Source organism: Apodemus sylvaticus, chromosome 17, assembly GCF_947179515.1.
Source record: "Apodemus sylvaticus chromosome 17, mApoSyl1.1, whole genome shotgun sequence".
NCBI lineage: Eukaryota > Metazoa > Chordata > Mammalia > Rodentia > Muridae > Apodemus > Apodemus sylvaticus.
Window position 1 is genome coordinate 30,024,324 of NC_067488.1, and position 72,089 is coordinate 30,096,412.

Consider the following 72,089-nt stretch of genomic DNA (forward strand, 5'->3'; position numbering starts at 1 on the left):
GGTTCTTGGGAGCTTAGAGTTTATATGGCTGTCACCAAACCCAAATGCACAAGCTGGAGGCATGTAATGCAAATGGGTTGGTTTGTTTGAATCTAACAGAGGTCTCTGTGATTTTGGAGGTTCCACGAGACACATAGTTTTTAACCTAGGTCATAAAAAGACAAATTCTAGTCTCAGAAGGAGAGAAGGGGAAAGCAAGACATGGCAAGAAGAGAGTAAGAAAGGGTGGTGAAAGAATGCATGGCAGAGAAAACCAGGTAAGCTGCCCCTAGACCTTCTTCTCTCTTGCTCTGTTCTTCCAGACCCAATCCTTTGGTCTCATCCCTAGCATTTCAGCGGAACACATAGTGCAGCCTTTTTTACCTCCTGCCCACATCTCATAGTATTCTACAGACCATTCCCTCCTGATCTCCCTCCCCCAACTAGTACCTGTATTCCAGCCTCCAACATCAGCAAGCATTCCCTGTGAATACACTAGCTGAGCTGGCCAGGAAAACAGGCAGTACACAGCCCTCAGATTCCAAAAATGCAGAGAGAAAATAGAAATCAGGAAACAAAACTCCCACCCAACAAATTCAAAACAATCAATAATAGCCAGGGCATGCCTCCACTGGAGCCCAGCTATCCTGTCACAGTAGGTTCTAAATGTTCCAACACAGCGGAAACATAAGAAAAAAACCTTAAAACCAACTATATAAAGATGAATATGGTGGTTACTCAGAAAACTGGGAATCAGTCTACCTCAAAATTATACCACTATACTCAAAACTATACCAGCTGTCTCCCTATGAAGCACATACCTAAAACAAAAAATGTTCTCCCATACCACAAGGACACTTGCTCAACCATGTTCATCTTGGCTTTTTTTTTCATAATATCCAGAATGGATAAAGAAAATGTGTTTTATTTACCCAATGAAGTATTGCTCAGCTGTTTAAAAAAATTATACAAGAAAACTTGCAGGCAAATAAATGGAACTAGAAAAAAATCATACTAAGTGAGGTAAACCAGACCTAGAAAGATAAATATAGCATGTATTCAGTTATAAGGAGAAATTAACTGTTAAGTAAATAATAAATATAATCCATAGATCCACTGAAGTTAGGTAAAGAAAGAGGATCTAGGGAGGACTCATTGACTTCCCTGGAAAGGGGAAATAAAATAGATTTTATGGGTAGACTGGGGATAGGAGGGGACAGGAGTGGGAGGAATCAGGTTAGGGTGGAACTGAAATGGAGAGAGGAATATGGGGAGAAATGGCCAGAATTAGGGGTTATATAGGGTTGGTGTGAAAATCTAGGGTGCTGGAAACTTCCTGGTGTCAATGAAGGTGATCCTAATGAGGACTCTGAGTAGTGAGAGATATGGAGATTGGCCATCTCTTGTAGCCAAGAACAGATTCCAGTGGAGGGACTGGGTTACACTCAAATTGAGTTGTTGGCTAAGTAAGTTTCATGGAAATCCCTAGACAACGCAGGCTGTCACTAAAACAGAGGGTTGCTCTTTGAAAACTGGCAGCAAAGTGTCATTGCTGAGAACAACATCTACACAAGTCATTGGACAGGAAGAAGTCTAGCTGGGGCCTAAATGGAGCTGTCAGCCCTTCTTTCTAGTCTTTCTGCTCTGGGAAGGTACTCTGCAGGCTACTGAAAGAGGAGCACCAACCCAGTCACACCAGCTTTTGTTTATAATCTGTCATGCCTGGATAATATGCAAGGTCAATGTTGGCACAAACTTTATAGAAGTAGCTAAGCAATGTCTGATTTGTCTTAAGATACACTCCATGAGAAAGAACACATGCCCAACATGTGTTAGATAACCAAGATCCAGAGAGCTCAAAGGACTAGGATACAACTAAACACAATATGTTAAATAAAAGAAAAAGAAAGAAAGAAAGAAAGAAAGAAAGAAAGAAAGAAAGAAAGAAAGAAAGAAAGAAAGGAAGAAAGAAAGAAAGAAAGAAAGAAAGAAAGAAAGAAAGAAAGAAAGAGAGAAAGAGAGAAAGAAAGAGAGAAAGAAAGAAAAAAGAAAAGAAATGGTGCCATAAATCCTACCTATTGGACTAGAACTGTGTCTCTACAGTATATACCCCAACAGGAGGCATATAATCTTAAGGGATAAATATTACGTGATTAAAATTTCTAAATGGTAATCAAAGCATTCCTCTGCAAGCCACTCTCAACCATATGATATTTAGTATAAATTAATCACCAATTTCTCTTTGTGCTCCTGATGCTGGTGGAATGAAATGACAGAAAAATGGTGCTTCATATATCTCTGCACAGGTCATGTGGATTAATTCTGCCATTGTACCTAATATTTATTTTCCATATTAGTTACACATTGGTAATAATCATTGGCAAAAAGAACTCTTTCTTCTATTAAATGACTTTGGTCATGGCTTTTTTCTCACAACAACAAAAAGTAACTAACACATAAGACTGCTTGTATTTGCCTTTGAGAGAATGGCAGCACTGCAATGTGTTTAAAGTGACCAAACATCACAGCTCTCAGACACCAAACAGAGGAGAAGGGTTTCTTGTGATACTTGGGTCTGGATAGTTCAGCAAATACTCTAGTATATGTGACCTTCAGGTCTCTTCTAACCAAGCCGAGATCAGTGCTTCTTTTTGTATGTGCACATATGTATAGGAGGTAGGGAATAATCATGCCTGTTACACCTATATCGTCTTATTCTTGCCAGTAGGCTATTATTTTCAGCTTTTTTTTTTTTGAGAAATATTGCTACCAGTTAGTTATCGGTAAGGAGCATTATACATTAAACAGTTTAATACTGTACCTTCATGAGAATTGTGATTCTCAAAAATACAACAGGCTAAGTCAAGATAAGCAAATATCTTACTCTAGGCCTAAGCAAAATACCAAAGCTCTGACAAACATGGCAAACATCTCATGATATGGCATCCTTCATTAGAAGTGTTCACAAGATGCAGAAGCCCTTCATTGCTGGTGATGTGTGCTCTCCATAAATCTACTTTTAAATTGAAATTCACAATTAAACTGTTTTGAAAATGTGATGCTTATTATTGATGGAGTCACTTGATAAGATTTCTTCTTAAATCAACAAATTATGTGTTTAATTGTGAAATCTATGTAACATAGTTAAAGAAAGGAACAAATATAGGAATACCGTCACTAAAAAAAAAAAAAAAAGAATTGTGTTTCTGTAAACAAATGTGTTTCTATCACCAAAATTTGTAATTTTGACCAAATTACTTTATCCATTTCAAATCAGTTAATGGAATGAGAGGCTAAGACCTATCATTGAAGGATTATTTAAGGAATAAATTAAATTATCATTGTAAAGAATCTGATATCAATCCTAACACCAAATAAGTTCCTAATAAATATAGTCTTCCATGTCACCTAAGAGTTTTAGGGAGATCACCATAAATAAGTCACTGTCCAAGTTTCCATGATCTACGTGCAAAGATAGGAAGCACTGTCACACATAGTAGTGCTTCCTTTTTAAAATATAAGCTTTGGAGGCTGCTGACAAATAATTAGAATATATTTGTAGGCTCATGGATTTATTCACTCTGTTCCTTGACAGGGAGCATCTGTATACTCAGGAATCTTGGGGGCATAGTCACGAATTCAATATTTGGTTGGTTTCACATTTGTTAGAGTTCTTACAGCATACATGATTTGGCAGCTGTTTAGAGTAGTATGCGTGCCTGGCTTTTGATGTCTTTGAGAACACAGAGGCCTTCAGGGCTGGGATGAAGTCTTTCTATAGGTCATGTTCTTCAACTAATCACAGTGCAATTCATAAACATTAAACAGTGTCACTCAAACTTATATAAGAACATATCATACAGGAAACAGAGGTAGTTAGTGTGAAGGGAAAATGGCACACTCCACATGGGTCGTGTTTCAAGCTCATTTAGTATAGGGCAAAAGTAGCTGAGGGGATCTTACGGAACTCCCAGATAGATTTTCAAATTTCCATCATATTTGGAAGATGTACTGGGCTTATCAATTCCTTGCTGATAGTGACTTAATTTTAATAATGATAGTTTGTTTGCAACAGTAATGTTGTCTCAGGATTCACAGATGAAAAGGATCCACATTTATATCCTTAACTGGATGTCTTTTTTCCATGTACATCATATGTAACATTGAAGGGCGAACCTAACTTACACACTGCTTTACCAACATCTTGTTTGCTCTGCATAGTACTCAGTTTAGTGATATTTTATTTAATTCAGTTATATGATTGAGTAAATGAAGTCTCAGAATTTGTAAATAATAAAACATGTTATGCATAGCTGTACCATATGTGAAGTCTTATGTGTACCTTGTACCAAACACTATACTCTTACCCTTTACAGCAAAGCATGGAGGTCAATTTAACTGTTCATGGATTGATTTCTTCATTTCTTGACCAACCTTATATCACAATGATACTCTGATAAAAGTATGGATTAATCAAAAAATAGAAATTTAAAAGTATTAAGTCCTCTATATGTCTATATGGTGATGATAGTGGTGATGTTCGTTATCATTATTAGCTCTTAGGAAATATGAAAATGGATCCCAATTGGGTAAGCACAAGCAAATTGAGTATTTTCATTGAATCTTACAGCCAAGAACCAAATGAAGTTATAATTTTACTGTTTTAGTGAATGCTGTGAATTCTAAAATCTTGTGCAGTATTTTATTTCCACTGAACAAATTTTAATCCTTTTTTGGGATGAATACAAATTTAAACATATTCATCTATTTTTTTTACTTCCTTCAAGTTTAGAGCATAAAGTACTCTTTAATTCAGATCAAAAGCTGTGGAGAAAGAGGAACAATCCTCCACTGCTGGTGGGGTTGCAAATTGGTTCAACCACTCTGGAAATCAGTCTGGCGGTTCCTCAGAAAACTGGGCATGTCACTTCCGAAAGATCCTGCTATACCACTCCTAGGCATATACCCAGAGGATTCCCCAGCATGTAAAAAGGATATATGCTCCACTATGTTCATAGCAGCCCTATTTATAATAGCCAGAAGCTGGAAAGAACCCATCTATCCCCTCAACAGAAGAATGGATGCAAAAAATGTGGTATATATACACAATGGAGAACTATTCAGCCATTAGAAACAATCAATTAATGAAATTCTTAGGCAAGTGGATGGAGCTGGAGAACATCATACTAAGTGAGGTAACCCAGACTCAAAAGATGAATCATGGTATGCACTCACTAAGTGGGTGTTAACCTAGAAAACTGGAATACCCAAAACGTAATCCACACATCAAATGAGGTCCAAGAAGAACGGAGGAGTGACCCCTGGTTCTGGAAAGACTCAGTGTAGCAGTATAGGGGAATACCAGAACAGGGAAATGGGAAGGGGTGGGTGGAATAACAGGGGGAGAGAAGGGGGCTTATGTGACTTTCGGGGAGTGGGGGACCAGAAAAGGGGAAATCATTTGAAATGTAAATAAAAATTATATCAAATAAAATAAAAAAAGAAAGAAAGAAAGAAAGAAAGATAGATAGATAGAAAGAAAGATAGAAAGAAAGAAAGAAAACAGACAGGGGAATTAAAGAAAGCAGATGTAAACCCACAAAAAAAAATTCAGATCAAAAGCAAAGCTTTCAGAAGGCACGTGTCATGAGAGGGAAGGAGTCTCTTTGCTTCCTATTCTGCATACCAAAGTTTGATGAGTGTTGGATGTGGCCATGGAGAACAGCCTGTTTAAGTAGAATGACCTCACTTTCCATGAGTGTCCCTGTCTTGTGTTGCAAAGATAGTGGAAGACTAGAAGATTAGTGACATTTGATTGCCAACTATCTGAAACATGGGCTACTTCAGAAAATTGTTCTAATTAGCTGGACCATCAAACCTCAAGTCCAAAGCTATTAACTAGGTGGGGCAAGTAGGCCACATGCCAACTAGTTCTCCACCCCAGGTCAACTCTATTTAAACAGACTGAGAACTCTTTTTTACCATCTTTTCCTTTCAGTGTTTCTGGATAAATTTGAAATACGTGGCTCAAGGCATGGTATGGATTAAGAACTGCAATTCCAAGTATAGTGATAGGAAGCTGTCTGTGGTGGTTTGAATGAGAATGGCCCATATAGGCTCATATATTTGAATGTTCTGCTTGGTCACTAGTTGGTGGAAATCATCTGGTAATGATTAGATGTGACCTTGGTGGAGGAAGTATTGTAAAACCCCAAAAACCGAGGGTGCCCCAGCACCCCACACCCCCCCGAAAGGTGACACCCAAATCACTTGCAAGAAACAGTCTCAATGCAATAGCATGAGGATTTCTTTTATTTCCAGAATTCTGGGTTCCATAGCCGTGCACCACGCAGGGTTAGAGGACTATGGACTCCGAGTGCTGAATTGCGACAGCTTTTTTAAGTTTACAACAGAGCCCGGGAATCACAAACCAATCATTTCTTAGCATGGAGAGCCCGCAAAATGTGAGCCAATCACGACAGCTTTTATAAGTTTACAACAAAGCCCGCGAATCACTAACCAATCATTTCTTAGCATGGAGAGCCCGCGAAATGGGAGCCAATTGATTTGTACCACTCCATAGTTTTTAGGCCAATCAGTTTAAATTATCGGAGCCCGCGCTCAGTGAATCAATTAGTTCCCTATAATGTCTACAGCTGCGTGAACTCCTGCTTAGGGGTAATGGCATAAGTTTACAGAAGATAAGCTTAGCCCATTTCCAGTTACCCTATGGGGCCAGGATCATCTATTCAAGGCCTTTCTGCTAGGTCTAAACAAAGGGCGGGCTCTGGAATGTGAGCTTTTACCTAGTTTCTAACAAAACGAGATAGCATTTCAAACTCCTGATTTCTTGGGGTCACTAGAGTTAGGCTGTATTATTTTCTATCCTTTCATTATGTCACTTGCCATGGGTTTTGAAGTTTCAGAGTCTGTGCTCTTACATCTTACCAGTAAGATGTATTAAGTTACTGCTCCAATACCATGCCTGCCTGCCATACTCCCCACCATGATGGTTACAGACTCACTATTTGTAACTGTAACAAGGCCCCCAATTAAATGCTTTATTTTATAGGGTTCCTTGGTCCTGATGTCTCTTCAAAGAAACATACGAATAATTAGGACAACTTTCCTTTCCAGTATATGCAAATATCCTCTGTTTTGTCCATAGTTTTTTGAAGATGAGAGTTCCCTCCTTCATTTCTCCTCATCAGTGTCACCTTACCTTCCTCACTTCTATTTGCACTTTAAATCACAGGTCATATTCTCTCTCTTCTAGGGAGTTTTCCTTGGTTCCTCTAATTGTTGCTGTCCTTCTGTCTCAGTACTCATCTCCCCTTTCTTGCATATAGACCTTTGAATTCTACCAATTCTGAACTCTTCAAACAATGTGGTATATTCTGCTCTAGTTCATCAGCAATAACATGTGCAAGGTGTTCAGGTTCACTGCCTTTAAAGTGGTAGGCACATGCTAGGGGATAAATGTTTTCAATATACTCAGTACTTTGCTGGCAAAATAAAGTGTCTTTTCTCATCATAATAAAAAAAGTACTATTATCAATATCATAACCTTGTAAGTATAAAAATGATGCTCTAAGAAACTCGTATATGGAGAAACAATTCCAATATCATGTTGAAACTGGGATATTCAAAGTGGAATCTCCTGTTCTTCTGACAGCAAACTTCATTTCATGATATCATCATTCTCCTTTGCTTAGTTTAGGTCATAGGAATAGCTTGTCTCCTTTTCAGGTTTCTTTTGTAGTTAAATCTACCAAGCACCAAATGCATTTTCCAATTTCCTGGATCCGTAGATACTATTGTAAAGAGCACATCTTCTTCCACAATCAGAGCACTGATTTTCTAAGCTGCCTGGAGCATTGGCTGCTGATTAGTATTCACCTATTAAGAGGGCAGCTCTGCATGCAAAGTTATAGCCTCACCTTCAGATCTGTGAACTAAGCACGAGTCAATATACAAATACAAAAATGAGGTCTGTGTTTAAAATCAGGAAAATTCTCTAGGCCATTTCTTTCTTAGAAATCTTCGTAACATGGACTGAAAATCAACTATTCCTGCATGGCAGATAATTCAACTTATTTTCCTAATCTTGTTTCTCATACAGCCATTGTTTATAAGGTGACTATTAAATAGATTTCCTGCATGCAAATCTCTATTGCTAAGTGATTGTTTTCTAGGAAGCCCAACCACAGATCAGAGAATATACACTTGACTAAGTTCTTAAATAAATACAAATTTGCAAGAATCCATTTTGCATAGTTAACGACTAGAAACATAGTTTTAAAAGGATATACGTTTCTTTATGGGCACTCTCTGACCCATAATACAGGTTAGAAATCTAATCCGCCTTGAGATGACCAGGCAGATCTTTTGCTTTATTATTCCACATGTTTGCTGTCACTTGGTCTGGATTTGTAGCTTTCCTAAGCTTCTGTTCTGCACGAACTCCATTGTAGCATCCGGGAAGCTTTTCATGTTCATCCCAGAGCCCGGAAAGCAGAGCCCTAATGTCTCAGCATCTCCATAAGTCCAATTATCCTTCGTAATGAAGTTGGGGTTTTAGTAGTAACCTCTACTTTAAGACAATGTGGATCACTTTTTCAATGGAGTAAGGCACTGATATGGAGAGTAGGAAAGATTTAAGTTAAGTGTGTGTTCCAATTGAATGACGCTCAGATGCCGCCAATGACTTGAATTTGCTATACACATTAAGCCAAAATACATCCCTTCTTATTCTGATAATAATCATTTCAAATGCCTTATCTTACATTTATAGTCATGGAGACATTATATTAAAATAGGAGTGATGTTTTGAGACAGATGTTTTTCTTGTAGAAATGAAATCACACCCAAAAAAAGGATTTTCTTTTTATTTTGTGATTTCCTTTTATGAACCTTTCAGGTTGGGCCTGAAAATCCTTCCAGAGTAAGGATATATTGTCTAAGGGATATTCAAGTTTCATTATAAATGGTAACAAGTTCTAGAGACATACTGGAAAATATAATACCTACAGCTCTGAACATGTATCATGCATTTCAATAATTTTGGAGAATAGATCATAGTTTGAGAATTTTTAAATATGTATTTAAATTAAAATGTAAATACCTTACAATAATATATAAATATATAAATAAAATTTAATTAAAATATAAATACATTACTTCCCTCCTTCCCCTTTTTATCTCCAAACCTTCCCATTTCCATTTGTTGCAGACCTTCTTATGTTCCCCCGTAATCATGGTGAGAGAGTTCTTATGACCAACACAAATAATTAGAGTCTACAAGAAACTTATGACCAACACAGTCAGATTCTACAAGGAATTTATGAAGTAGGTTATACAAAATTATATCATCACTCCCTGACTGCAGTGATGACTTTTTTAACATATACACATGTGAAGACTCATCATGGTTTATAAGATATAGACTAGTTTATAAGATATAAACTAGTCAGCCATCAACAATGTACCAAAACTAGTCTTTGCTCAGTTCTAAAATTTTTTTCAGATATAACCAAGTTTGCTTTAATTAATATTCTGTAGTTATAATGTGTATTTCTGAAGAGCTGTGCTCAGTAGGTTCCCTTTCTCTGCATTCCAAGGCTTACAATATTTATGCCTTACTGTTGCCCACATAGCAAATAAATATTTTAGTAAGTTTCAAATGCCAGTCTCTTATAATTCAAAAAATGTCCTATAGGTTTCATTTAATTTTTTTACTTTCTTATTATGAATGCTTACTTTCAACAATTTTATTGTCATGTTGTAAAGATTATTTTATGTAATATTATGTGTCATATAACACACATATATATGCACATGTGTATGAATGTGTGCTCTGTCACACACATATGTACATGTGGAAGCCATAGAAACACATTAGAGCCTCCTTCTGTGACCTTATTCTCTTGAGGAACCCTCATTGAACTTGGAGCTCACCATCCTTACAATAATTTTGAATGAATAACTGTGACCTCAATTATTAGTTCTTTTTGTTTTCTTCTGCCAACTGGGTCCCTGGAAAACTATAATCTACCATCATTATGTTTGATTGATCCTATGGTTTTGAATATTTGAATATTTGAATACCTCCATAACCTCACTAATATATTTATTGCTGAGTTGTAGTTCAATTATTTTTCTTAGTGAAACGACCTCAAGGTTTCTTTATACTATTACATATTAGAGAATTTTATAAACTTTATAGCTAAATTGAAGTTCATTGGATGCATGTGTTCACATATTTTCATGTGTGTGCATGTGCTGCTCATATTCTTTATGTATTCATCTGTCAACAGACATATACAGCTAGGCTTGTAATAACAATATTAAGTGAATAATGCAATGCTAATATCCCTTCAGAATTTTGGATTTCAGTTTTTTTTTTTTTTTAATGGATATGGATGTGTTGGATCTTGTGGCCTTCTCCTCCATTTTCTGAGTAATTCCCACTCTGCCTCTCACTGTGTTGTACTATTTTGTAGTTCTACCACCAGTGTTGTAGTTCATTACCAGTAAAAGTTCATCGTGGTTGTTGTCTTAATTTCCTTGACTATGTTGGAATTCTTTCCAATATACCCTTTAGTCATATGTATGTCTTCTCGGAAGGATTAAGTTGTTTGTTCATTTTCATTCACCACACTAATGTGTGTGTGTGTGTGTGTGTGTGTGTGTGTGTGTGTGTGTGTGTGTCTGTGTGTAGCCTGTATAACACAACTTTCTACACCACTAATTGGATGGCATTTGGAAGGAGATAAAGTTTGATCTACACATCTGTATAGAGTAGGCTTAGATTAGAGGATATTGCAAAATAGTTAGATGAAGGTTTAACTCAGTGTCCTGCACAGTACAAGTTCAAGCTCAGCAAAGTTGAAAGTCCTAGGAAAGCTGGATACAAAAAGAAGTTCAAATTGGGTAGAATGTTTTCCTCTCCTAGCTTCAATCTGAGGGTCTGAAAGAGATAGCAAGACACTAACAAAAATGCCTCTGCCTACAAAGTTCAGTTTAGCAATCTCAACAGAGAGACTATTTGCTCTTTCCTAATTGCTTTAAAACACAAATACCAGGAATGCAACTAAATAAAAACCAACTTTGATCATACACCTACCTCCAAGCCAGTCATTACAAGATGTTTTGTAGTATTGACCAGGATTGTGTAGTGTGTTCAGTTCCAGCTACACACAATTAAAACCATTTTCTTCGAAACTGTATATATGGAGACAAGGAAAGAGAAGACCCCTCACACACACACACACCTCCCTGAAAAGATTAATTAAAAGCAGAGGGATTCCAGAAGGGCAAAATGGTGGGTGATCTCTTTCAGTAAATAACAGAGTCTCACATTGTGCCGCACACTTTTTCATTTTTGGAGCCCTACACATACCCCTGGGCTGTTGTTATACCTGTGATGCAAGCATAACCCCTAGCACCATAGTCCTTTCCCAGAAAGTTGCAATGTGTTTACCCATATGATGACTGGATCTATTGTGGGAACTAACTCTTCTCAGTTAGTAGATTTAACCTGGAGTATATATGCTGGTCGATACATATCTCAATTCCTTCACACACACCCCAAATTTAATAATTCTGAGGTACACATGCCAAGAACTATGGTTATTAGCAAATTTAGGTTCCAGTTCTTGGAATCAATAATTTGACTGTAAAATATAGCCTGTATCTGTTTCCTTTTATCCTCTGTGATAATTCTCTAGGTGTCTATCTTGTATACTGGAAAGGCTTAAAATTTTAATTCATAAGCCAGAAACAGAAGGGAAGGAAAAATGAGGGATGGGAAGAAGGAAAGGAAGGAGGGAAGGAAGGAAAGAAAGAAGGAGAGAGAGGGAGGGATGGAGGGAAGGGAAATAGATTGCATTGTCTGTAGAAATACTTAATTTAAAATGCAAGACCAATTTTAGAGGAGATTCAGGAATAAGATGACTATATTGAAGAATTCACGTGTAACCTGCAAGTATTTTTTTTTCTTGCTAAGTCAAATTATCATGTTTCATTTGGAAACAACCTACCTTGGGAAGAAAGAGGAAATTAAAGCCCTTGCTTGAGATTCTGAAATATAGGGAGACAAAACAGAGTTCTCTATAAAAGGTATTTTTCTAGCCATTGAATATGTGACTGTTCACCTTTGCTTTTGAAGTAATACAATTGTATAAAATGAAATTCTTTGGTTCTGTTCTTCCGCTGCTTCGGAAGGACTCAAGGTCACAAAAGCATATTATCTCCTTGGACCTGAGTAAATGTCAACACTTACCATCCACCCAGGCAGAAAAGGAACCTTCACAAGAGCCCAATAAAGCAAAGCAACACATGGCTGCCCTGAAGAAGTAGGTGAGAGGGTGCCGTCATCTGAAGTTCTTTGTGTCGGTTTGGACACATGCCCAGGACACAGAAGTGTAAAGGAAGTGATTTCTCTCAAAATAAACACATCACTCAAGAAAGATAAAGAAAATAACTATTTCATCCTTTGATGTGTGAAAGAAAGCATGTCATGCGGAATTTATTCTCATGCAGTGTCTTTATGTCCCCTTAGGTTCTTTTCTTCCATCTCACATATAAAAAAAGTCAAAACGGACAAAATTTGTTAAGTGCTAATTATGTGCTCTGTTCTGTGTAAAGCACTTCATTTAAATAATTGCATTGACTTATCCCTAGACATATAATAGGTCTCATGTATGTTGTCAAAATATCGCAGGTAAAAGATCTCTAGTGTCCCACACAATAATCATAGCAGTACACACAGACTTTATGAATCAAGTAATTCAAGCAAAAAGAGGGTAAATAGACTCACTGGCCCTCCCATCACTCTGAGAGGCAGCTTTCCTGTCAACAACTGGATAACAACTGCAACAAAACTCTATGTCTATAAACAGTAGACTATTTCTTGAATGCTCACAGAGCACTTGGGTAGTTTCAGCAGTTGCAGCTGAGCTCACAAATGCAGCCCCAGGTTGGCTAGACAGCACTGTCAATCTCATTTGTACTCACTCATGTGATTCACGGCCACGTGACAACTGGCTGACCAATGATGTTCTTGTGTGAATCAACTGAGCTTAACTTGGTCTCGTTCTGTTGGTAGCCAGTCCAGGCTTGTTTTTACAGCAGTGATATGTTTCCAAGAAAGAAGGAAAAATTGTCACTTGAAGTCTAAACCCCATTGTTACATGTGTGACAATATATTGGCTAAAGGAAGTTGTATGTTCACCTTAACTTTGGAGGTAGGCAGGGGCCTATGTCTTGATGTAGGAACTATATAAATTCATGTTTTTAAAAATGACACATGCACCTGGGAAGGATGCAGAATGGTGATCAACCCACTGTGGATGTTCTTATTTCTATACAATTTTTTTTAATCATGACAATCTTTCAAAGAAGATCTGTATGTACTCTCTGCTTTTGTTTTCCTGAGCCAATGGATTGGAGAGATAATACATGTACTGTCAATTCTCAGTGACATTCTCAAGCACTCCAAGTAGTGTTAGTCAATTTTCCATCACTGTGACAAAATCCGCGTAAAAATACCATCCAAAGAGAAAATGTTTGTTGTGGCTTACAGTTTCAGAGGTGTGGGGCCATAGTCAACATGCTCAGGTACTTTGGGCCTCTGGGTGGCAATACAACATGGAAAGAAGCAGGAAGATTTTCTCCCATCATAATAGAGAAGAAGAGAGAGGAAGAGGAGTGGAGAATAAATAGGGGGAGAAAGAGAGACTGAGGTTCTAATATTCTTACCAAGGGCACATCCTATAACTTACTTAAATATTTTATTTATATAATATAACTTACTTCCATTTTGCCTACCATATCCTGAAAGTTCTCACCATGTCCCAAAAGGCTGATATCCAAGCTCTCAAGAATGAAGGACATGTGTAGTCCAATCAATAAATTAACTCCAACCCAAAAACAAATATTTCCAGGCTCCCTAGAGGGTCAGCATCCAGATACCAGATAAGTCCATGGGTAAGAGTTTACCTCTTTGTAAAGCAGGCTGATAGCTTGTTTTTCTATTACTGATCAAAATACCCCTTCCCCAGATATTTTTCATGTGCTCTGAAGCAAATTAAAATAGAAAAAATTTATTATGTGACAATCATTTTATAGCCCATATCACCTGTTGATATTTTGATACTTTTAATGTTTTATAAACCAAATATTCAAGTGTTCCTCAGATAATATACAGAAACTTTATTGTATGTATACACAGTGTCAGTGTTCTTCACATTACTGCAACCCAAAGCCATTTGTGTACCCTGAAACCTGCCTCACTAATGTGGATGTCAACGTTCCTGTAGCTACAGTGACCTAGGCATTCTGCTTCAGTTAATACACCCAAGCCTGTCTTTTTGCTGATTCTTCCTTTTGAAACTACACTTTCTTATTGCTGCATTAGAATGAACTTGGTTTCTCATTCACATAATAATTTGGAATATGACATTCATTTCCATAACAATATGGACAAAAAACACAAAGCAAATAAAAAACAAAACAAAACAAAAATACCAGCTATGGGTCTGCCTTTGTCCTTTTATCATTTCTTTTATAAGTTTGGTCTTATCTTTACAGAATGTGGCAGTAAACAATTCTGTCATTTAGCATACTTATTCATCATCTCAAGGTCCTTTACTGAGACTTTTTTTTTTTATGGCTAGGCGCTGTGAATCTGAATTACCTCCCTCCAACATTTGCGTTTGAAGATTCTGCAGGCTCCTGGATGAGGCTGTGGTATAGAACAGTCTATTTCAGGTAAACTTTGGTTTTCATCCGTTTTCTTCTATACCCTGGTATCTAGGAGGTTCTCTGGGACTGAGAAAAGAGGGGTGTATAGCACTTTAAAGTCAAGGAGCATCTAGCTTCCACACCATGGTTTTCTGCAGACTTTCTTTACATGCAAACATCTCATTCAGACCTCGACATCCTTGCCCACAACCTCAGGTGCTGCTCTGACATCCAATCCTTAGTTATTCATTTTCCAGAGGATGCAACTTGCCTGTAAGCTTTTGCTAGATCTCCATGTTCTCTAGAGTCAGTCACACAACACAATACATTATTGCTCTAGGTAAGTAATATCGAACAAAAGACTGACGTAGCCACATTTGCATCCCTGCTGTTACTTGCTTCACAGTGAATTCTAGCCATTTGCGGTTGTCTATACTCGTTTTCCTTGGGGTGGGTGAGAGCATGCTTATGGACCAAGCTTTGTCTGAGGATGCAAGCAGCCACCTTCTGATTCTTAAATTCTCTGAATCAGATTAGACTCTGACCTTGAAAGAAAACATTCAACACCAATGGGTAAGAGAAAACTCAAATAGGCCTACAGTGGCCATGATGTCTCCAAGTTTGTTTCCTAAATTCTTTCATAGCATTCTGGTGGCCCTAGAAACCACGTTTGAGCTGACAATTATCAGATCCAGTATTCTCACTAATCTACAATCAGCTCCGTGAACAAATGACCAGTTCTACTTTGATTGAAGCTATACGGAGTCCTTTTAGTGAATTGTTTTCTCTCTGTCTGTTTTCAACACATCAAAGGCATGTACTTTCACATCATTGTCTCAGTATATTTTAAAAGAAATTTTAAAAGAAATGAGCTAAAAACACTCATCTCCCTATCATCAGGCTGGCTATCTTCATAATAGAAGACAGTGACCATGGGTTGTATTTTTGAGAGGTAGAAGAGTAAGTAAAAAAGGAATTCAGGGATAAGGGTTTCCAGATGAGTCAAGAGTAGTGAATTTTTCCTTCCAACACACACACACACACACACACACACACACACACACACACACACACATATATGACATCTGAGAACTAATAAGAGCATCCACATACTAAGGAAGTTTCCAGATAAGGTTAGTACAGGAGTCAGATGTTCGCTACCTCACAGAGCTTCATCACCTTCTTTCTCTATCCTTGATAGACTTTTGGGATAGAGAAAAGATATATAGAAGAAACATATGCATGACTTGATTTGACTCCTATATTATTACATATGCAATGCATACTCAGCACGATATGTAATCATTATATATAAAATATTTAAATTTCTTTAGTAAAACATTGCTGAAACTTCAGTTGATAAATAAATTTCTTAAGGTGCTCATCATTCCAAAAAACAGAAAATCTGAGAGATGCCATGCTGACCATGGTAAAATATGAGTGGAACTGCTAAATTGTATTGCTTCATTTTCTCTGTATCATCAAAATTCGTATAACAAAAAATATGGTTTTCCATGCTTCAGTTCAGTAATAAAAGAAGAGAAGAGAGTTGATGGTAATAAAAGTGAGAGGAGAAGGGAGAAGGGAGAAGAGGAAAAAGAACAGACAAAATTAGCTAGACCAAGTAGTCCAATAATCAATATCTGGAAGATTAAGCTGCTAATGTTAAGTACTAAAATGAGGTTTTGGTGGGGAAATATCATAAAAACCTTCTCACCTTAGATGTATAGAGTGTGACTTAGTGCACCTGAGAGACAAGAAGGATCACAGAATCAATAGTAGAACACCATGCCATCTCACTCAGCTGGAGCAGGTCTGTGAGCAGTCCAGACAGAAGCAACAGACAAATAAGGGGCAGAGAGAGCAAAACAGCATCTTGTATTTGAATGAAATCTTCACTCTCTTGCTGTGGGTGTTCCTTGGTATAGAGTATAAAAATACTCTGTAGATTCATTCATCTCATAACTCGGTAGATGGCATGTCATGTACACTTATCAATGCAGTGAAAATGCACTCAGAACCCAAACAGACAAACTTCCCTGCCCTAATGGCATTTTCTTACAGATGGAAGAACAGCCTGGTGTTATGTGATAATGATAGCACCTATAGAAATGATTCAAAGTAGCCTGCTATTTGACTTTGTGCTGCTATAACAGAGTCAGAATGGATAATTTCTAATGAGTAGGGTGTTTACCTATGAGAGTTCTGAAATCCAAGAACAAGATGGTTCTTCTGGAGAGGAATTTTTTTTCTATATTCTTTGTTTACATTCCAAATGATTTCCTCTTTCCCGGTTACCCCCTTCCCATAAGTCCCATAAGCCCGCTTCCCTCTGCCTGTTCCACAATCAATCTCCTCCCACTTTTCTGTCCTGGTAATCCCCTACAATGCTGCATCAAGTCTTTCCAGGACCAGGGCCCTCTCCTTCCTTCTTCTTGGAAATGATTTGATATGTTTATTGTGTCTTGGGTATTCAGAGCTTCTGGACTAATATTCACTTATCAGTGACAGCATTCCATGTATGTTCTTTTGTGATTGGGTTGCCTCACTTACAATGATATTTTTCCAGGTCCAGTCATTTGCCTAAGAATTTCATGAATTCATTGTTTTTAATTGCTGAGTAGAATTCCATTGTGCAAATATACCACATTTTTTTGTATCCATTCCTCCATTGAGGGACATCTGGGTTCTTTCCAGCTTCTGGCTATTATAAACAAGGCTGCTATGAACATAGTGAGCATGTGTCCTTATTGCATGCCAGGGAATCCTCTGGGTATATGCCGAGGAGTGGTATAGCAGAGTCCACCGGAAGTATCATCCCCAGTTCTCTGAGGAACCGCCAGACTAATTTCCAGAGTGGTTGTACCATCTTGCAATCCCACCAGCAGTGGAGGAGTGTTCCTCTTTCTCCACATCCTCACCAACATCTGCTGTCTCCTGAGGTTTTAATCTTAGCCATTCTGACTGGTGTGAGGTAAAATCTCAGGGTTGTTTTGATTTGCATTTCCCTAATGACTAATGATGTTGAACATTTCTTAAGGTGCTTGGAGAGGAACTTTTATCTGCATCACTCGAAGGCAGAAGGTTAGGGTCTAAGAGAGCATAAATGGGCAGAAGGTGATAAAATCATATTTATAATAAACCAAATCTCCTGAATGAATACATTATTCCTGGGATGATGACACCAAGTCATTCAACTGTACATTCACAGTTACCTCATGTCACATAGGTCTCACTTCTCAACACTGGTTTACTGGGACTTGGGTTTCTAACACACTAACTTTTGGAAAACTTTTAAGACACAACAGCAGGTTAGAGATAAAGGCTCAACTTGAGATGGAGTCTACAAAATAAAAGAAAGGATGGAAAGCATCACCAGCTAGTGACTTTTAGACAGGGACTTGGAGAACATGAGAGACATCTGAGGGAAAAATACTCTAAGCAGAATAATCATGAAGTAGAAATATCTTGACACAGGAATTTCAGACTCTAAGCAAGCCAGAGGTGGTATCTGTATATCCAGGATATATAAACAAACCAAATAAGAAATAGCAATGGTTTAGACCACAGTGTCAATGATAGAGATGGGGTTCTGGAGAACAATATATCCTGGGCATATACTGCCTATAGGACCAACAGAATTTTCTAATGAATTAGATGAGGAATACGAGTAAAGGGGGATATCTGTAGACTTTATAGACAATTAGAGAAGTGAATTTGTTGTTTGTTAAGGTGGAAAAGACTGGGACAATGGATCCTAAACATTTGGGATGAAACACCAAAGTAATGCTGTATATAATCCTGTTGTATTTGCAAGGAAGGCAGAGACTTGGCATGCACTTTTGTAAGTCAACAATTCTAGCCCTAAATCCTATAGCATGCCAACATTTACTGTTCAGGGTGGAGAAGTAATTGAGATAAAGTGCAGGGATGGTATCCTGGAAGAAATGAGAACATTTTTCCATGCAGAAGGGATGCCCTCTAGTCAATTGAGACATGGAACAGGTTTTATAACATGTCATCCTGTGAAGACATTGGCAAGACTTTTTAAAGAAGAATGAAGTGAGTTCCAGAAGAAAAAGAGAAGAGAATAGATATCATGACAACAATAATAAGCATGTCCTTGGAAAAGTTTTTCTAAACAATGAACATCAAAAATGTTTTGGTAACTGGAAAGATGATTGTCATTGAAGCAAGTGGTTTTGGAAATGAGAAGGATCACACGCCCACTTCATTTGCTAACACAAACATTTGTACTGGAGATAAGGGATGCTTGCTGGTGCAACATCTTTTAGTAGGCAAGAGGGCTGGGTTCTGGTGCAAATATGGAGAGATCAGCCTTGTCCATAGAGATGGGACTTTGACACTAACTGGGGAAAAGTTGAGTGTATGGAACAGATGCATGTAGACTTAGCACAGGAAATACCAGAAAACTATATTCTGCTTTCTCCTTTTATTCCCTGAAAGCAAAATGGGGAACAGTAACATGAGATTTCACTGGGCAGTCCATTTGGAAGGACAGCTTAGTGATGAGAGAGTAGGTATTTTGAACAGATGAACAGTTGTTTTCACTGAAGGTCTAGAAAGAAGAGAAGAAGGATAAATGGCCTAGGAGTCCAAGCTCTTGGAAGGATTGGCCACCTGGAAATTGTATACTGATTAGTTTTTGATCAAGGTGGCACAACTAAAGTCATGTGGGAAGATGGAATTTTAATTGAGAAAATGCCAACCAACAGAAAGAACTGTGAGCAAGCCTGTAGGGCTCTTTCTTGATTAATGGTTAATGTGGGAGGGCCTTCTCCATTGTGAGGATAGTGAAATCCATGGGCAGGATTTTCTAGAATCTATATGTTTATGGTATAAGAGAGCATGCTGAGGAAGCTATGGGAGACAGCACTAAAGAAAACTTCCTTGTTGGCTACTGCTTCAGAACCTAACTCCAAGTTCCCATCTTAAGTTCCTGCCCTGAAATTTTTCAGTTTTGGGTTGTGAACTGGGAATCATTAGATGAAATAAACCTTTTTCTCCTCAAGTTGCTTTTGGTAATGGTGTCTAATCACAGGAATAGAAACCCTAAGTAAGATAGAAATGATCACTTTGTGATATGAATAGTAATTATAATTAAAAGAGTAATACAAGAGCTAAAATGTAAAATGAAGAGTGGGGTATGAATCATGAACTCATAGATGTCTGAAATTAGGAAGAATTGATGGTATATATTAATGATATAGGCTTCAAATGGATTTTGATTAAGGAAGGAGGGAGATCAATCTAGGCACTCTAAGGATGAGACGGGGCCCATTTATTATATCTCCAGGTGAACAGTAGAGGGAGGGAAAGAAAATATAAGTTAAAAGGCCTTCATGGGGAAGTAGAGTGTGTAGTCTGGGCCAGAGCATAAAAGTATAAAGAAATTTATAAAAGAGGGAAAGTTTTAACAGAGGAATTTCTGTCGCAATTTGCCTTAATTGCACAAAATTCAAAAGAAGGGTTTTAGACTAAGGAAGAGGAGGGGATGATATCAGTGAAGTAGCATATAGAGCTGAACTGCATGGAAATCTGGAAAGAAAAGATGACCTGACCTGATTATGTCTGGCTCATAGTATCTGATGGGGTGAAGATCAACTCACATTAGTGGTAGAACTAGAATGGAGGTAGGATACATGGTCTCCAAGGCTCTAGGGCTCCTCTCTCTCTCTCTTTCTCTCTCTCTCTCTATATATATATATATAAATATATATTTATATTTATATTTATATTTATATTTATATTTATATTTATATTTATATTTATATTTATATTTATATTTATATTTATATATTCCTCCCTCTCCACTTCATGTGTACCACATAACATACCAGTAGTAGTGTGCACATTAAGGAAGACCTTTAGTCCTTTAATCCCAGCACTTGGGAGGCAAAGGCAGTTGGATTTCTGAGTTGGAGGCAAGCCTGGTCTACAGAGTGAATTCCAGGACAGCCAGGGCTACATAGAGAAACCCTGTCTCCAAACAAAACAAAACAAAACAAAACAAAAAAAGGAAGACCTAGTATAGACCTGATGCCCCTCCTCACTCTTATGGATATTATTTATTGTAGCCATGTATTAAATAAATGACTACATTAGGAATCAACAAAATGTAGATATCATATGATAGAAGGAAAAAAGGATAGAAAGGAATGACGGTTTCCGCTCATAGTCTTAGTCTTTAGCATTCTGGAGAAAGCTTAGTTCATCCAGTTTTCGGACCCATAGTTCTACAGTGACATGCTCTGATTTATCTTTTTTCTTTTTAATGATAAGCAGTATCTGTCCAAATACTGACCAGAGCCATACTGTCTACATCTCACCCTTATGGGTGCAAATATGTGAAGTCATTGACTCTCACCATGTTCCAAACACACTTGCTGCTACCAAATGAAGGAAGAGACTAAGGACCAAATCAACGGTTTAATTGCTTTCCCCAAAGGAACTCTTTCTGTAACTCCATCTTGAAGCCTGTGGCTTTTTGATTGTTCCATACCAACTGGATATTGAATGGTAATGTTCACCATAGACCTAGAGCAGTGCTTCTCAACTTCCTAATGCTGCAGTCTACTAATAGAGTTGCTCAGGTTGTGGTGACCCCCCCCAACCATAAAATTTTTGTTGCTACTTCAAAATTGTAATTTTGCTACTGTTGAGAATCATCATGTAAACAGCTGTGTTTTCCAATTTCCTTAGGCAACCCCTTTGAAAGGGTCATTTGACCCATAGGTTGAAAACCAGAGGACTAGAGTATCTGAACACTAAGTTTGCAGTTTAGGTAGTGCTGCTTAGGGAGGTTTAGGCAGAGGAACTATGTTACTGAGGGTAGGCTTTGAGATTATATACCTGATCTTTCCTTCCAGTATACTTCCTCTATTGCATGCTAGCCTTGAGGATGTAAGCTCTTAGCTTCCTGCTCTGGTTGCCAGGCCCCCAATGCAATAGTGCACTTTCAGCCTCTGGAATAGCAATGCAAATAAGCTCTGTTTTCTTTCAAATGGTTCTTCTGGTCATGGTGTTTTATCACAGGAACATAGAAGTAACTAATACATTTTTCATCTAAGGGAAGCTTGATTGCATTAATATGAATATCTAAAACTAGAGAAAAGATCTGAAACCCATGGGATACAATCATAAAGCAAATTGACTAACGAGAAGAAACATAGGGAAAGACAACATAACAAGAATCTGAGAAATGGAAGATATAGGAACAGGTCCTGAATATTGAGAAATATTTGCCTACTGCCTTAGTTACTGGTCTATTGCTGTGAAGAGACACCGTGACCCATTTATAAAATAAAACATTTAACTGGAGACTTGTTTTAAGTTTCACAAGGGAGTTCTAAAACCCACATGTCATCAAGCAGACAAGGATGGTAATGGGGCAGCAGCTGAGAACTTACAACTGGTGCACATACAAGAGACAGAAAAAGCTAACTGGGAGAGAATAGTTGTTTGAAAGTTCAAATCCCAAGCCTAGTAAAACACCTCCGATAACACTGTACTTCCGAAACCTTTGAAAAAGTCCCACCAAATGCATACCAAACATTCAAAATTATAAGAGATCAACTACATTTAAATCACCACATCTGATCAATGGGAAGCACCTTTCATGTTGCTGCAACAAAGCTTAAACGACAGTTCTACAAAAGATGGGGAAGCCAGAGTGTGAGGTCTGGGTATGTATAGAGTCACTTCCTTTTAAGAGAACTTTGTACTTCATGTCTTGTCCAGCTGCCAGACTGACTACCTTAGGCTCATAGAGGCTTCATCTAAATTTCTACTTTAATCGTCACATGACATTCTTCCTCATCTCTCTATGTGAAAAAAAAACAAAAAAACAAAAACTCTTCCTTCTTATGAGGGCATTGGTGTTGTAGCCTGACTACATTATTAACTTGATTATGTCTGCATAGACTCCTTTTTGCAAAAATAGTCATATTTAAAGGATCTGGATGGATGTTGCTTTAGGGAAGATGCTAGTCAATCCATCAAAGTGTTGAAAAGATAAAATTGCAATAAAATCAGTTTTTCATCCACATCGAAACCCATCCTGTCTGTGAAGTTCAGCTCTTACTTAACTGGAACTTGTAAAAAAAAAAAAGTGACATATTTTTTTACATCAGAGATATTTGTTATTATGTAGCATAACCGTTCAGTCATGTTTTCTGCCAGATTATCACATTTTTTCTAGGTCAGTGGTTACCAAACTTGTTATAACAGATGCTGTTTCCAACCCAGCATCTCTGATTCAGTATCTGGAGGGTGTGGCCCCACAATTACATTTTAAACAATTTTCTAGATAATGTTGATCCTGACACTCCTGGTCTCAAACCATACTTGAAGAAACCTCCTAGTCTCCCAGAAACTGGGTTTCTCAAACTCCAACTTAAGAAAAAGAGATAACAGACAAGACATTCCTTTCTGCTTCCTGACCATGGCTAATGGCTGACTATGCAAAAAGAACCCAACATACTCAGTTGCTTGTGCTGGAGTTGTTGTGATATATGTCAACTCTCATTTTATGTATTCTATCAAGATGTTCAGTATGCCATTGCAAGCCTTGTGTACCAAAGTTTTTGATTCAGTGAAAAATGGGATATAATTATTGCATTTAACCCAGGAAAACAGAAATTCAATTGTGTTAATATCTTTAAGAACATCATCAGCAACTGATGATAGGGGCTGGTGATGAATTCTAGCCCTTTGATTCAGGGACCAGCACATCTGTGCATTGAACATGAACTTCTATAAAACTATGTGGTTGGTACTCTACAGAAGATAGTTTAGATGTGACCCAACACATGGATTTGTTTGCATTCCTCTTGTACAAAGCTACAAACCTTACCATTGATGTTGCTTTCTCTTGTTCTCTTCCTCCAGTATTAGCAAAAACACTTAATTACTAATCAAGTTCATCACAGTTCTTTGTTCTATGTTCCCTCTCTGTCCAAATACACATCTTATACAAGCTAAAACTTGCTTCCTGGAACAAAATCTTTGATGTTAATTGGCCTGTGACTCTTCCTTCTAAGGAAACCAAGCAGGTAAATTCAATGACTGTTTTTTGTTATATTGTTTCTCTACTTATACTGCTTCACTTCCTGTCTTTAACATTACACATCTGGCAAATTGTTTACTGAGATTTGAATATATGCAGCCAATCTTCAAACCTGTACTTCAGTAGGGTGGTCAGTCCTCTGATCTCTACACATGCACTATTGCAAGTAATATACATACACCACAAAATAAATATAAATAAATAAATACTAAATACACAAATATTAAATTAACAAATAGAAATATAGAGAGAAACGTAATCCTTGGGCCCAAGTAACCCTAGGTATGGCTTTCCATTTTTCCCTTAGTGTGTAATCTTGAGCAAGCCACTGATTGATTTGAGCCCACATTTCTTCATCTATATATGCTTGATATTCTGAGCTTTCATAGTTGCTTTATTAGTTGAAAGTTTATGCAAGACCACAGGGTCATTGTATCTTTTGTTACTGCTATTCAGTTATGGTCTCACCTACCACCCCAAATTCACTCCTTTCTGCCTGAATATTCTGAAATGATAGCCTCTGTCTTTTCTTATAAAAAACACCTCAATCAGTTCTTTCATAGTTTGTATTATATATTGTGTTACATATGTACAGCAAGTATCCTACTGATGCCTTCTCTTCACATGATTCTTCTTTCAAACAATAAGTGGTTCTTTAAGGCACTGATAACTAGCCTTTTTCCCCTTTTTTAAAAAAATTAGATATATTCTTTATTTACAGTTTCAAATGATTTCCCCTTTCCAGGCCCCCCTCCTGAAAGTCCCATAAGCCATCTCCCCTCCCCCTGTTCCCCAATCCATCCTCTCCCGCTTCCCTGTCCTGGTATTCCCCTCCACTGCTGCATTGAGCCTTTCCAGGACCATGGGCCTCTCCTCCCGTTGATGTCCAGCAAGGCCATCCTCTGCTGCCTGTGCATCTGGAGCCATGGGTAATACTATGTGTACTATCTGGTTGATGTTTTTGTCCCTGGGAGCTGGATAACCAGCATTTTTAACTTTGAACTTTGTTTAAATTGTTAACAAGGTATTTACTACATGTAAAAAAACAGAATTTCATAGGACATTGTGTCGAGTTGGGAAGCATTCTTGAACTCCAAAAGACCACCAAAGAGCTGGTTTCAATGTAATCGCATTAGGTTCTTCATTTGCAAACTTGAGCTTGGGCCACACCGCTGCCATTTCTGACAGAAGAGTGGAAGAGTGCAGCCCCAAGCTCTTAGGGGGACAAGACTTTATAGGAAATGGCAAACAAGCAAGGGAAATTTAGCCTGGCAAGTATCTAACTGAATAACTACTGTACACTGATAGGTGGGTACTCTGAAGCAAGACTGTACAGAAACCTGAATGGTCTAAAAGTACAAGTGAAACAATCAGACTAATCTTTGTTTTACTGTTGCTAGGAAGTAGCTAGGGAGTAACTCGTGCCAAGGACAAGCCATGGGGTCCTTCCTGGTACATGGGTGCAGCTTGGGTTCTGAAGCAGGTCATGTTCACAGGAATTTTTTTTTTCCTTTAAGATGGAGTTCCCAAGATGGAGTAGATTTGGCCTCTCAATTTGGCCTCTAGGTGCTGTGTAGATCCAGATTATTCCTTATCCCTCTTTCCTACTTTACAACCTCTAAGCCATCTTCATTTTAGTTACAAAAGGCAGGAAAAGGGTTCCCAAAAGCTATATCACCCCCCTCTACATTCTGTTTGTTTGTTTTTCTTCACCAGACCAGAACCTACTGGGGACAAGACCTAGGCTCTACTCAGTGAGTTTCTACAATGATCTAGTAGAATTCATAGCATATAATTGGCTCTTAATAATTACTCAGATCTAATTTACTCAGATTCATTCTACTTTGTGTTACAGACTTTCAGATTCCACTTTATTTGATCTATTAGTTTCAAATACTGTTTCACACGTTAGTATAAAAACATCAAGAACAACAGTGGGCACATGGGTGACTGAATCACTGGGGCATTGGCCTCATCTAAATTTTGATGCTTCAGGGGTTGTGAGTGACACTCCTGGTGAAACTGCTAGACCTGATGATCCTCTGCTATACTTGTAGACCAGAGCCTAAACATAATTGCTGTCTGAGAGGATCCACCGAACAGCTGGTGGAAACAGATGCAGAGAGCCACAGCCAAACATCAGGCAGAGCTCCAAAATCTTTTGGAAGAGTTGAAGGTAAGAGTGAGGGAGACAGAGGGGTAAAAAACACCACAAAAAGACACAGAGAGTCAACTAATTGACTTCATGGGGGCTCACAGAGAATGAATTACCAACCAAAGGGCATGCTAGGCTGTACTAGACCCCTACACATAGCAGATGTACAGCTTGGTGGTCATGTGTGTCACTTAACTATTATAGCAGGTACTAACTCTTCTGTTTCTTGCCTTTGGATGCCCTTCTCCTAGTTGAGTGGCCTTGTCTGGCCTCAGTCTGAGGAGAAATGGAGGAAGTGTTTGTGAGGGTGGGACTGGGAAGAGAGGAGGGATGGGCTGTTTAACTGGATGGAAAAAAATGTCTCCAGCCAGGTAAGAAGGCTGTGAGGATAACTAGGAGTTGTTAGGAGGTAACTTAGGGTAAGCTCTGGTTTTCTCTGTGTTTCCCATCACCTCTCTTGCTTCTAGTCATGAACTTCAGCTCCTCTGAAGTAAGAAGACAACTTGCCTTTAGGCTCTAAAAGAGTAGAGTATGAGCAAATCTCTGCTCTAGATTGCCACCTTCACGTGATAGAGAGTGGTTGCAAATGGAGGTATCTTGCCAGGAAGTGTCTACTCATTTGCATGGTTTTCCAGTAAGGTACAAATACCTGGGACTTATCACTTCTAGACATCACCCTGTTCTTCCAATCAGCCCTTGGAACATCACCACTGTGGGACTCAGCTTTTGTTTCTTCTACAGGGTGCTGCTGCCGTGATGTCCCAATAACATCATACTTCATAGCCTTTTCTCAGATCTCAGATAGCTTTATGTTGCTAGGCTTCCAAAAGGCTCCTCTGGACCTTGATATTTGCTGGTTTTCAATAGTTCTCCGCTGCTATAGGCTGGGAACACACCCTTTGTGGGCTTCTACTTCCATTGCTGATGCTGAAGCATCGAGGGCCAGTGACCAGGCTCTGGTAAGGAGGCTACAGGCTTTGCAGTTAGCAAATGCCTCCATCTACTAATCAATGCTGGCTAAGTTGCCAAGAAATACGGATCCTCTAATATTTGCAGAGTGGAAAAATTGCTACCTGGGACAATAGATTGAGTCAGATGCTAATCAGTGGAATTTATTAAATAGGCCCTGGGCATGTGTTGGGGGTGGGAGTGGGGCACAGTGAAGGAGATATGATGTTTTCTCTCCTGTTTCTGAATGCATATGGAATGACAAGTCACTGGACCAGCCCAATTATCAAATTGGATAAGGATAAACTTACTGTGTACATGACTGAGACAAAGGGTCCCAGGTAAACCCAGCTCTTATGTATCTGTGGCCTGTGCCTCTGTGCATTCAATCAATACCTCTGATCAAAATTATTCTTATAAAGACCTATTGTGAATATGTACATACTTTTTCTTGGCATTGTTTTCAAAAATGCAATAGATACTTACATAACAATTATGAGATTTGATCTAAAGATCTTTTAAATTTTACAATAGGATTTACATATACAGGATATGAATGGTATGCATATTATATATATGTCTTAAGCACTTGTGTGTGTTAAGAGGTGTGTATGTGTGTATGTGTGCATAGATGCACATGTCAGATACGTATGTGTGAAGGTGTGTGTAGATATGGAGGTTAGAAATCTATCAACACAACAAAACAGGTGAAGGAATTGAACAAAGCCATCCAGGATCTAAAGATGTAGGTAGAACCAATAATGAAATTACAAATGGAAACAACTCAGGACATAGAAAACCTAGAAAAGAAGTCAGGAGTTATGGATCTAAGCATCAACAACAGAATATAAGAGAAAGAAGAGATAATCTCAGATGCAGAAGATACCATAGAAACCATTGATACAACAGTCAAAGAAAATGAAAACTGAAAAAAGCTCCTGACCCACAACATCCAGGGAATCCAGGACAAAACGAGAAGACAAAACTTAAGAATTATAGGTATAGATGAGAGTGAAGATTTCCAAATTAAAGGGCCAGTAAATGTCTTCAACAAAATTATAGAAGAAAACTTCCCTAACCTAAAGAAAGAGATGTCCATGAACATACAAGAAGCCTACAGAACTCCAAATAGATTTGACCAGAAAAAAGTTCATCCCATCACATAATAATTAAAACACCAAATGTACTAAACAAAGAAAGAATATTAAACGCAGTAAGAGAAAAACTCAAGTAACATATAAAGGTATTCATAAGTAACATATAAAGGCTATCAGAATTACACCAGGCTTCTCACCAGAGACTATGAAAGCCAGAAGAGCCTGGGAAGATGTCATACAGACCCTAAGGGAACACAAATGCAAACCCAGACTGTTATATCCAGCAAATCTCTCAATTACTATAGACAGAGAAACCAAGGTATTTCATGACAAAAACAAATTTACACAGTATCTTTCCACAAATCCAGCCCTTCAAAGGATAATGAATGGAAAACACCAACAAAAGGAGGGAAACTATACACTAAGAAAAGCAAGAAATTGATCTTTTTTCAACAAAAGAAGATAACCACACAAACATAAAAATTACATTTAAAAATAGTAGGAAGCAACAGTCACTATTCCTTAATATCTCTTAACATCAATGGATTCAATTCCCCAATAAAAAGACATAGACTAACAGACTGGATACATAAACAAGACCCAACATTTTGTCGCATACAGGAAATGCATCTCTGTGTCAAAGACAAACACTACCTCAGGGGAAAAAGCTGGAAAACAGTTTTCCAAGGAAATGGTCCCAGGAAACAAGCTGGAGTAGTTATTCTAATATCCAAGAAAATAGACTTTTAACCAAAAGTCATTTAAAAAGACACAGAAGGACACTTTACACTCATCAAAGGAAAAATCTACCAGGAAGAACTCTCAACTCTGAACATCTATGCTCCAAATACAAGGGCACCCTCATTTGTAAGGATGTCCCTCAATAGAGAAATGGATACAGAAAATGTGGTATATTTACACTATGGAATACTACTCAGCTATTAAAAACAATGAATCCATGAAATTCTTAGGCAAGTGGGTGGAACTGGAGAATGTCATCCTGAGTGAGGTAACCCAATCACAAAAAGAACACACATGGTATGCACTCCCTGATAAGCAGATATTAGCCCAGAAGCTTGGAATATCCAAGAAACAATTCACATATCAAATGATGCCTAAGAAGAAGGAAGAAGAGCCCCCTGGTCCTGGAAAGGCTCAGTGCAGCAGCATAGGGGAATAACAGGACAGGGAAATGTGAAGGGGTGGATTAGAGAACGGGGGAGGGAAGAGGGCTTATGGGACTTTCAGGGAGGGGGGATCCAGGAAAGGGGAAATCATTTGATATGTAAATAAAGAATATATCAAATAAAAAATAGAAATCCATCTTGGATTTTATTTCTTGGGCACCTTATACCTTGGCTTTGAGACAGAGTCTCTTACTGGCCCGAGACTCCCCAATTAAGCTAGGTTAGCTGAACAGTAAAGCTCTAGATATTGATCTATCTATCTCCAGTTGACCAGCTCCTGGGTTCAGGTACGTAGAATCACACTCATATTTTTATGTATTTTCTGATAATTGAACTCAAATCCTCATGCTTGCATAGCAAACACTTTATGACCTGATCTATCTTCCCTCCTCCTATCCTTAAAATTTTGATATTCATTGGTTTTACCTTAGACTTTATTCCATAAAGATATCAAGAGAGAATAGTACTAACATTTATTCTTTTTAAAAGAGAATATTTTCATGGCTTTGCCTCAAGAATGTATTTCTGTGTCCTACAAGAAATAATCCATAAATTACTTGTGACTATATTTCTAGCCCTAGATAGCCCCATTTTTAGTTGACTATACTAAAACTGACAAATTACTATTTGGAACTTTTTAATCAACTATAGAATGAAATAGTAACTATAGCTTGAAGTAATTGAACATTGAGAGTAATTTATAAAGTGATCACAGGTATTAAGGTGCTGTTCCTCTCAGATTCTGTAAGACATGGAGAAAATCCCTAAGCCTTGCCTCACCAAAGTTCAATATAACCTTTACTTCAGTTCCTTCAGGTGTAGAATTTGTGAAACTAGACAGACTGGATATTTGCTCACACATTTAAGCTGCCTCTTTCGTTCTTAGAGAATAGTTAGATTTAACATCATGCATTTGAAACTGTTTTCTTTGCTATACTTTAACTGATCTGGGGAAGTTTTCAAGAGCTGGTAAAAATGAACTGATCATGAAATGGTTTCTCTAATAATGAGAAACCATTGTTTCTTACTAGAGATTTGGTTCTTTCCTTGGTGGTAAATACAACAGTTTATGATGCGATGGAGCGCATTCTCAACACTGTTCCCTTACCAACATCACCACAGAGTATTTTTTAATTAAAATTATTACAATGTGAAAAATATTTTTCTAGAATGGGTCACGTCCTCAAACAAAGGATATATACCTGTTTGGTTTTACTAATAACCATTTCAACATCCACTCTTATCCCCTTCACTTCAAAGGAAACTAGCTTCTATTAGCGAAACATGGATACCTGGATTAATTCATGCCTGACTACAATGAGTGTTTAAATGCTAGTTACATGAATGACCTCTTTTCAAAATTCACTTGATGTTGTGTGTTCTCACTTATCTATTTGATGTCATAAGATACAAAGTTCCTAGCCTAAACAGATAATTAGTAATGGCCAAATTATTCTGGATCATAGCTCGTAATTTAATTTTCCAGACTTTTTTTAGTTTAAAGAAAATGAAATTATACCTTAAATTTTTACATTTTAATATTATGCCTACATTTTCAAAAATCCTTACAGAGATTGTAATTTATTTTGTGTATACTTACTTTCCTACCATTTATAACTATTTTCTAGTCCATTTAAAATATAGCCAAAGAGGATGAATGATAAATTTTGGAAGACACACACACACACACACACACACATACACACATACACACACACACACACACACAGAGAGAGAGAGAGAGAGAGAGAGAGAGAGAGAGAGAGAGATCGCCTAAGCAACAGGGGCTGGGAAGCTATACTGATACAAAAGGTCTTTGGTTCAAAATTAGGAAAATTTTGACAAAAAACAAAAACAAAAAAACGTGAGCCTCAATGCATAAGGACTAGAGAGAATAGCACACTACCACGTTGCTAGACCAAGGACATGCAGTTTATTTTCCTTCCCTGAGCCTCCGATGTAGCTTCTCTGTTAGGATTCATAGGAGGATTCAGGGATGTAATGATAGTGACTAGAAGCTGGAAGTAGTAACAGTATTTTCCTTAGTTTGCACAGCACACACAAATCTTTATGAAATCCATTTTTAACTCAGTTCTCTCTCCCAATATTGTTGTCCATGCCCTCTCCTTCCCCTGACCACAAGAGCAAATGACCCTTAAGAAGCTAGATTCTGCATGGTGTTACCATTCTGATTGTGTACAGCATGAACAGATTCCACATTACAGAGCACATTTTTCTCTTGCTGTAACACACTATTTAAGGCTTGTTTTGATAGTAGAGGCATCTACTGTGTCCAGCACTCAGCAGTGTGCACATATTTTGTACAGAATAAAGGATGTCGCTTACCGTGTGAATTCCCAAAGAGGTTCTACGACTATAGTCTGGATTTTAATGATGATTCCCTGGCATTTGACTGCAAAATATTGTCTGAGTTATAATCACTCTTTGGAGAATTTAGAGAACATGGAAAATAGGGGTTTTTGGAGAATATTGTGGAGTATGACACAATTGTGTGGGTGGAAGGCTAGAGTTTAGTTTGGAATGAGTTTGGAGATGGGTTCCTTGGGAGTCTCGGTGAAGTGTGAATTAGTTGTAAAGAAGATGAAAAAGAATTAGTAGAATTACTGTGGCATAGTGAGGCCTTGACCCATTTGAGATTAGCTATTACTGTGCAGTGTGATTGAGTTGTAAAAAGAAAAAAATATGATTTGCCATGCAGGTTGGTTGTACTGTAGAGTATAGTGTGTCGTTGTTAATGATACTGCCCTTCATACACTCACGCATTTGACTACTTAGATTCCATTTGGTAGGGCTGTTTGGGAAGTCTTGCTGAAACAAATGCACCACTGGAAGCACTGAAGTTTCAAGCCTCATTCCATTCACAAGATCATCCCTCTGCTTTATGTTTGTGGATTCAATTGTCTGGGCTCTTAACATTCTACTAATAGCCACCATACCTGCTGATTGCTCCAATGCCCCCCTACCACAGTGGACTTTTACTCATCTGGAATAATCAACCCAAAAGAACTCTTCCACAAGTAGGTGTGGGCATAATATTCTATCACAGCAATAGCAAAGTGACAGACACAATGAAAATGGTGTTTCAGCTATGGTCAGAGGCTTCTTATAAAACAGAATGCCTTTGCAAAGGGAGTGAGGATAACTGTGAAGCTCCAAGGAGAATTACACTTACTGTGGAGGGATTGCTAAATGGAAGATGACTAGATCCAGGTTTTCCTAGGAATGCAAATGGTTTGGAGAGAAGAGACAGGCATAAAGTGGAATTCAAAGAAGATGGAGGAGCCAAAGATGGTACTTTTTGTGGAGGCTAAGGCACAGTGAGGGGAAAGACTCAAAATTACTGGGGAGTGAGATGAGGCTGTGGTAAGGAAGAGAATGAATGTGGATTTTGAAGGGCATAAAAGAAGATTGTAGTGTCTTGGGTAGTCTGAGGAAGCTTGTGGGGAGTGACTGTTGCTTGGTGTTGAATCTAAATTGGCAAGAGGATCTACAGTGGAGAGAGGTTGGGAGCTCTTCATGGGAATGAGAATAACATCTCTGAGGGAAAGCATTGGTGCAGTTTGTGGAATATGGCACGGTCATGAAGGAAATGAGAACTTTTCTGCAGGTGCATTTGTTATGGGATGTGGAGCAAATAGGTATGCACCATGACAAGACAATTGAATTATTCCAAAATAACAAGATTTGCAGAGCAGTAGTTTGGAATGTATTGTGATTTATGGGGTGGTTATTGAAGGACTATGGGTTTTCTTGGAATATGAGGAGGTGTAAGAACAGACAACTGAGATCACCACAAAATGCCCAGTGGTTGTGCTGGTTACAATTTTGCTATAAGGGATAAAGGGTTACAAGGGGGAGAGCTTATTTCCAGAAGGAGGGGGAATTGTGGTTATTTGCGGACTGTGGGTTGGTTTTGAGTGCCTTGCGAGGAAAAGAAAGTAGAGATTATGTTAGAGTAATGACTTCACTGGTGGCAGGAGGAAGGTGAAATCTTCTGCAGGACACAGAGTAGGGTTTACTGGATTGTGGGGTTTCGTTATTAATCCACACACTATCCCCTAGCACTAAGTAGCTGTGTAGAAACAAAAGAGCACTTCCATCTGCTGTTGCTTATGTACAATTAACCAGGCTCTGCCTTAAATTAAAAGAGGGTGAGGGCAAGTCTTGTGCTTTTGAAGCTGTTGATTTAAATATAGCCAAGAGGTTCACATGACAACAAATCCAGAAACTGAGTCTTGGATCAGCTCTGAACCTAAAAGGATTAGAGAAAGGTGTCTTTCCAGATCCACCTCATACATTCATTACGATTGTTCAGGTTGAATTTATCCTGTGCATGTGAGTCAAATATACATTGCTGAAAGATGACTTTAGGCCTAGAATCAGCTCTTCCTTCCTGAATCCTGAATGACGCATGTGACATATCATACATTCTTAGGGACCCTATCCTCTTTGTAAGGCTTGGGCATCTCATAGCATGGGATAATATGTTGAGATCCAAGAAGCCCAGTGCTGGCTTAATCTAAGACCAACTTTCAGTTCTACCATGGTGATAGGCATCAGCTGTGCATTATTTGGGAACCTCATGTCTGCATTTTAATAATTTTCCACAATGTGAATCTCATCATACCATTCTAATATAGAATCTATTTTCAATAGAACATCTGGCTGCATTAGAATCCATTTCTCTTTTTTCAGTAGAACATCTGGCTAGTAATAGTTTATCAGGTTGACACTAGGAGAAATATATTGGGGGCAGGGGGGCAATGAAGTTTATAATAAACTAATCAAGATGCAAAGATTCTATCCATTCGAACTAATTTAATGCAGACAAAGCCTGGTTCTGATCTCCTCAGCATGGCAACTCCAGATACATAGTGTTAGAGGAGCAATGAAGGCACATGAAGAAGAAAGAGGAGGAGGAGGAAAAGGAGGAGGAGGAAGAAGAGGAGGAGGAGGAGAAGGAGGAGGGAAGAGAAAGGAAGAGAGAGGGGGAAGGAAGGAAGGAAGGAAGGAAGGAAGGAAGGAAGGAAGGAAGGAAGGAAGGAAGGAAGGAAGGAAGGAAGGAATCTTGTGGTCAAGAGAACAGGGTCTCTGGCCCAGGTGGAGACCTAACATTTCAGGTGAGCCGTATTAATCACCTGGCCAAGGGACTGCCCCTAGGAAGGTGAGTTCACCTTAGGCCAAGCTAAAGAGACCGGCAGAATAACTATTCTTTTGCCAGGATATTGGCTCTTTTTCTTTCTTTCTTTCCTTCCTTCTTTCTTTTTTTTTTTTTTTTGAATAGAATACTCCCATTTGCCCCCACCTCCCAACTCAGTCTCCATGACCTGTGAAGGCATGAGGTTGGAATGGGTCTTACAAACCTCAGGAAGGTTTGTATCTTCCCTTTCCTTTTTACTCTTTCTTTTGGATGTAGGCCAGATTCCCAGTGTTCTTTTTCTGATACATTATACTTTTTTTTTTGATGTATAAAGAGTTATGCCTTTTATTAAAGATAAAGCATATTTGCAAGCTACTGAGATGGATTTGCTTGTTTACTATTTTTTTTATCTTTTTTAAATATTTTTATTTTCTATATTCTTTGTTTACATTCCAAATGATTTCCCCTTTCCCGGACCCCCCCTCCCCATATGTCCCATAAACCTTCTTCTCTCCATCCCTTCTCCAATCACCTCCCTCCTTTTTCTCTGTCCTTATATTCCCTTCCAATGCTAGATCAATCCTTTCCAGGATCAGGACCCTCTCCATACTTCTTCATGGGAGTCATTTGTTATGCAATTTGTGCCTTGGGTATTTAGGGCTTCTGGCTAATTAATATCCACTTATCAGAGATTGCATTCCATGTGTATTCTTTTGTGATTGGGTTACCTCACTTAGGATGATATTTTCCAGATCAAACCATTTGCCTAAAAATTTTGTGAATTCATTGTTTCTAATTGCTGAGTAGTATTCCATTGTGTAAATATACCACATTTTCTGTATCCATTCCTCCTTTGAGGGGCATCTGGGTTCTTTCCAGCTTCTGGCTATTATAAATAAGGCCGCTGGATTCACCAGAGCACACTGACTCCTCCCGGCCGGCCTCCTGGAAGGCCCTCTTGCCTCTTGCAGGACCTGGAGATGTGGCATTGCCACCCAGGCTGATCTGGATCCGGAAGCAGAGAGATCTGAAGGCTCCTGCCAGAGGCCTCAGGACTGGAACCTAAGCTCCGTGCCACCGGAGCAAGCTGTGTGCTCCCAGTTGGCCTCCAGGTGCACACCAGGTCTCCTGCACTTTCTGGAGACCCAGTGCTGTGGCCCAGGCTGTTCAGATCCCGAAGCAGACATTTGAAGGCTCCCACCAGGGCCCGCTGGATTCACCAGAGCACACTGACTCCTCCCAGCCGGCCTCCCGGAAGCCCCTCTTGCCTTGTGCAGGACCTGGAGATGTGGTGTTGCTGCCCAGGCTGTTCTAAATCCGGAAGCGGAGCCTGATACATTATACTTATTTACTCTGTTTCTAAAGTCCCCACCATGACCACCACTTGGCTGCTTGCCTACCATGTGTCTGAGCTCCAAGGATGCTTAAACGAGATGGCCTTTCTCTTCTTCTCACCTCCATTCTCCTCCTTCGAGCAGCTGCTGAGATTTATAGGTTACTTCCCCTGAAATTATTTTTCTTATAAAACATAATAAAGTTGTATTTTAATTTTCTTTAGAGTCTGTGCTTCAATTATCTTCGAATAGACTCAGAACCTGGAGGGGAAACCATGATTTCCCCTGTTTCAATATATGCAAGGGACAACCATTCTCTGGGTAGATTAGGTTCAAGGCATGGCTCTGGGAATCATTCCCACAAGTTTATGAAGATACTACCAGACTTCTCTTTCAGCTTGGGGTACTGTCTTCATTCTTCACTGGCTCCTTTCTTCTGGAAATAACCATGTAATTACATTATCTGCACTGGAGAAACATGACAGTTATAACTACTCATGAGTTTTGAAAGCTCAAGCAAATGAACTGCACACATCCCTTGGCCACAGGGGCAAGAAAGTTTAATGGCTGAGAACATGGGTTTCAAAACAAGGGTACCTGAACGTTTGAGCTTGGGTATGTTACTCTACCACCTTTGGTTCCTATTTTCTCACCTATGAACTGAAGATAAGGTTGTCTACTTCATCGAGTTGCTGTGAGAAACAAGCAGTTCATAGATAGGCCTATAGAAAGCCCCTCAATATATGAAATTAAGATTAATTACCACTCTCTCAGGGCCTCTGGTTCCATTCATAAACTTGAAATAGCATTTACCTCAGGAGCTTAATTAGAGTGACAATTAAGTTTTAATAATGCATTTAATCATTTTCTGTGCCTTCCTTCCTTCCTCTTCTCTCCCTCTCTGCTTCCTTTCCATCCTACCTTTCCATCTCTTCATTGCTCTCCCCTTTTCTTCCTTCTCTTTTTACCTCATACTTCTTTCTTTCTTTCTTTCTTTCTTTCTTTCTGGAGATGAGAGAAAATATTAACAGAAACCTATGGACCATTTGAGGTAAACTTGACCTATTTATCCATTGTGGGTTGTTTAATCTCCCTTGGGCCTTCTAAAGTCATAACTACTCCCCAAGATGGCATTACCTTAGGAAGAGAGCAAATAAATTAGTTATGCATGTTGACTAAATTAGGTTTACCCAAAGAACAAAGCAGTTAACATTCGTATAAGTTCTTACTGAGAAAAATACTTTCAAATAAAAAATTTTGCCTTTTAGTTTTCTATTTATCGTGGATTTGTATGCTTTTTAAATATGTTTTTAAAATTATCATTAATTCCATTATTTCCCATTTCATATCTTGAATAGAACTATTTAATTATATAAAAGTAATTATTCCCTACATTCATTAAATATGTTCTGCATTTGGGGAGGGAAAAGATTAGATTATGAGTTCCTTCCCAAGACCATTGCTACAACTGCTCTGAAGCACTCAGGAATTTGTAGAAAGTGGAGAAAGGCTTCAAATCAGCAAAATAATTCAAAGTAGGTGCATTGGCTTCTTTCTTTTACTTATGAGAATTTTTGTCTCAAGATTAATTAGATTTCCTTTCATTGCAAACATAGAAAAGCCAGCTCATGTTGGCATGGGGCCAAAAGGAAGTTGGCATGAGTGATGGATTCATCCAGGCTTGAAGCGGCACTATTCTCTTTAATGTTGGTATTCCAAGGCAAGTCACACGGAAGCTAGTAGTTACAGGTCTGTGTTCTCCTAGATTGATAGCCAATGGAAAAGCCAGTTTATTTCCTCTCTGTTCAAAATTAAAGCCACCAGATTCTCCTGAAGGATTAAAGCCTAACCGTTAATGAACTAGGTTGGGTCACAGGCTCAGTTTTGAATCACTCATTGACAAAAGGGCAATGTCTTTTTGCCCTTTTGTCTCCATAGTATGGATCTGTGACTCATGTACAATTTAGATGTACATGGGGAGTAAGGATGTGGAGATGCCCTAATGTAAAACAAGATCATGTCGCCAAAATAAAAGATCCTGCAATAGAGCCCCCAAATAATTGACTAGCACCCAAATAATTGACTAGCACAGTCTTATCTAGATCACAAAGACAAGCCTATATATTTGCTTTAAATGGGATATCCATATTACTGTGGTTAAAGAATGGAACTATTGATTCTCTTTCGATACTGGTGACAAGGATTACAAATCTGAGAGCTCAAAGGTATATTCCAAATCAATGATGCTTAACCAGAAAGGACATGTCAATCAGGGTAGGGATGAGGGAGAACATAATTAAGTGATGATGGGGTTTTGTGGCGTCTGGATCTCATACTTAATATTGTAGGTATCTGTCTGTCAAATCTAAATCAAAGCTTTACTTTTTATAAGAAACCACAACAGGAAGAGGAGAACCATAAACTTTCTTGCTAATGAATAAGAGTAGAAGAGACACTTTATGAATTAGATCTTATACATGTACCCTGTAGGAGGAAAGCTCTCCTGGGGGGGAAGAGTCTGACTTTATTGTGTGAAAGATCTGTTTATCACCATTTATTTAAACACATCATTTTTTGCTGCTACAAAGGCTTTTATAAATGATGCTTATTCTGCCACTCATTTCAAGGTGTTCCTCCAAGAATTGCTTTCTGCATTTCAGAATTCATAATACAGATAATAATTATTCTTCCCTGTGTGTTTTCTGTCTTCCCAATTAGACCAAGTGTTCTTGAACAGAAAAATTATTCTCCTTTTCACAGCAGACCCAGTCCTTGACTTAAGGAAGGAGGAATATTTTTAGTCAGGGGAGGACAAGTTCTGTTTCCATAACAACAATAAAATCTCCTTTGAATCTGAATGGCTTAAAGACATAATTGTTTTGTCATTCACACAGTGCATTTTTTCAGCTTCCACTGTCTTGTAATTATGTCATCTACAACATATATCCTCCAGAGTCAACATGGCAGACATAGGGGGACAGAAGAACTTTTTAAATCATCATTTATGTGGCTTCTGCTGAAGACCATTAGCCAGATTAGTCCTTATGGCTTTGATCTAACAACCAAATAGACTGAGATGTATACATGGGAAACAGCTGTTAGAAAGATGGCTATTGGCTCCACTGCAATTATTCTCAATATTCCTTGTTTCTGTGTGTGTGGCACAGCCTCTTATTGTAAAGGGGGTGACTTAGCTGCTAATGACTTTGGAAGAAGTATCTAAGCTTATTCCCAAAAGCTGTTCATTTGGGAGTCTTCGAGTAGTTCTGAAAGCAAAAGGTATAGCATGAACTGTGATTCCATATTCCAAGCCTCCCAGAGGAGACCCCACTACCACTAGCAGGTGGGAAACACATTTTTTTTGAGCTGCCTTGGAGAATGGTTCAACAAATTGCTTGTAATTTGAAATTTGGGGCCTTAGGAAAGCTGTTACTGCTCTTCCCTGGAATCTTGACCCTTAGCATTGTTTTTCTACAGAGGTGATGACAATCTTGTCTCTATTGAACTTCAGTCTCCTTTTCTCCATTGGTTCAAAACACAGGCAGGAACCAAGAGTTTGTTGATAGACCTGCAGCCTTACGTTACTGGGTCAGGTACCAACAAACTGTCAGTCAGTGACAAACTCAGTAGAAACATGGAAAGTTATTGAGTCCAATTTCCACTTTCAAAAATGGTGAGTAAAATCAAGATGGATGATCTGATTAATGAAAAAATACTTTGTCTTGGTAGAAGGCATCTAATTCTTTGCTCTGCCATTGTGCATAACTAATAGCTTGCTATGAATAGCATGCTCTGATATAGGAAAGCAACATTGAATACAGGTAATTTCCTCTTTAATTCAGATTTTTTACCCCCAAGGAAGTATAAAAGCTTTAAAAAGGAAGAGAAGGGGGGAAAGAAGCAAAGAGAGAAACACCTCTGAAGAAATAACCTTCACTTGTGTGAAGGGGGTCCCTTCCTTGCCTGTCTCCACTCCTACCTTACAACCTACAAAATACCTTGGGGTGAATCATTCTCCATCTGAACTGATTATTCCCACAGCAGTCTTTTTTTTCACCACAACCATAAAAATCCAGCAGCTTGTTAATCATACAACTATTTAACTGAGTCCCTCCCTAGTCCTACAACTGAGCTCCAAGGCCATAATGTATAATCTACCCACCCACACATATTGAAATGAGATTATTGTTCCCACAGAAAAGCACCCCGTCATTGCACAAGTCCCAACTTTGTTCCAAAGGGTGATAAAAGGGAGTAGGAAAAGGCCAGAAGTTGTTTGATAGGCTTCTAAGGAAGGCACAGCAGGATGAAAAGATTACCCTCCCAGGTACAGTCTGAAACAGCATGTAGGCAAACAGTCTCCTGAGCACACTCCCTAGGCCTTTGATGTAGATGCCATCATGAATTCCTGATAGTTGAAGGAGTGGCAGAAGTGGATGCACTTATCTCCAACAAAAGGTCATAGCTTCCAGGTAAGAAAAATAGCCACAGAATACAGACACAATTGGGAACTCAGGCTAGCCACAGCACAGCAGAGTTGAGGTCATGTGGGCAGATCTGGATCCAGTCCCTAACTTGCTTTCTGATAGTTGTATAAGTGGAAAACACAATAACCAATGGAGTCCCTTCTATTTGCCAAGAGATATGTTACTGGTAGCCATAAGCTATCCTCAGTAGACACCATCACTTGTCCTGAGTGAGACCTTTCCTCATCTAGCACTGTGATGATCTGGAGAGTTTAGAGTCCATGCACGACTAAGAATCAGTAAGCAGCAAACCCAGCAGTACTGACTTTTCCTTCCTCACAGGAAAGATTTTGTTGCAATGTATTTTGGAGTAAGAGAGAGCTGTTCTTTGACTGCTAAGATTTTCAAACAGGATTTGGGAGAATTCAAGAGAAATATCTAATCAGCAGCATGGGTTGGCTTCCATTTCCTCAACCTTTCTAGAGACCAGCGAAGCCCTTGGATTAAAAGGATACATCACAGAAGATAGAGTTTGAGGAAGCTAAAATAACTTGAACATTCTAATATTGAAAGTTGCATCTAATGTCTCCTGTCCATTTAACTTTGTCAAATATTCTGTCCATAGCTTTTGACATAGGGATCTTTACAAGGACTGTATACTGTCTTGTATATAGCATGGTAATAAAGCATAACGGTAAATAGAAAAATATTGTAGAGCTAGACCACATTGCCTAGCTATGTGATCATGGTTAGCACTCTCAGAGGCCATTCCTGACTCAAAATAGTAGCTGATAATGAGAAACCAAATCTTTTGTCAGACTCCATCTTAAAGAACTCACCCTAAGGTTGAACTCAGTAGCACCAGTTTCTAGGCTACTGCCCAACAAGACCTGTGTCTACCAGTTTCCAATTAATTCCCCCAAACAAATGTGCATCCCTGAGTTACAAGCCCACCCCTGACACTTCACTTCCTAACAATCACCAATCAGGAAAAAAAAACAGAAGTTAGGTTTATGGTCTGGTTCTCAGTATCAGGTCATAATGGACCCCAATCAGATGTGTACCAGACTAGATACCCACTTCTTGCCTCTAAAAATGTTTGCTAAAACTAAGCTCAGAACTCCACGTTCCTGCTGTGTCAGGGTAGATGGGGAGCCGAAGCTCGAGCTTAAAGAGATCCTATTGAAATTGCATTGGATTTAGATCCTTAATGGTCTTTTGGGGGTTCGTGAACATTTCATGACACATTTTTGGTGCATTAAACCAAATTACATAGCTGTTGAACAGAGTAAATAAATTAGTGTATGCAAAGCACATAGGACAGTGCCTGGCACATAGCGAGTGTTCTGTGACTGTTGGCTGTTGTCATTGTATTTACACAGCTGTGTCTCACAATACTAGGAGACCTCTGAGGAAAGTGATTATGTCTCACTCAAACATGCCTTCTAGACTCTTAACAACCAGCTCTGAAAACTGAAGTCTGAATATACTTGGTAAATAAATACAATTAGGTGAGCAGAGGCTACAACGATGGCTGTGGTCAATCTGAGTGTCTTACCTCCCCAGGCATTCCCATTGTTGATTCTGCACTTGCGATGCTTTAGAAGAATCAAGATCTTTTGCATTCAGCTGTGGCTGATCCTTCTCTCCAGAATGAACATGCAATAAGGGAAGGAAGCCAGTGCACATTGAGTGCTTAGTGAATGAGAATCACTTAAGTAAACATCTTGAGTCTCACCAATGCTCTGATATTTCTTTATTATTTGCTATCTACAAATGGAAAAATGAACCACATAGGCATGGGCCACACAGCTTGGGCACACAGATGCATCCATTATTCATCTTTCAGTTATAACCTTCCCTCCCTTCAATAATGAGAGGGGGCCTAGACAGGACTTTCTTCCCAGAAACAAAACATTACCACCTGGCTTCCAAAGCATTCTGGCTTTCCAAACCAACCAGGAAAGTAGATGGTCTATTACCTTTAAATCCCATCCATAAAGCTGCCAGAAAACAGGCAGAGTCCCTAGTCTGTGTTTCTCTTTGGTACCATGGCTAGAAACAGGGAAAAGCAAAGGTACTCAAACAGGTAAAATAAGCCCTCCAGTGAGCAGGTGGAAACTTGTTTAGAGAGGGAGCAAAGCTTGCTGAGCTTGTGCTGGAGAGAATCCAGCACAGCTGAGTACCAGAGACACCATCCAGTGTGTTACGTAAATATGATTTTAATCACTAGCTTCCACCTTCACTGCAAGAAGAGAAAAGGAAAAGGAGTTTTGCATGCGTTTTTCACCTTTCATTTTGTTGAACTGTGATTCCTACTGTCCCAAAGGCTGAAATGATTCAGTGTCCTGCTTATGAGGATACCATATTTGAAGGAGAATGGCTAAAATGCACACAGACTATGTGGGTTGCTTAGACACATGAATCATTCATAGCTTAAGGTAGAAGCTTAGAATTATTTTCCATTTTGCTTCCAACTATTTTAAATCATAAATCTTTCCCTACTAACTCATGTGCCATCATCTTTTAATGGCAAAACAAAATGTTGACACTAATTTACCTTTCCCAGAGGGGAAAAAAAGTGTAAAACCTAGTCTTGAGTAGTAAAATACATAGAATAAAAAGAAAATAATATAAGAAACTCACCCAAGGAGCAAAGCCTGTGCTTGTAGACCTCAAAGAGCTGGATAGGTGCTCTATCAAACATTGCTGTTAGCACAGGGAGCCTCTCCAAAACCCCCTTCAGGGACTGCCGTTTAGATCCTCTTCAACACATCCAAGGGTGACAAGATATTGTACTCTTAGTGGGAATCTGTATTTAAAAAAATATTCCACATGAGCAAAGGAAATGTTTGACAGGCAGTGAATAGTCTAGGGACCACTGGAATCTCTCCGCAAGGTAGCACTAATTCCACCTGGGACATGATCACAGTCTACTGAGGGCTAAGGAACTTATTTCTTCAGTAAATGTTGGCTACATGGCCCCTTCCAATGCTGCATGCAGCCCTACCTTTTGCTGATGTTACAAAGATTTATTTTCAACTTTAACCTTTTGGACTCAAATTTCATTTGCTGAATATTTGTTAAATGCTATGTTTCATCTTTATAGTTACTCTAAAAGGCATGATTATCTTTATATTTTTTAAGTGAGAAGAATGGTGCTTAACATTTTCCCAGTGAAGGAAGCAGATGAGTTTTAAAAGAAAGAAATAAAAAAGAAAGAAAGAAAGAAAGAAAGGAAGGAAGGAAGGAAGGAAGGAAGAGAAAGAAGAAAGAAGGAAAGAAAAAAGAAAGAAAAAAGAAAGGGAAAGAAAGAAAAAAGATAAAGGAAGGGAAAGAAAGAAAAACAAGGAAAGAAAGAAAGAAAGAAAGAAAGAAAGAAAGAAAGAAAGAAAGAAAGGAAGGAAGGAAGGAAGGAAGGAAGGAAGGAAGGAAGGAAGGAAGAAAGAAAGAAAGAAAGAAAGAAAGAAAGAAAGAAAGAAAGAAAGAAAGAAAGAAAGAAAGAAAGAAAGAAAGGAAGGAAGGAAGGAAGAAAGAAAGAAAGAAAGAAAGAAAGAAAGAAAGAAAGAAAGAAAGAAAGAAAGAAAGAAAGAAAGAAAGAAAGAAGGAAAAAGAGAGCATGTCAGGTGCATACTGTGGGAATTATGTAGGAAGTCTCCAGAAAGTAGTGTGAATTATTCTAGCTCATGGAAGGAATGACATATGATCCTGGTCTTGAAGATGAATAAAAGAAAAGACACATTTTCAGAGGCAAGAAAAAGCAGGAAGTCTCAAGGCCTTAAAAGAAGATAGGAATTTGGCACCAGTTTTAATGGTAGTTCTCCTGACTCTCGGGCCAAGACCCCTTCTTGTGTGCTTGCCTGGAAATGGTTCCTGTGTATGCCTCCAGTTTGTGTTTGTAGTTCACATGTTTGACGTTACAGTGTTTGCACCTGTTCATGGGTCTCCCAGATGCCAAATGCCAGGTTCCCTCTGAATTTCCCCCTTGATACCATGGTAACAGGGATGCTTATCAGCTTATAGGCAAGGAGTTCATTTCATAAGTGAGGCTAAGATAGATGGAACACACTCTTACCTCACAGAGCCCTTTTGCTACAGACAGAAGATTATATTTTCACTTAGTGAAGTCTTCCACAGTAAGTGGAAGATTTTCTTTTCCTTAAGGCTATTACTGGTTCCACAAGACAATAGGTTGTGAGTCAATCCTTGGGGAATCAGTCCTCTTAAAAAAAAATTCTCATTTAAATAATTACACATTGGCCTCTGGGCTGATGCAAATTGAGAGAATGCACTAGCAGGACTTTACTGGGAACACATGAGACATTATTTATAGTAAATGCAGTGCCTTCAGTCCTTAACCCATTCTTAGACTTAAGGAGCTCAACTATGGACGTAAACCTCTGAGAGTTTGACAGTGAGTCAAGCAAAAGGAAGACAGATCATTTTTTTTTTTTTAAGGAGAGTTCGAATAGTTTTAAGAATGAAGTTCCCTTAGTGTTTTCAGGCTTGTTTTTTTTTTGTTTTGTTTTGTTTTGTTTTTTTGTTTGGTTTTTAATAATGATGATTTATAATACAAAAGAAATTTAAGGATGGAGTGTTTCCTTTTGACTGGTCTCAGTCCAATGTGACAGAGAAGGCTTGAGGATAAGAGCAGACAGATCTCCAGCAGCAGCAATGCTGGGTAGTTCTTCTCATTGTATCCTAATCCAAGAAACGGAAGGCAGTAGATGCTGTGTTCATCTGAACTCACCTTTCTTCCTTTATAGTTGGTATGGGTCCCTAGCCTGTAAGATGGTGCAACAAATCCACAGACTGGAGGTGGCATCTTTCTCCTTCAGGATGTCTCTGGAAACATTCCCATAGACAGGCCATATGTTGGTTTCCTAGATGAGCCCAAATCAAGATTGGTCACCACATCCTCCTGAGTTGACTCCTAGGTAGGCATGAGTTACTTCCATTAATTCTCTTCTTTGATACTCAAATGTTTTCTGAGGAAATATCTTGTTTCAGATACAGTGTGAGTCCCTGACTTTCCTTAGTTTATTTGGGGGGGGGTGTTATTTTTCTGGCATCACGATTGGTTTTAAGTGAATACTTTGGCATTGCTGGTTCAATCAGACTGATCTTTGGAAACAAGGCTAGAAGAGTTGGCTGCTAACACTGACCTTTTCGTTGGAGATGTGGGCCTGGAGCTGATGCCATTGGCAGTTCTAGCCTGAGGCCAAAACTGGAACATGGAACAAATTCATGAGAAATGTAAAGAAGTAACTTCTAACGTAAATATAATTAACCTGCTGGTTCAGCTTGTACCCAAATCCATTGCCTCTGGAGTTCTTAGTCATGTAAATAAATAATAATCTTTTATGCCCAGCCCTACTTGAGTAGGATTTTCATTTTCTTTAAAATTAATGCAGTTTTGAAATATGTTCTACTTGGGCTGCCTTGTGTGGCCTCAGTGGGAGAGGATGCACATATCCTCCCAGAGACTTGAAGGGTCAGGGTAGGAGGATACCCAGGGAGCCACCTACCTACTCAGAGGAGAAGCAGAGAGGGTGAGGAGAAGGACTGTGAAACTGGGTGAGTGAGAGCGGTGCAGTGAACATGCTGTTAAGTAAGTATGTAAAAAATAAATAAATTTTTAAAAGTTAAAGCAATATTGAATGGGTCCAAGACCTTGAAATACAAGATAGATTAAAAAGTAAATTCAGTACACAGATGTGAAGCTGGGAAACAACTCTCTAAAGGTCTACAATCTCCCTCTGAGAGACACTCTAGTGGAATCCCTGTATTTTATTAGAGAACAAAGCATAATACCAAAACATTAACAACAGTTATGAGGAAAATAAAACAAAGCTTGATTATTAAATAACAATTTCCAAAAATTTAGATAGAGTGAGTAGTTTCTAACTAAAATCTTAGAAATACTTTTATGTAAGAGAACCACAATTATGCAAAATTTGGCTCAGATGAAATCCCCCATGTAGTAAATCTGTCTCAAAATGCTTATAAAAAGCATGAACTATTCTTTTGTTTTAGGATAGAATGTTCTATATATATCTGTTAAATCTAATTGGTCCAAAGCTTCAATTAGTTTCATTGTGTCCCTGTTTAGTTTCTGTTTTCCTGATCGGTCCATTGAGGAAAGTGCAGTGTTGAAGTCACCCACAATTATTGTGTTAGGTGCAATGTGTGCTTTTATTTTTAATAAAGTTTCTTTTACAAAAGAGGGTGCCCTTGCATTTGGGGCATAGATGTTCAGGATTGACAGTTCTTCTTTTTGTATTTTTCCTTTGACCAGCAAGAAGTGTCCCTCAGGGTCTCTTTTGATGACTTTGGGTTGAAAGTCAATTTTATCTGATATTAAAATGGCTACTCCAGCTTGTTTCCTGAGACCATTTGCTTGTAAAATTGTCTTCCAGTCTTTTACTCTAAGGTAGTGTTTGTCTTTGACCCTGAGGTGTGTTTCCTGTAATCAGCAAAATGTAGGGTCCTGTTTACATATCCAGTCAGTTAGTCTGTGTCTTTTTATTGGGGTATTAAGTCCATTGATGTTAAGAGATATTAAGGAATAGTGATTGTTACTTCCTATCATTTTGACGTTAATTTTTAAATTTGATTGCTTAACTTCTTTTGGGTTTGATGAAAGGTTACTATCTTGCTTTTTCCAGGGTGAAGTTTCCCTCCTTGTATTGGTGTTTTCCTCCTATTATCCTTTGTAGGGCTGGGTTTGTGGATAGATATTGGGTAAACTTGGTTTTGTCATGAAATATCTTAGTTTCTCCAACTACGGTGATTGAGAGTTTTGCTGGATATAGTAGTTTTGTCTGGCATTTGTGTTCTCTTAGAGTCTGCATGAGATCTGCCCAGGACCTTCTAGCCTTCATAGTCTCAGGTGAAAAGTCTGCTGTGATTCTGATAGGTCTTCCTTTATATGAATTTGACAAAATTCAGCATCCTTTCATGCATAAAGTCTTGGAGAGAACAGGAATTCAAGACCCATACCTAAACATAGTAAAAGCAATATACAGCAAACTGGTAGCCAGCATCAAACTAAATGGAGAGAAACTTGAAGCAATCCCACTAAAATCAGGGACCAGACAAGGCTGCCCCCTTTCTCCTTATCTTTTCAATATTGTACTTGAGGTACTAGCTCGGGCAATTCGACAACATAAGGAGGTCAAAGGGATACAAATTGGAAAGGAAGAAGTCAAACTATCATTATTTGCAGACGACATGATCGTCTACCTAAGTGACCCAAAGAACTCCACTAGAGAGCTCCTACAGCTGATAAACAACTTCAGCAAAGTGGCAGGTTATAAAATCAACTCAAGCAAATCAGTGGCCTTCCTATACTCAAAGGATAAGCAGGCTGAGAAAGAAATTAGGGAAATGACCCCCTTCACAATAGCCACAAACAGTATAAAGTATCTTGGGGTGACTCTTACCAAAACATGTGAAAGATCTGTATGACAAGAACTTCAAGACTCTGAAGAAGGAAATGGAAGAAGACCTCAAAAAATGGGAAAACCTCCCATGCTCATGGATCGGTAGAATCAATATAGTTAAAATGGCCATTTTGCCTAAAGCACTATACAGATTCAATGCAATACCCATCAAAATCCCAACTCAATTCTTCAGAGTTAGAAAGAGCAATTATCAAATTCATCTGGAACAACAAAAAACCCAGGATAGCTAAAACTATTCTCAGCAACAAAAGAAAATCTGGGGGAATCAGTATCCCTGACCTCAAGCAATACTACAGAGCAATAGTGTTAAAAACTGCATGGTATTGGTACAGTGACAGGCAGGAGGATCAACGGAACAGGACTGAAGATCCAGAAAGGAACCCACACACCTATGGCCACTTGATCCTCGACAAAGAGGCTGAAAACATCCAATGGAAAAAGATAGCCTTTTCAACATATGGTGCTGGGTCAACTGGAGGTCAGCATGCAGAAGAATGCGAATTGATCCATCCTTGTCTCCTTGTACTAAGCTCAAATCCAAATGGATCAAGGACCTCCACATAAAGCCAGACACTCTGAAGCTAATAGAAAAGAAACTGGGGAAGACCCTTGAGGACATCGGTACAGGGAGAAAGTTTCTGAACAGAACACCAATAGCGTATGCTCTAAGAGCAAGAATTGACAAATGGGACCTCATAAAATTACAAAGTTTCTGTAAGGCGAAGGACACCATCAAGAGGACAAATCGGCAACCAACAAATTGGGAAAAGATCTTCACCAATCCTACATCAGATAGAGGGCTAATATCCAATATATATAAAGAACTCAAGAAGTTAGACTCCAGAAAACCGAACAACCCTATTAAAAAATGGGGTACAGAGTTAAACAAAGAATTCTCACCTGAAGAACTTCGGATGGCGGAGAAGCATCTTAAAAAATGCTCAACTTCATTAGTCATTAGGGAAATGCAAATCAAAACAACCCTAAGATTTCATCTTACACCAGTCAGAATGGCTAAGATTAAAAATTCAGGAGACAGCAGGTGTTGGAGAGGGTGCGAAGAAAGAGGAACACTCCTCCACTGCTGGTGGGGTTGCAAATTGGTACAACCACTCTGGAAAGCAGTCTGGCGGTTCCTCCGAAAACTGGGCACCTCACTTCCAGAAGATCCTGCTATACCACTCCTGGGCATATACCCAGAGGATTCCCCACCATGTAATAAGGATACATGCTCTACTATGTTCATAGTAGCCCTATTTATAATTGCCAGATGCTGGAAAGAACCCAGGTATCCCTCAACAGAAGAGTGGATGCAAAAAATGTGGTATATCTACACAATGGAGTACTATTCAGCCATTAGAAACAATGAATTCATGAAATTCTTGGGCAAATGGATGGAGCTAGAGAACATCATACTAAGTGAGGTAACCCAGACTCAAAAGGTGAATCATGGTATGCACTCACTAATAAGTGGTTATTAACCTAGAAAACTGGAATACCCAAAACATAATCCACACATCAAATGAGATACAAGAAGAAAGCAGGAGTGGTCCCTGGTCCTGGAAAGACTCAGTGAAACAGTATTTGGCAAAACCAGAACGGGGAACTGGGAAGGGGTGGGAGGGAGGACAGGGGAAGAGAAAGGGGCTTACAGGACTTTCGGGGAGTGGGGGGGGGCTAGAAAAGGGGAAATCATTTGAAATGTAAATAAATTATATCGAATACAAAAAATGCTGAACTTCATTAGTCATTAGGGAAATGCAAATCAAAACAACCCTAAGATTTCATCTTACACCAGTCAGAATGGCTAAGATTAAAAATTCAGGAGACAGCAGGTGTTGGAGAGGGTGTGGAGAAAGAGGAACACTCCTCCACTGCTGGTGGGGTTGCAAATTGGTACAACCACTCTGAAAATCAGTCTGGAGGTTCCTCCGAAAACTGGGCACCTCACTTCCAGAAGATCCTGCTATGCCACTCCTGGGCATATTCCCAGAAGACTCCCCACCATGTAATAAGGATACATGCTCTACTATGTTCATAGCAGCCCTATTTATAATTGCCAGATGCTAGAAAGAACCCAGGTATCCCTCAACAGAAGAGTGGATGCAAAAAATGTGGTATATCTACACAATGGAGTACTATTCAGCCATTAGAAACAATGAATTCATGAAATTCTTAGGCAAATGGATGGAGCTAGAGAATATCATACTAAGTGAGGTAACCCAGACTCAAAAGGTGAATCATGGTATGCACTCACTAATAAGTGGATATTAACCTAGAAAACTGGAATACCCAAAACATAATCCACACATCAAATGAGGTACAAGAAGAAAGGAGGAGTGGCCCCTGGTTCTGGAAAGACTCAGTGAAACAGTATTCGGCAAAACCAGAACGGGGAAGTGGGAAGGGGTGGGTGGGAGGACAGGGGAAGAGAAGGGGGCTTATGGGACTTTCGGGGAGTGGGGGGGCTAGAAAAGGGAAATCATTTGAAATGTAAATAAATTATATCGAATAAAAAAATTAAAAAAAAATAAAAATCATGAACTACTATTGTTCTAAGGATTAGTAGATAGCTATGCTTCAAAACTGTGTTATGATCAGAGTGAGCCTGTTTATAACCCAGAACATGTTTATAAACAGATCACTCTGGTGATTATATAAACAGAGTTGAAACAAGGAAATTTCTGGGACATTCTGGTCAAGGACCACTTTTCTTTTAAAGTTGGCTTTGCATGATGACATTCATATTACCTTTTATTTTTATTTTCAGTTTTATTTCAGTAAACACATGGCCTGTTATGCTGTGATGTCTTACAGAACAACCTCAGTTTTCTCCTTGCCAGATATTACTCTCCTCAAGATTTGGTGGATGTATCTGAAAGGTCCATGATAAATCATTCTGCCACAGGAAAATGTCTTAACACCATGATGCATAAAGATTGGCAAAGCGCACGTAACTTGCTGAGAAGGGAAAGTAGGGTGTACATGTTTTTAGGAAACCACTAAGCAAGTCATGTCCCCTTAGTTTGAATATAGTTATCTTCAAATCACCAACTGTGTATGAACAGATCATTCTGGTGATTATATAAATAGAATTGAAACAAAAAAATAGGAAAAAATGATAGAATGAGAGTTTAATAAGCACTTTGTTGAAATTTATATGATTAACAACTTGAAATGCAACTCAATGCAGACCCCTTTTTCATTCTTTTGTGTGACAGAATTGAGGTGATATTTGTGGTGGGTCATGCAATCTGATTAAATGGAACTTGTGTTGAGAGGTGTATATGAGCCCTTTCTGTGCTTGGTTTTGTTGTTGTTTGGTTCATTTTTTGTTTGGTTTTGCTATCAGCTGAAACTCTTGAGTAAAAGATGGTCTTCAAAACCTCACTTGTAGTTGTTGAAATTGGTCATCAGTAACAAAAGCTTCTTGCCACTACACCTGACAGCCTGAGTTGGTACCAAGGACTCAAGTGGTAGAAGGAGAAAATTGACTCTGAAAATTCTCCTCTGACTTCCACATGTGTGCTGCTGAGTGCACACACACACACACACACACACACACACACACAGGCAAACATGTTCACATATACACAACAACAAAAAAAAATTGAAAAAAGGACTTCATTTGCTGTTGGTGCCAAATGCAGTTCCTGAAATGTTTGAGAAATGCTTTGAAGGCTGGAAGTTTGTTTTATGAAATCACAATGGTTGTGTTTTTAAAATATGAGAACTTATATTTTCTCATATGTGGAAAGTGTAATTTTTTTCATTGAAACATGGCTTTCTTGTTTTGGCAATCTCGAATCAGTGATGCTGCCACTGATTATTACTGCAGTCATAATTTATTTGAAATGCTAGTTGATTTTATTTTAGTAAAATTGTAAATAAGATCATTTTTCCGAGACTGAAAAGATACTTATGGATTCCCCATCCCATGACGGCATGTTAAGGGTTATCTGTCTAAGCCCTGCTTCACTCTGCCAATGACCAGTTAGGAATGCTGGACTAATTACCCATCTTTCCTCTGGCGGCTTAAGCACATGTGAAATATAAATGGTCTGATCCTTCACAGGGTTTTTGTAGACCATAAACAGGAGACAGCTGCAGATGAAGCTACATGGTAGGCCATGTTTTTAACATGTGTGTAGAGCCCTAGACTTGATCTCCAGAAAAATGAAAAAAGTGAGATATATCAACAGACAAATGCCAATATTTCTTAGTATGATTACAGGCCTAGGACAAACACTCAGCATTAGTTTTTATCAACACATCTAGTGAACTGATGTAATTGGGCATTCTGTACCATGAAAAGGTTTTATTACAAAAAATGAACACATGCATGCCATCTGTCTAATCTTCATGCCTTTTGTAGGTGATTGTAGTGGGGAGAATTCTAAGATACTCCTAACAATTCTACCATCTTATGTTCAGACTTCTAAGTATTGCTTCCCACTGACTATAAGCAGAACATTTGAGCATGAGAACAGCCTTCAGAGGAAGCCACTTGGCAAGGAACTGAAGTAATATATAGAAATTGAGCATAAATTTGGCCTGCAGCCACCAACAGGATGGGGGCCCTATCCTTCCTTGTCAAGTAACTACATTCCTTATTGAAAAAATTGTTCCCTATTCCCAGAGAAGATTGTAGACCAGGTGACACTCATCTTATCTTTGGGGACCCACAGAACACAGAATCTAGTTAGTGATGGGAGAGCTCCCAACCTGTAGAACTGTTAAAAAAAAAAAAAAAAAAAAAAAAAAGCTCAGTCAAACACTGTGGTTGTTATAAGACAATAGTACGTAATGCCTTGTTAATGGTCTAAATTTGCAGCTCACTTTCATGTGATTAGAGAAAAACATCATTTGGGAGAACACTATTGGGCTGCTTATGTGTGCCAGTAAGGTGAACATGACTAAAGGAATGTTGCAGCCCCCAAACATGGCTCTGTTTGTGTGGACCTGGCTCCTGCATGTAGGTGATAGGTTTCTGCTATTTTAATACTGTTACTGGAAAATTCTTTCAATAAAATCTTAGCAAGTGCTAGGTTTCATTTTGATTGAAAGCATAGAATCTCCCTAACCACTCAGTTTTCCTTTGCCTCTTCATCCTTGATGTTGCCTTAACACCATCATTTCTGTCTTGCACAGTTGTGACCTATTAACTGTATTCTCAGTTTGCTTGATGCTGTGTGAAAGAAACTAGTAGAGGGATGAAGACTTTTTCTCATGGCTGAATTTACAGGAACTGTACAAATGTATGAAAGTATTGCAGACAAGCCAGTGGCCAGAGCACACAGAGGCCACCAATATGTCACCTTGCATCAAACATCCATACACAGCTTTATCAAAAGGGTTATGTATGCTCATGTATAACCTTGTTGAAGGGTTGATGATGCTGGTTTATGACATCTGTGGAACCGGTGATAATATTTTCTTATCTTTGTCCCCTTAGTACCAAACTCAGTGCCCAATGCATAACAGATATTCAAGCATGCTTGAAGTCCATACTGGAAACTGAAAAGAGAGCTGTAAAAATTAAATTGTTCTCAATATGACTATATACTAGACTCAGTATAATTCTGTTTTATTTTATGAGTTATAAATTTTTTTCTTTTTCTTGCTAATGTCTTGATTTTTAGCTAAGTTAAGTCAATTGTGAAAGTCTAACCTTTAGAATTATAAGATAAAATACTTTTGGTTTTATAAGTCACTTATCTTGTGGTTATTTATTATAGTTTTAATGTGAAATTAAGTATAAATGCTAAGGGTAGAGCTGTCTCAGGCATCTCCTCTCTTCAGGGATCAAATTACATTACTGGATCTGTAGTCAATGTTGTTGGGCTCTGCCAAAAATGAGACCCACTTATTTTACTATTGATAAAACCATTTCAATAATCTCCCTATCCTCCTCAGCACTGTGCCTGGCTGTGAGGTGGAAGAACATAAAAAAAACAGGTTTCAGTATCACAAGCACAAATTCAAGTTCTATTTCTACCACTTATCAATAAAAACAAATCCACCTCTGTGGTTCTGATTTTTCATCTCACTTTGAATTCACCTTTCACACAAAGGCTGGAAAACAAAGACATCACAGTGGTGATGATGATAACATTGTGGTTGATAAAGGAAGCTTTCCGATTTCACGCTCAAGTCTCTACACCTGGAGAGCCATAGCCTTGCAAGTGGTAGGAACGATGGATAGCTGATTTCCCAGTGAGACTTGATGTTGGACAGCAATGGAGATTGGGCAGGACCAAAGAAACAGAGGAGACAAATGGGTGACAAAAGGCAGGAAATTCAGTGACCTTCCCTGAAACTTCCAAGTCCTCACAAAAGATTTTCTTCAGGGAATATTTTACTGAAACTTGCATAAAGGCTAACTCTTAAAGTCATTTTTAACTTAGGATGAAACACTGAGAAATGTCAGATAAAAGATAACCAGAAGATAATGCACACCTTAGAATTAATAAAATCAAGAAATGACACTGGACTTTCCGGCCCATGAGACCAAGCCTACCCATTTCCTAGAGCACCTGACATTCAACTGAGGCATGCTCTATATAACTTTTCTTTTTATTTGAAGCGTATTGACATCCCACTTTGCCTAGATAAGAGTCATAGAAAGAAAAACAGATGCTGAGAATCTGAACTAATAAAAAAAAAGAAAGAAATGAGGTTAGCAGGATAAGTAACAACTAACAAGTCCATTAGTAGCTTCAGAGCCAAGAATTTATATCACTTTGGAAACAATTTTTGGCTAATATGTAATAATTCTACCAATTTATAACCTTTGTTCTCTGTATCATCCCTTTCTGCCGTCTGGTCCAATGAAGTCTGTTGGGGGCATTCAAAAAAAGGCAGCAGGTTGCATCACAGCTTTGATGTGGGTAGTGAGTTAGAATGAAACTCTACCTAAAGCCACGCCCAAGGATGTGTTCAGCTGCTCAGTACTGGAAGGTGACAGCTGTGTGTAAGTAACCATATGTTAAGGTAGGCTCTGAATTATTGTTGTAACAATCTATTTATTCAAAATGATTTCTGTCTATTTTTCTAAACCATGCTAAAGAGTCCCCTAGATTATGCCACAACAGGAGAGGTAAGCAAAACAAAACAACTACATTGTAATGAGGCCACTACCTACCTCTTCAAGATTTTTAAATCTTTCCAAGATCACCCCTTTGTTGGGTAAACTACTATGAGATAACTAAAGACTAACAATACAAGATGAGACCTGAGAGCACCCTCCTCCTCTCTAGGGACAGTGAAGGAATTGTACTCTGGGGGTCAGAGAGACATTTAATAGCAGAGGGTCTGACAGTTTCATAGGGCAGGAAATGTGTCCATTAACCCAGAGCCTGGCATACAAACACAATGTATATGTTTATGTGCCTTCTCCCAGCTTGTGGACACTGAATGGAAGGGGAAAAAAAGCACAGGAAGGAAATCCTCTTCCTTTTGGCAGGACTCAGAAAGAAATTCAGGGCTTGACCTATATCTGTTGTCTCAAGGAGGAAGGGTCACTTCCTCTGGAATGTCACAGAGAGTTCAAAAGACATCATCACCTTCATCAACATCATTCACAAGCCATTTTCTGAGGATTGGTCAGTACATAGGTACCCAAATGTAGCTCTAAGCAGAAAGTCAACAGCTTTCACCTTCTTGTGGGAGTTCTTGTGTGGTCATTTCTGGGGTCTTCTTTATCATTGCCCTTATCACACCATGACCATTCCTTTCCTGATCTCTACAGAACACATTTTAGTTGTGGTAGAGAATCTGGAGATAATGATAATAAAAACAAACAGTAACAAAAAATGCACAAATGTTTAAAAAGAATAACAATGATTCTCCCAGAGAGTTAGTTCAAATGTGAATGTCAATCACATTCTCTGAGCTCTGAGTGGAAAAATCATAGAGTGAATCCTGAGACTCACTATTCTCAAAGCAACCTGAATGCTTCTCATGTGAGCTTTGGGTGAATCACATTTTTCAAACATTGTGTAGTATTACATGTCTTTTTATATTTTCATTCTATTCCCTGTGTCTTTGTTGTCCCAATGGCTCCATACAATGCACAGAATGGAGAGATCATCTCCAATTTATTGATGGCAGGGATGAATGTGTAGAAATGTCAATTGAATCTAACTTAAAATAGCTGCCATCTGGTCAGACTTTTGCTAGACTTGCTGAGAGTAAGTTTAATGGGTTTATATGAGAAGGAAAAGAAAAGCAGGTCAGGTGCTTCCTGTTCTCTACTACCTGTAATTTACTCTAGAGAGTATCAGCAACTATACACATATAAATGCATTGTGTTAAACTTATATATACCTTGAAGATGATAAGTTCATTAATTCACCAAGTCTATTCATTTTTACAGTATCTATCAAGAATCCATTGTGTGCATGACATTGTTCTTTCACTTTTGAAAACTGTAGTATGTAAAACACATAAAAAATATCTTCTTAGGCTAGGCATTTTAGTTGGGAAACAGAATTAGGAAACCACTTCACAGAGTAATTGGTTCATATTTGAAGGAAATCATTTAGAAGTCTATACTCTCAATGCGGTATTTATTTCAAGTAGTTTGTAGCACCAACCTCACCAACACTGGAAGAGCCAGGTGTACATAGAAGTCAGGTAAAATCCTTGCTTAAATGATATCAGAAATGTTTCATTGATACAGTGAATAATATTTAAGATGTATGACTGATAATAGAGTATAAGAAAACCCTGCACATTCATGAATAAGGCAAAAAACTTACAAACCCAGACTCCTAACATATTTGACATAGCCAGCTGTGTCTGTAGTTCTGCTCAATCCTCTTTTCACTCCCCACCCAAGGGAGGGCTCTGTCACTTTGTCATACTGCAGGGCTTGCTGAAATTATATGCATATCAAACCAAGGAGTGTGTACAAGGGAATTCGAGAAGAAATAAATATATAAACAAGGTGGCATTCACCTTTTGGAAATACATAGGCAATGTGACAGGGACCTGATTACTAACAAATGTTTATGTGAAAACCTTGCTTTTATCAAAAGCCTTCCTTTCAAGGGTAAAATGGTAGGCAGCAAGTTTTAATTCCCATGGATTTCCAATTATCATACTCCATTGTTTGCCAAAATAATCTAACATTTGAGCATTCAAATCAATTTGTAACAAATGTCTCATTTAATAACTCACAACAATGCTAAAATGTAGATAATATAATTATCTCCATTTTATAGATTCCACTCTCCAGGATAAACAGAGTTAAGTCAACTTACCTGGTCTTAGTCAGGGTTTCTATTCTGGCAGAAAACATCATGACAAAGAAGCAAGTAGGGGAGGAAAGGGTTTATTGAGCTTACACTTCCACGTTGCTGTGCATCACTAAAGGAAGTCAGGACGGGAACCCAAGCAAGTCAGGAAGCAGGAGCCAATGCAGAGGCCATGGAGGTTTATTTCTTACTGGCTTGTTTCCTCTGGCTTGCTTAGCTTGCTCTTGTATGGAATCCAAGACCACCAGCCCAGGAATGGCACCACCCACAATGGGCCCTCCCTCCTTGGTTACCAACTGAGAAAGTGCCCCACAGCTGGATCTCATGGAGGTACTTCCCAAACTGAAGCTCCTTTCTTTGTGATAACTCCAGCCTGTGCTAAGTTAACACACACAACCAGCCAGGACACCTGGCCTCATGATTAGGTATTAAGGAACAGCCCAACAATCTAAGTGGTTGATTAATAAGGCTACTTCTACTCCATCATCCTTGTTTGAGAAGATCCTTCCTGCTGTCCTGAAATCTACATAAATCCATCCTTCAGTACTTCAAAGTGTTGGATGCTTCATTTGTATCCAACCTTTTAACATTGCAGCATGGAGTTGTCACCTACAACTTTACACTTGAGACCCACACAATGAATTTATACTACAAAATCTCATGATAGCTGAAGTTTATGATTTTACATTGGGCCACAGTCATAGATCTCCTGAGGTGCATGTCGCCCAAGGCCTGCAGACTGAATGCCTGATTGAGTCCACCATTCACTGCCACATTAGCCAACACTGTCTTTCTGCCTCTTCTCTAATGCTCTGTCTATCAAGTGCAAGTTTTAAGTTCCTTTAGCACATACCCTCTCTGGAAGCTGTGATGACCCTTTTTAATCTACATATATTCCCTAGTGTAGACAACTGGCAGTTTCAAATTGATGATTCTTTTTTCTACAGTTACCAAGTACTCCACAGTACACACTGGGATGCGGTGCCTCCAAAAAGACACCTAATCCTTGCTTCTTTGGCAGATAAATCTAAACTGTACACTTTAAAAACACAGGAAGGAGTTACATTGCTAGTAAGCATTTCTTCCTGAAGAATAGTCACGGGAATCTGGGTAATATGGTACACATTACTTTCAGATAAAACAGAAAAATCATGGAAACTTTTGTTTTTAATTTAAAGATGTTAATCCTCAGAGCTGTTACTTTGTTGTTCTTTTTAATTGAAATATTAGAGGTCTTAGAACAAGAGTTTTATTTTTTTAAAATATATGGTGTATGCATACAGAGGTCTGAGTCAGTAATCAGGTTATCTGAGGCTAACCTAAGGAAATATTTGTGGAGGGAGGCTTTGTGTATGCTTGTGAGGACTGAATGTAATACAGAATGTGTAAATGGTGATGTGCACATGGAACCAAGCCATTACAAATTGATATTCTCCTTTGGTTATAAACAAGTTAAAGGAAGAGGTAGTGGATGTTCAATATGCTAACTTAAAAGAGAAAGGCTTTAAACAATTCTCTACTTGCTTTGGTGAAAAATACCAACTCTTCTTATATTGCTCCTTTATCCTCAATGCACACTTCCTTACAATGGTAATTGAAACTGACTTTGTAAAAGGCTGAGACTTTTGGCTAGTCATGTGAATTCTGTTCAAGATCCACCACTCTTAGTGTGCACATGTAGACAGTTCAGTATTGCCTCCCAAGCTTCATCCTAAGCCAAGCAATCGCAGAGGGTTCCATTCATGTGCGAAGTTCTTTTGGCTCAGTATGAATTTTTCATGTTACAAGTACATATATATGAAAAGAATGAAGTTATCTGACATTTGGGCCACAACCCATATGGGAAATGTGGTCATTTGGTAAGTTTGCACAATATAATTATGAAAAATAACTGGATTACCTTCGACAAACTTTTTGGTCAATATATATATAAATGTATGCGTCATTAAGGCTTTGGAAAGAAGTATTGTTTGAGAAAACATGTGTGTATAAACATCTGGAGCTGCCAGCAGTGGAGATTTTATGGTATAGTCTTTGGTTCTGAAGTCATATACTCTGGTGGGTTCCACCATTATGAGTGGAATATATGTCAGCTACATCCAAGTCAGCTGTGGCTTCATTTTTTTCCCAACATGGAAGTGATTACGACTGTGATATCTTAAGGAGTCAGAATTAAGCAAGATGATAGATATACTAGCAAATGCCTGACACACAAGATCTTGCGGCTAAGGCTTTTCACTTCTCACATCTTTTCTTGCCTCTATTTTAGGTACGTATCTACCAACATGCTGTTCTCCTCTTGGCAGCCATGATAAGTAGACAACCTGTACCTAATCTCAGGGACAATTTTGTTGAAGGGACCAAAAGTTCTGAAATGTAGATCATAGTACTTCCAAAGAGAGAATGCAAATGAATGTTCTTTATACATTTCATACTTTATATGCAGAAAATAGAAAGAGAATGTAGAGATTTAAAAACTGCTGTTGATCTATCTCTAAGTTTTAAACTAATATAATATGGCTAGTAAGAACTGGATATAAGGTATCTAATTAATCAGGATATGTCAGAACATAAGTCATTGCTACCTGAAAAGACATCTAAAGCACAAGAAATGTCTGCAAATTCATGATGGCCAACAAGAAGACAACAGGAGAGACCAAGTAAACCTTGAAGGTCATGGCAAGTCACAGAGCTAAACTATACATTCAAGAAAGAAGCCAGAATAACCAAAAAGCAGAATAGAGCTGAAGACGCATGACCTCTGTACCTCTGGAGTTTGTTATACACATGGTTGACACACACATGTACTAAGCACAGAAAAAGTAAATCAGAGCTTGCATGCCTTCATTACATGCCCTAAAAGAGTATATCAAATACTGAGCTGATATCCATGATACCTGGTTCCAGATCTCATTAAACAAGTAGGCATTATAATGTAGGCAAGTAGACAAAATGTCCCAGTTATACAATGGTGATGATGTGTCCTTTATTTTATAAGTGATACTTGTTTCAGAAGCAATAATATTTAAAGAGTATTGGTAACCAAGAAAGTACACAGCATTCCTTGATTCTAGTACCAGGTCCACAAAGTAATGTCGCACCCAGCCTTGGAATGAGTAGTTGTCTTCTGTGTCCTTTTCAAGAAAATGGAACAGCAATATGTCTTCTTCATACAGTAGCTGTAAGTCCATAAAATACACATAATAAAATGGAACAGCACCATGCCTTCCTTATATATAATTGCACATAAGTGATACCACCAATAAGTAGACTGTTTACCATGCAAGATTAAGTAAACATTCCAGAAAGGAAATATGTGCTATAATCACTAGTGAGAACATGGTTTGTGGCCAGATAATGTGGGAATCATAAAGAACTTGGCTTCAGACTCAGACAGACTTAAGCTCTGATTGAAAAGCCACCATTATGAGCTAGATACTTTGATTAAAATTGCTTAACTTCTCTTAATATTATGTTGTTGTTTTTTAATCCGTAAACCAGGTACGTAACTCACTGTTCAAAATGTTCTTATAAAGATTTGAATCAAACTGAGAAGCAAGTGGAATAAGATATATTTTTAGTGAATGGCAATTATATATAATTACAGGATGATAGACATATCCAGCAAGAATTCCCATTAGAACTGATATTATTTTACTTTCTTTCCTGAGCAACAGCAACAACAAAAAAATTCTTCTTACATGTTAAGACTGTGACATTCTTGAGCCAACATGAGTTAGGAGTACCAGGGAAGGTAAAAGGGAAAAGCCATGTTTCATATGCTTTATTCTATACAAATAAAAATCTCATCCAAGAGGATTGGTTCACACAGTTTATCTGTCTCCTGTGGCACTTTGCCCAGCACTCTTTTCCCTATGGTCTTGCTTGTCGGTGAGAGCAATGAGGAGAACAGGAAAATATTCTGTGAACGAAATGTCACAGGTAGCCTGAGGACAGAAGCTCCATGTCCCATGGGCCTCCATTCAACAATGAGACCACTGTCCTCCACAGAAAGGCTAGAATGTGGATGGGGGCCAGTTGGACCCAAGTACCATCGTTACACACCAAAGGGATACAAGTGGGCCAGAAGAAGAGTGTTTGAGAATGCAGCTGGTGAGGCACTCTCACTGAGTTCTTCAAAGACTTGGATTGCCCCCAGGTCCAACCATGCCAGATACTCAAAAGAGGAAGCAACTCATTCTGGATTCCCAGTGAGAGTCATGGCTCAGATCATCCCTCAAAGCAATGCTTGTACATGGCAGACATTTTTATACTGACCCCATGTGATAAGCAACATCCTTGGGTCACATTCCATGCACTGTAAGCTTTAACATGGTTTACTTTGAGCTGTTACTAATGACAGCTTCCTGTCACGAAGGAAGAACAGTCTCTTGATTTTAAAGTCACTTGTCCCATATCATCTGGCTAGTTAATAGCAAAACTGAGCTTCAAACCTATTACCTATTTCCAAATGTACCCACTTTGGATCAAAACCTGAAAGAAACAGACTACTATAAACTTTCTTTGAAGCTAAACAAAGAATTTTCACCTGAAAGACTTTGAATGGCTGAGAAGCACCTTAAGAAATGTTCAGCATCACTAGTCATTAGGGAAATGCAAACCAAAACAACCCTGAGATTTCACCTCACATCAATCAGAATGGCTAAGATTAAAAACTCAGGAGACTTGTATTGCTGGTGGGGTTGCAAATTGGTACAACCACTCTGGAAAGCAGTCTGGCGGTTCCTCCGAAAACTGGGCACCTCACTTCCAGAAGATCCTGCTATACCACTCCTGGGCATATACCCAGAGGATTCCCCACCATGTAATAAGGATACATGCTCTACTATGTTCATAGCAGCCCTATTTATAATTGCCAGATGCTGGAAAGAACCCAGGTATCCCTCAACAGAAGAGTGGATACAAAAAATGTGGTATATCTACACAATGGAGTACTATTCAGCCATTAGAAACAATGAATTCATGAAATTCTTAGGCAAATGGATGGAGCTAGAGAACATCATACTAAGTGAGGTAACCCAGACTCAAAAGGTGAATCATGGTATGCACTCACTAATAAGTGGTTATTAATCTAGAAAACTGGAATACCCAAAACATAATCCACACATCAAATGAGATACAAGAAGAAAGCAGGAGTGGTCCCTGGTTCTGGAAAGACTCAGTGAAACAGTATTTGGCAAAACCAGAACGGGGAACTGGGAAGGGGTGGGAGGGAGGACAGGGGAAGAGAAGGGGGCTTACGGGACTTTCGGGGAGTGGGGGGGGCTAGAAAAGGGGAAATCATTTGAAATGTAAATAAATTATATCGAATAAAAAAATTATCTATATAAAAAAAAAAAACTCAGGAGACAGCAGGTGTTGGCGAGGATGTGGAGAAAGAGGAACACTCCTCCACTGCTGGTGGGAATACAAGCTGGTACAACCACTCTGGAAATCAGTCTGGCGGTTCCTCAGAAAACTGGGCATGACACTTCCAGAGGACCCTGCTATACCACTCCTAGGCATATACCCAGAGGATTCCCCGGCATGCAATAAGGACAAATGCTCCACTATGTTCATAGCAGCCTTATTTGTAATAGCCAGAAGCTGGAAAGAACCCAGATGTCCCTCAATGGAGGAATGGATACAAAAAATGTGGTATATATACACAATGGAATACTACTCAGCAATTAAAAACAATGAATTCATGAGGTTCTTAGGCAAATGGTTGGAACTGGAAAATATCATCCTAAGTGAGTTAGCCCAATTACAAAAGAACACACATGGAATGCAGTCACTGATAAGTGGATATTAGCCCAAAAGCTCTGAATACCCAAGACACAATTTGCATATCAAATGATTCCCAAGAAGAAGGAGAGGACCCTGGTCCTGGAAAGGCTTGATGCAGCATTGTAGTGGATTACCAAGACAGAGAAGTAGGAGGGGGTTGATTGGAGAACAGGCAGAGGGAAGAGGGCTTATGGGACTTATGGGGAGTGGGGAACCGGGAAAGGGAAAATCATTTGGAATATAAACAAATAATATAGAAAAAAAACTTTCTTTGAACTCCCAGTCACATAAGATATGATGCCAGAAAAGATACAAAGATCTTCCTTCACAAAACTTAGTATAATGCAGGGTTTTGGGAATTATGGCCCATGTCCCTCAGAAGTTCATGAATACAAAGAAAACAAAGTAATACATTCTGTACAAGTAAAGCATCAATAATCCTTGTTTCAATTACATAAATACATAATATATGCATATTTTGTATCATGGTATACAAAGTATAAGCCATGAAGTTCAAAGATAGAAACTTTCACAATACATCTGTTTAGTAAGCATGCAAGCAGCAGAGATTTCCACAGCACTCTTTTTGTTGGCTTGCTTTTGTCATTAGTATTTTGGAGTGAATGAGGTTTTCATTCGCATACTTTTCAAATGAAAGAAATGCATCACAATGGTGTCGATTAATATAAGTGAATACTGAGTTATGATGACTTGGAGCTAGTTTCCAAAATTCTCCACAAACACTTCAGTAACTTAGTAGCATACTATAAATTAAGCTGTGATTCCAATTGAGGATAATCATTGTTTTTATTTACTGAATGTTATGCTAACATTTTTCTGATCCCCATCTGGGGCATGGTTAATGATTAAATAGTAAAGAGAAGGAGTTCAGAAGGCAGAAACACAATGGTTCTGGATTCCTAGGGTTCACATTCCCTTCCACACAAGTGAACCAAAGACCCTCTACGCACCAGGGTCTTTCAAGAGCTACAGATAAAAGAGTCAGACTAAGTTGTGTTGGAACTAGATACCATGATAAACATGTATAGCCCATGTACATGTTCTAGTGTCCATTTTAATAGTTAATATTTTCCCAGAATACTAAAATCACTGGAAAATGTTGATGTCTAAATGTAGGTGACAAAAATAAACATTATTTTAACTTGAAATATTTAATATTTATTCCAATATGAATTTATTATCACTGTAATTTCCAGGTTTTGCTGATGAGCAAATTCACCAATGTATTTGAAATCAATGTCATATATTTATCATTTTAGCTAGGGTAATTATCATGCTTGATGATGTTTCCTTAGCCAGTGATGATTTTATAAAATGATTAATGAAGATTAGCTTACAGATCCTTTATTTATTGAATGCAATATGTTCAACATGAAGTGTTTGCCCTAGTTTTGAGTCCTTAGAAATATTATACGAACATACTACTTGGTTTTGTTTTTGTTTTGTTTTATATCATCTGCCTCCTTTGTCCAGTTCTGTATCCAGACAGGTTGCTAACTCAGTCTATCCTTGATGCTAACATGAAGAGAAACAGAAATTAAATAGGACAGAGCCTTCTTTCTCCTGCTTTTTCAACCCCATGGTAGACTGAAACAAGAAGACGCTTATTAGCTCACATATTCTGAGTCTTTAATAGGTGTTCTTCTAAGTACTCCTCATGGAGAAATTTTCTTTCTTTTTTTTTTAATTTATTGATATATTTATTTACATTTCAAATGATTTCCCCTTTCCTGGACCCCCACTCCCCGAAAGTCCCATCAGTCCCCTTCCCTCCCCCTGTTTTCCCACCCAACCCTTCCCACTTCCCTGTTCTGATTTTGTTCTATACTGCTTCACTGAGTCTTTCCAGAACAAGGGGCCACTCCGCCGTTCTTCTTGTACCTCATTTGATGTGTGGATTATGTTTTGGATATTCCAGTTTTCTAGGTTAATATCCACTTATTAGTGAGTGCATACCATGATTCACCTTTTGAGTCTGGGTTACCTCACTTAGTATGATGTTCTCCAGCCCCATCCATTTGCCTAAGAATTTCATGAATTCATTTTTTCTAATGGCTGAATAGTACTCCATTGTGTATATATACCACATTTTTTGCATCCACTCTTCTGTTGAGGGAAACCTGGGTTCTTTCCAACTTCTGGCAATTATAAATAGGGCTGCTATGAACATAGTAGAACTTCATTAGTCATTAGGGAAATGCAAATCAAAACAACCCTGAGATTTCACCTTACACCAGTCAGAATGACTAAGATTAAAAATTCAGGAGACAGCAGGTGTTGGCGAGGATGTGGAGAAAGAGGAACACTCCTCCACTGCTGGTGGGAATGCAAGCTGGTACAACCACTCTGGAAATCAGTCTGGCAGTTCCTCCAAAAACTGGGCACCTCACTTCCAGAAGATCCTGCTATACCACTCCTGGGTATATACCCAAAAGATTCCCCAGCATGTAATAAGGATACATGGAGAAATTTTCTTACTTGTCCCAACAACTTTTTGTATTAAGACACTACTAATTATTTGCTTTACAGATAGATTAGATAGATAGATAGATAGATAGATAGATGATAGATAGATAGATAGATAGATAGATAGATAGATAGATAGATAGATAGATTGACAAGTCATCACAGAGCCATGGTCTAAGAGTTATAACCTGGATTATCCTTGCTCCAAGGTATGAATTTATTGATAGTCTTTGGGCTAACATAGATATTCATGGTTCTCAATTTAGAGTCAACTGCAGGAGGAAGAAAATTAAAGACATTATGTCAACAAGTGACATTAAACATAAGTGTCCAAAAACCACATAAAAATAGCCAAAAATACTTTAAACTCATCACATAACCTGCCTTCAGATAATATTGCATCTTTTCCCCCAAAAGAATGAACCTCTTTCCTTAAACCATATGCTTCTCATTTCTAAGGTGGAGAATAATAATTCTCTCTGAGTATGTTTAAATTACTTAGAGAATTCCCTTAGGATAACAAACTGTTCATGAACCATCACAATAAACAACTACTCAAAAATTACTATGGCATGCCTTGGTCTCTTGCATATTCCATCTGAGTTTTTGACTGAATGGTTGTTAACTCTCAACTATGGGTTAATTTCACTTCTAAAGACAATATCAAATGCCTTTAAAGCATCAGTCCAGAAGTTACTCTGAATTCATGTTAACACATGAAGCAATACCCCCTAATAGAAGACTATATATAACTCACATCTGTGTGGCATGCAGGCAGTATGAAGTGCTTTCTTGGACATTATTTCATTTGCTGTTCATTCTCTAGAAGGAACAGTTCCCGAGATAACTCCAACTAAAATAACACCGATTTCAAATACTCTAATTAAAGAAACCTAAAATTGTGAGCATTTGCTATAGATAAACTATAATTGTTGTTCCACTGAGGAAATGAGTGTGGAAAAACTGGGTCATCCATAATGCTTTCCTGATTAAAGAGAGAAGATAAAGAGTTGTGGCTCTTCTACTGAGCATGCAGGTGATGTCAGGTTGGGTCTTTAAACCCTGTGCTGCATCTTCCTTACCAATAATGCAAGTGTTCAATCACATGCCAGCTCAACACAGTGTCTGTGAGAATTAACAATGATTCCCACAGTACAGAGATTGCTGAGATTTTTATTTCTATAACTCTTATGTTCAGGACAGGTTCAGTTATGAGGGAGCCATGCAACATCAGTGATAGATGAATAGGTGCATGGAGGGAATTATAGATGATGGATCAGTGGAGGAATAGACAAACAATTAAATACCTAAGCTGGCTCCATGTATTTTTGATTTTTTTTTCATAAATCAGAACTGCTCATACAACACTGAATTTTCCCAAGGCCTCTGCACCTGCAGGGCATGTCCATCTGCCATTCACTGCCTTCCTTAGTCTACTTGCCTCTCCTCAATTATATTCTTACTGATCACCCCTTAATACTGTCTATTAAGATAAAAACAGGTTTCATCTGTCTCCTAGACTTATTATTGTCAGAGCGCTCATTCCATTTTTTAAATGAATTTTTATGAATTTATAGGTATGTTTCCTGTTTCTCCTTCTGCATGCAAACTCTGTTAAGGTAATTAGGAATTAGGAGAATAGGGAATTAGGTTCTCATACTACAAAAGACTCTGTCTATAATACAGTGTTAGAACTTCTTACTGGTGGCACATATTAAATTACTGCAGAATTAGTGACTTAATTAGGCCGGAGTAATATTCCAGCTATCAATAAGACTTTAAAATCCTCTTTCATTTATTTCATGGATGTTGACTCATCAGGCTTTATGTCCAGAGTCTCGTCCCTTTCTCTCAGTCCTCTCAGCCGGCCTCCTCACTTGAGAAACCTTTGATCTTTCTCAGTGATAGTGTATGGTGTGGATTACTGTTAGTCAAAATTGCAAAAATAAGAATTTTTTCCTCCATCTTCTGCATGAAAATGTCATTAGTCAAATTGACACCTAGATACATAAACTAAACACATATGGATGGATGTGTGATAGGGTAGATGAGTGCCAGACAGGTGAATAAGTTATAAATTTAAAAATCCTTTCAAAATTTATGATGTTTTCTAAATACTTGCAAATGATCTTTACTCCGTTTATGAAGCCTACCTCAATGAAAAGTGATTGCCATTGTGACAAGACTCCAATTTTGTTCCTCTAAAGACTTTCACAAGTGCCTCTAGTCACCATTCCAACAGTCTACAGTGCAGGCACAAGCCATATTTTACACATTGAGTTGAGTTTGAGAATGACTCACTTACAAAACAAAAACGTCAAAAATGCATTTGAAAATCCAAATATCTACTTCACTGTTATACAAATATATGGATGAGAAGGTGTGAAAATGGTATCTCATGGTAATGGGTTTTGTTCCAATTACCTACCGCTGAGTGAGAGCCATTCAAAGATCCCCAGTTGAGGAGCTAGGGAAAGAGCTGAAGGAGCTTGCAGCCCCATAGGAGGAACAACAATATGAACCACCCAGTACCCCTTGAACTCCCAGGGACTAAACTACCAACCAAAGAGTACACATGGAGAGACCCATGGCTCCAGCTGCATATGTAGCAGAGGATGGCCTTGTTGAACATCAAAGGGAGGAGAGGCCCTTGGCCCTGAGACAGTTCGATGTCCCAGTATAGGGGAATGCCAGACAGGGATAGGAGTAGGTGGGTTGGTGAGCAGGTGGGGGAGGGGAATGGGATAGGGTGTTTTCAGAGGGGAGACCAGGAAAGGGGGTAACATTTGAAATGTAAATAAAGAAAATATCTAATAAAAAAATAAAAAAACAAACCAAGAATTATTTATTTATTCACAAGACTTTGACTTAGATAGGCTTCACAAGGAATGTCTACTCAATCTGCCATCAGCTAGAGTAGGGATGGGGGGAGCAGGACTAGACAATCCACATCTGAGAAAATTATTCAGAAAATGGTCAGGATAATCCTAGCTGCTTCTGAAAGAGTTGTCAGTTATGTTTCCTACAAAAGAGATGTGAACTGTCTTACAATTTAGGACTAGAGTCTATGAGGAAGTTCTCTGGGACAGCAAGAAATAGGAAACACATAAGATAATTTATGTCCTAGTCGTAGAAATAAAAAATATGTAACCCAGACTCAAAAGGTGAATCATGGTATGCACTCACTAATAAGTGGATATTAACCTAGAAAACTGGAATACCCAAAACATAATCCACACATCAAATGAGGTACAAGAAGAAAGGAGGAGTGACCCCTGGTTCTGGAAAGACTCAGTGAAGCAGTATTCAGCAAAACCAGAACGGGGAAGTGGGAAGGGGTGGGTGGGAGGACAGGGGAAGAGAAGGGGGCTTACAGGACTTTCGGGGAGTGGGGGGCTAGAAAAGGGGAAATCATTTGAAATGTAAATAAATTATATCGAATTAAAAAAAAGAAACTGAAAAAAAATATGTAATTTATGTAGTCACAAAATATAATTACACATCTATTGCTGAGACTTGAGAACAGAAAACATGATCAGTTTTGAATTATAGGAGGCATAAGTGTAAAATGTCTATGAAATGGGGGATACTGTTGACACCAATCTTTGGAAAACAAAATCTCTCTCAGACTTCTTAAAAACCACCCTATTGAGAGGTGCATACCCACCTGGTCATATAATCCAAGGCAGCTTTTGTAAAGCCGCAAAAACACCCCTTGTCTGTCTGTCTGTCTGTCTGTCTATCTGTCTTTGTCTGTCTGTCTCTGTCTGTTTCTGTCTCTCTCTGTCTATCTCTGTCTCTGCCTCTGTCTCTGTCTCTCTCTCTCTCCTTTCCTCCTAAAAAAGGAAATAACAGATGATTATTTGTTAGTCTAGTTTTTTCGCAGTTTAACCAAATTCTATCTAGTGCTTGTGATTTGCCACATGTTTTAGATTTACATCTTAATATACAGAATAATTTTACCATCCTTGAAAGGGGGACAAAGATATTTTCTTTATTCTTTTTAGGATTACATACAAATGAACAAAAAGGGGGGGAGAACGGAAAGGGGAGGGGAGGAGGAAGAAGAACAGGAGGAGGAAGGTTAAGGAAAGCACAGGAGCTCACTTAAAAGTAATACGGTATGGCTCTCACCATCCTCACAAACTTTGATTGAGAAAGGTAACCTTGAAGCACTGTGGTGTTTTCAGCTCTAACCTTTCAAGTGCAATCTGTAAATGCAGAATATAAGAAGCACAAATGTAAAGTTGTAGTATCAAGACTCAGTGCAATGGAAAGAATTGAAAAATTTTAATCTTGCCTTGAATAGTTCTGTAAAAGATTATCATTTATATGCCTTGCACAACCAATGCATATGTGTTTACATACACTCATAAAACAAAACAAAACAAACAGAAAACCAAATGACTCCCTCTCCTCTCTGCAGCAGTATCTAACATTCTTAAACTCTTCAGTTAACCTCAAAAATCATGTTTGGTCATTTATTATTACATTTAATAAATGTGAGTTGCATACATCATGTTAACCTGGTGCTGGATGCCCAAGTGTCATAAGGAACAAGGCAGGCCTTATCCCTGTTCTTCCACATCTTAAAATCCAGGGGCAGACAGGTATTCGGAAACTAATCAGGGTTTTGCTTTTCATAACCTTTGTTCTTTATGTTTGATTTGTCATAAAATCTCTTGACAGTGGCAATGGGGTGTTTTGAAGACAATGGTAAATTCCTCAAGGAGTTCTCAGAAGGTCTTGTTGCTATTTTGTTTGTGTGTTTGGGACAACTCTGTGTCTCTGGCAAGAAGCAGGTTTGATTTAAGAGTTGGCAGTTTACAACTGTGCCTTTCTTCCCTTCTCAATGTTCCATAGAAAAGGCCACAGATTCTGGATTCTCATTCTGCAGCCTTCCTCAACCAGGAGGGAAAGCCATCTTATTCACCTCTAGGTAAGAAGATGTTGAAGGGCCATTTTCAAGTGTCCTTAGGGAATGCTTTTTACATGTCAAAATGGATAGGAGTAAGAGAAAGTACAGTCTACTTGGGCCTCTCTCTTTCCTGGGCTTGAATTCAGCTGGCCATGGGAGATTGGCCACTCTGTGATTATGAATGAAAGGAAGGAGAATTACATCAGTATTGGCTTACTGCCCTGATAGTCTTGAACCACGGAGCAAGACACACCAATCATTTTGCAGCATGAAAGAATTGTGCCTTAACTATTTTCCTTTGGCTATTGTGTTGCTTAGTACTTACATGTAACCTCGGTGATAGGTTTTGGTGGTGGTCCTGACAGTGGCACTAGTGGGAGTGGTATTGTTGAGTCTTGAATCAGAAGTGGGGAGGGTACTGAATTATTCATGGGTTGTATCATTTTGGTAACCAGGCACTACTGGGTGATAACACTGATTTCCAGTCTATGCAAGAGCTTGCAGAAAAAGCCTTTTTCTTTTCTTCTTCTTTTCTTCATGAACATTATGACCTCAGAAGTAGATAAGCAGAGGCAACTGACATTTTTGTTCTCCCCTATAGGGTCCTTCTAGCTGATATTCTTAAGTTGTCTTTGCTTCAGGACTTACATTTTCACAGGAATTAAGCAATGGATATGAAAGAAGAGAGATAAACAATCACACCCAGAGTCACTTCCCACTCTTCATTGTCTCATGCAAAGGAAAGAAATTCTTTGGGTGAGTTCCTTCCAAAGCAAACATCCTGAGCACCTAGGCATCCCACTTGTGGATCGCAGTAGCCAGCAGGCTGACTCATTGATATTCATGTAACTCTCTGGTGCCAGTGAATTACACTTAGAACATTCTAGGCAGCTACATTGCTGGGGATGAAGAGGTGGGGAAGTGGGGGTTGCCCAAATGGCTCAGTTTCTAGAAAGCTACTTCTGAGAATGTTTCTTGATATACTGAGAACTGGGATCTAGGTATTCTAACAGGATCTTTTCTACAGTAGCAAATGTGCTTATAGAGCAAGGGAAGTAAAATGCAGTGGGTTTACTTGAAAGCTTAATGTCACGCCATCTGCAAAACTCAGTACTTTTCAAGCTCATGTACCCTGCACTATATCTATAGTACCTGCCCTGCTTTTGTTCTGTAAATAAGTATTCCCAATCCAACTACCTATTGAATGAACAACAAGCCAATGAGTCAGTTAATAATTATAAACCTTAACAATTCAGCAATCAACCACATACAAAGGAACTAGATATCACTTGTCTGAATATTTGATAGTCATGCAAGACAGAAATTGGGGCTTCTGGAACAACAGTCATGTTGGGAACTGTTGGGGAAGGGGCAGGGTAGGGTGGATTGTTGGGTTTTGAATGAAACTTTGCCTTAACAGTTCAACTTCAATCTTTCCCACACAAGCTCAAGCCCACATCTCCCAGAAGTATTATATCTGTTCACTTCCTTGTACTTCGCTCCAAGAATGAGTGAGTCATGGTTTAAGCACAAATTCTTAACATAGGTGCTACAGGCAAACAAAGGAAACCCAAATGCCTCATTCTTCTATTTCTCCTTTAAAAGGAAACTCATGCTGGAGGCATTTGTGTAACATTCCATTTATGTAACAGCAAGAACTTCATATGAAGGAAGAAATGGTGCAGCTGTAAGAAGGGGTAGGTGTAGGATTTCTTTCTGCTCATCTATGACCCTTCCTGGCCTTAACTGTCCATACTGCAATACCACAAGTTCTGGGCCAGCATGGAATGTGAAGGTGGGACGTGGAAAGGGGACACAGAGAAGAGGCAATATGCTGTCTATTGTTAGGAAATGAGGAGGCAGGCTCTTTAAATGCATGGATGGCTCAGAAAGATGGCTAGGGTTATACCTTGTTCTGATATTTATTGACTGTATGAACTCTGACAGTGTAGTAGTGTATTGCTGTGAGTTATCACACCATTGGAAAAATCAGGATAGTATCAAAAGT